General features: G+C 42.3%; 1 protein-coding gene across 2 annotated transcripts; it reads right to left on the bottom strand.

Annotated features, from left to right (window-relative positions):
* Nucleotides 1-16,476: 16,476 nt before the first annotated feature.
* On the bottom strand, nucleotides 16,477-70,455 carry KLHDC10 (kelch domain containing 10). 2 transcript variants are annotated; one of them, XM_066262297.1, is made up of 10 exons: nucleotides 70,183-70,455; nucleotides 45,323-45,409; nucleotides 31,019-31,240; nucleotides 29,121-29,275; nucleotides 27,851-27,999; nucleotides 26,230-26,314; nucleotides 24,892-24,958; nucleotides 24,107-24,154; nucleotides 22,106-22,245; nucleotides 16,477-21,537 (listed from the first exon to the last, which is right to left on the bottom strand). In XM_066262297.1, exons 1-10 carry the CDS (start codon nucleotides 70,352-70,354, stop codon nucleotides 21,328-21,330), a joined length of 1,335 nt encoding a protein of 444 aa, XP_066118394.1. In that variant the 5' UTR covers nucleotides 70,355-70,455; the 3' UTR covers nucleotides 16,477-21,327. The 2 variants fall into 2 exon arrangements, with proteins under 2 accessions (XP_066118394.1, XP_066118395.1); XM_066262298.1 differs by lacking the exon at nucleotides 45,323-45,409.
* Between the last annotated feature and the right edge of the window lie 1,634 nt (nucleotides 70,456-72,089).

Genomic DNA, 72,089 nt, shown 5'->3' with positions numbered 1-72,089 from the left:
TGGTGGGTGTGCCGGGTGGATCCCAGTCGGGCACATGCGGGAGTCTGTCTGACTGTCTCTCCCCGCTTCCAGTTTCAGAAAAATACAAAAAAAATAAAATAAAAAAAATTTTTAAAAAGTTTAAAACATTGTAGAAACATCACACTGCTTCTCCTTGACCAACATTCTCCACATTTTTAGCCTAATTTGCGAGACCCAGTGCAAAATGAAAATGCGGGGCCCCTTGTTTAAACCAAGCACAGGGCCTCTCCAAGTGTAGGTCCTGTGTGACTGTCCAGGTGTTTAGCCCAACAGAACAAAGGAGCTATTTATACTGTCAATTGCCGGCACGCAAAGTAGTGTTTGCTTTACAGACTGCCCAGCTTTGAGGTGAGATTTTTTTTTTCCTTGTCATGGTTCCAAAAACTTAGAAGTGGTCTTGGAGATGAAACAATGGGATTGTCATTTTATGGAAACCCAGAGGGACCTGCGAGTGCCCAGTATCCTGCCTGGTCTGGTGTCAACGCCCCCTCTAGCAGCCTAGCTCCAGACTCAGCCCGTCGGAGCCCTGGTTGTACTGCAAGAAGTGACTCCTTGTTCCCATTAGCTGGCTCTGTGGTGCCCAGTCAGGGGCATTGTGACACTCCCGGGACCTACTTAGGCTGGTCCCTTCTTCCAGCCTCTGGCCAAAGCAGAGACAAAACCAGGAGCCACCTGTTCTTAGCTCCCTTTAGGGGAGGTGCCACCAGTCATGGAAAGGCCAGATGGTGGCCTAAAATGGGAGCCCCTAGCCAGTGCACTCTGATCCTCCTCTCCATAGCTGCCTCCAGGCTGGGGGTCTGTGCCCTGAGAGTAGAAGTGAGTAGGGGACACACAGCCTGCCCTCCCCATGCCAAACTCTCCTTGACAGCACCAGGTGGGATGGAGGACAGGCACGCAGGACACTTGTCCTGGTGGAGGTTGGAGCTGGGGCTGGGGGTTGCCACACACAGCAGGGGCAGCAGCAAGGACAGATGAACATGTCACGGGGAGCAAGCAGGCAAGGTGTCAGATGGGCACCTTCTTCTCTCGGGGAAGGAAGGCGAGAAGAGGGGGCGATTACCAAGCAGGAAGTGAATCATGCATCCCCTCCCCTGGGCAGCTGTGTGCGCCATGGGCTCTCCTGGTGCCAGACTCAGTGCCAGGCTGCGTGGCTGGCATCGAGAAAGGTGCCAGATTTCCTGCGAAGGTCTCCCGAGCTGGGGCCAGCAGCCTGGGATCTAATGGCTGCCTGCTCCTGGCTCAAATCTCAAGGCCGCTGGCACCCCTGCCTCTGGGCCCTGCTGCCTCAGACATCTTCTGAGCAGGCCCTGACTTAGCAGGCCTGATTCCTCCCCTGGCCCCCACCCTCCAGCCCTCAGTCCCTTACCCCCCCCCCAGTATCCCACCTCCCTTTCCCCCACCACACACTGAAAAATTCGGGGTTCTAAAGAGCTTTGAGCTGCAAGGGAAGAGAAGCAGCCAGGATGTACCTTTCACTCCTTGTCTCCCTCTCTCATCTGGTGGCCCTTAGAGGACAAAACCAGGGCCTCTGTGGGAACAGAAGTCCAGGCAGAACCCCCAGGGCAGGCCCTGCACCCTAAAACAGGAAAGGACACCTTTGTCTAACTCATCCCTGGAAGCTGCCATCCCTGCCTCTCCACTAGCTTTTGGTGACATGGGGAGTTGTGGACTAGAGGAACCCAACTGTTTTCTGTCCCCTACCACAGACTCCGGACCTGGGAGAAGCCCACTGAGCCATCCAGCCCCTCACGCACCCTGCAGGATCCTGGATTCCCAGCCAGCGGAACACAGACTCTGGGCCCATGTTTCTAGAAGCAGCAGACCCTCCCTCTTCTTCTCTGACCTGGAACTGTGGTGGGCACCTCTCACTGAGCTCTCTGGATCTTGGAGAAGAATCAGAGGGGCCCGAGGGTGGGGTGGCTGCGGGCAGAGGGCAATGGCTGTGGGTGAGGTGAAGCCTGCCATGAGGAGGGACTGTTGAGAAAGGGAGGACTTCCCAGGAGCTGGGGACCCTGGGAGGAACTTCTGTTTCTTAATGCTGCCCGCCAAGAAGGCTGTTGCTGACCCGTGTCTGTCTGGTCCTGGGCAAGGACAGGGAAAAAGGCAAATAATGGCATCACCCCCTTCCAGTGATGCCATTCAAGTACCACCCCCGCAGCTATTCAAGTACCAGCTCCACTGGCTGTCCCAAGCTTCTCTCTGGACCAGGAGGTGACTCAGTGTCGTGTGCCAGATGTTATCCTTTCCACAGCTGTGCCAATGGCTCCCAAGAATGAGGGAGGCTATCATCCCCCGTTAGTAGTCACTTATGTTTATCCCTCTCCTGCCAGAAGCTTCTCTGCCCTAACTAGGGAGGGGCGCGGGGGCACCAACAAGTGTCCGGGAAGCTGGAGGCCACTCTGCTTGGCCAGCCTAAGAGAGGACAGGGACACTCAGTCCAGTCTTGCCTCGGCCTCTACCCCCTGCACAGCCATTGCTCAAGGCCTCAGAAGAAGGACCAGCTACACCACTTCAGTGTATTTCCGTCCTTCCTCATCCATCAGCCAATTTATTGAACAGTTAATATGCTCAGGGCCTTGCTGCCGTCACCTCCGGCTAATCACTTTCCCTCCCTGTATCTATTTTCTCCGTCTGCGAAATGAGATCAATAAATCTCGGTGCGGAGGTGAGAGGCTGTCTCGCTGCAGAGCCGCTAAAGGAACAATAGCCAGGGGCCTTCGCCTTCCCACGCAGCACAGCCAGAGCGAGGCAATGACGCACGTTGTCCCTAATGACAAAAGCGTGCGGGAAGCCATCGTCTGTCACCTGCTCGCTGCCCCCCTGCACACTCCTCGCCCTGCCTGGCGTCACAGATTACAGACGTCTTCCACGGATTCTAGCCCAGAACTGTGTGTGTGTGTGTAGTGTCTGGGTGTGTGGGGAGGCACTAGGGGTGGAGAGCGCTGCCCTGTGGAATATCGGCTCCTTCAGGTTCCCTTCCTGAAGTTAAAATGGAAGGGCTTTGGTTTGAGTTCCTAAAAGAGTGACCCCCAAAATGTGCTCACAGCAGCTCTTACAACAGAACCTTATTTTAAATGACAGTTGAGCCTGACCTGTGGTGGCGCAGTGGGTAAAGCATTCAACCTGAAACTCTGAGGTCACGGGTTCCAAACCCCTGGTCTGCCTGGTCAAGGCACATTGGACTAGTAACTACTATGAGTTGATACTTCTGACTCCTCCCCCGCCTCTTCTCTCTCTCTCTCTCTCCTCTCTAAAATCAATAATCGTTTTAAATGACGATTTGAGCTCACCTCACTTTACTGAAGCAGAACTATGAGGCCTCGTGAGATCTGTAGCTTTTTTTTTTTTTTTTTTTTTCTGAAGCTGGAAACGGGGAGAGACAGTCAGACAGACTCCCGCATGCGCCCGACCGGGATCTACCCGGCACGCCCACCAGGGGCAACGCTCTGCCCACCAGGGGGCAGAGCTCTGCCCACCAGGGGGCGATGCTCTGCCCCTCCGGGGCGTCGCTCTGCCATGACCAGAGCCACTCTAGCGCCTGGGGCAGAGGCCAAGGAACCATCCCCAGCGCCCGGGCCATCTTTGCTCCAATGGAGCCTTGGCTGCGGGAGGGGAAGAGAGAGACAGAGAGGAAGGAGGGGGAGGGGGTGGAGAAGCAAATGGGCGCTTCTCCTATGTGCCCTGGCCGGGAATCGAACCCGGGTTCCCCACACGCCAGGCCGACGCTCCACTGCTGAGCCAACCGGCCAGGGCCGAGATCTGTACTTTTTAACAAGGTCTTCAGGTGAGTCTGAGAGCAGCTGACCCAGCCAGGTGAGTGTGCAGGAACACCCCACCTGCGGGAATGCTGTGTGCACAGGCTCAGACTTCCTTCCTACTTGCTGAGGGTGCTGGGAGGTGTGGCCCATCTTTAGCTTAGTAGCAAATATCTCCCTGGGGTACAGTTGTCCCCTGCATGCTAGACTTGAACTTTTACTGTCACCTCTGATGAGCCTCTTCTACCCCATCGTTTGGAGCCTCATGGTCTATGCATCGTAAATATGTACTATTGGCCAGGCTTTGTTCTCTGCGCATTTTGTGCATAGAGTCATGTTTCCTGACCATTTCAGGACACCCTCAAGGGCCGACACACTTCCCCACTTCTTTTGTTTAGTTTTTGCTCCGCAGGATCTAATGTGGGGTTCTGTACACAGCTGGCGCTAAACTGCTGGTTCAAAAAAACGGCCACAACTTAGAGTGAGACTCTGCGAGGCCGCATGGGAGGTGCCCGAGTCCTGGCGGCCTCTCTCTACAAGGGCCACATGCCTGTGGCTGCATCCTGGGCACCCACATCTGGCGAGGTGCCCTGTCCTGCCTAGGTTGCCCTCCCTCACCCCCTTCACTATACGAATGTGAGGCTGAGGAACCTCTGGCAGACCTAGAGCAGAGGTGAGTGCAGCTGAGGCAGGGAAGCAGGTGGCCATCCTGTGTCCACTTAGTTGAGAGCTGGGTAGGCTGGGATGAGCCCTTCCAGCCCAGCAGAGCTGGGATCCTCCAGGGGCCCTACTGCTGTCGGGCTGCTCTGAGCACCTCTGGAGGGAACGGGTCCTGAAGCTGCTCCTCATCCTTAGTCCTCAGACAGCAGGACCTGGGGAAGGAGCAGGTCATCTTCAGTGCCCTCTTCATGCTCATATGCCCACTAGCCACTCTACTCCCCCACCCCTGTGGAGCAGGAGGATTTGGGGGCTTTCTTGGCCAAAAGTCTTAACAAGCCTCTTACCCTCCCCACCCCCACACTGGGTCCAATTTTAATTGAAGCTTGTGATTCACACAGCCCCACGGAAACCATTATAAGAGTTTTCTGGAATACAGGGCCTGACAACACTCCCTGCAGCGAAGAGGATGAAAGTAATTCAGGGGTCACCACGCCCTCTGGCCAGCGAGCCCAGGGTACCCAGCTGGGCTGCCTCGTCCCTCTGCCGTGTCCTCTCTCAATCCTGAGCTCATTAAAAGGAAACCAAAAGGACTATATTATTTTGCTTCCATCTGGCCTCTTGAGATGTAAGGACTTTAATCAGTAGAATGTTAAAGAATAAAATAACTCTACAATAACAAGAAAGCCGCCAGCTGGCCCTCCCAGTGACCTTGCCAGAGTGCTCAGGACATGGATGGCACCATCTGGGCTTGACTCTCCTCTTGGGGGAGAGTGCTCAGTTATACCATTTTAGGATCCACACTGACCAAAAAAAATTTACTTCCCAAATGAATCCATGTTGCACCCTGAAAACAGCTTCTAAGATATCACCTGCTTCCTGCATCTGCTGTCATGACCCCAGACCTGCTCTCCTCTATTCCCTATTCCAGATAAAAAGTCCCAACATGGAGTCCTGGCTGGATAGTTCAGTTGGTTGGAGCATTGTCCCGATTCAGAGGTTGAGAGTTCAATCCCCGGACAGGGCACATACAGGGACCAATCGATGTTCTTGTCTCTCTCCCTTCCTCTCTCTAAAATCAATAAAATAACCATTTTTTTTAAATCACAACATGGAATTCGAGGGCTCCCAATGAAGAAATGTCAAAATGTCAAAAAGCCGGAAATAAATGACACTGGTTGAAAAGATAGAAGTAGTCAAAATCTTCTCCAAGCCCAAGACTAGGATTTACAAGTCCTCTTCCTGAAGCCATCGTGATCTCAGTAGGAAGAACCAAAACCGGAGTCAGCGAAGGACAGACAGAGAGCAGGTGAACGCTCAGCAGGGGACAGTCCAGGGGGCAGGAGAGAGGAGTGCTCGTGGTTCATGTAGGAGCCTATGTTTCTCGACCTGGAGGCCTCCCTAAACTCCCACACCCCCTCCTCTGGCCACGGTGACTAAGCCCGTCTGCTGTGTACCTGGGACAAAGAGGCAAAGGGGAGCCGCGAAGAAGCCACAGGAAGCAGGATTGGATCTGAGGCTGGGGCTTGGGCTCTGTTGTCTGAAGCACCAGGAGGACGGGAGGAAGGGATTGCAGCTCTTCTTCCCCAAGAGGGATGTGAAGGAAGACGAAGCTGGAAGTAAATAAGTAAATCTTCCCCTGAAGAAGCCACTTGCAACCGAGAGCCACGTGGCTGCTCGTCCCCTTTCTTCGCTGCCCCTCCTGTGACCCCTGTTCCTCAGCCCATGGAAGCTTTGCACCCTGCACTGGTGGTGCACCCAGAGGTCCTAGTTTCTTGGCCATTGTGCCCTTTCTGGAGGAACTGGACACCATCCTCCCAGAGAGCACCCCAGGCTACAAAGGTTAGGGAAGCAGACCCCAGAGAACAGCAAGGGCCGGAGGTGAGGATAGGGCTGGTGCATGGTGAGGCTCCTGTTGCTGGAACCAAAGCTTCTCCCAGGCTGTTGAATGTGGCATCAATGTGCCAGGAAGCATCTCACCAGAAACCTATCGATATTTTGGCACTTTCCAGGTCACCTCAACTTTCTTCTTGTGCTTGATCCTCACAACCTTTTCTTATTTTAGAGAGGAGGAGGAGCACGGCCCCGCAACCTCAGCACAGAGTCTACCCAGTCAGCAATCCCAGGAGAAAAAAGCTGTGTCTTTTTAATTCTTTATAAGAAACTATTGCCTGACCAGGCAGTGGCGCAGTGGATAGAGTGTCGGACTGGGATGCGGAAGACCCAGGTTCAAGACCCTGAGGTCGCCAGCTTGAGCGCGGGCTCATCTGTCTTGAGCAAAAAAGCTCACCAGCTTGGACCCAAGGTTGCTCGCTGGCTCAAGCAAGGGGTTACTCGGTCTGCTGTAGGCCCGTGGTCAGGGCACAAATGAGAAAGCAATCAATGAACAAACTAAGGTGTTGCAACGAAAAACGGATGGTTGATGCTTCTCATCTCTCTCTCTCTCCGTTCCTGTCTGTCTGTCCCTATCTATCCCTCTCTCTGACTCACTCTCTGTCCCTGTAAAAAAAAAAAAAAAAAAATTATTGAGAATACTTTTAGCTATGTAAGTTATCATTCTGTCCTGAGCCAGTGTTTTATCTAAAACAATGTTCTGTTATTGTTGTTTTTGAGAAAATAATATAGAAATGAGTAAACTGGCTATATACGAACAATGGAATGTTAGTTGGTGAAAAAATAAAAAAGAGCTGTGAGGCTGTGGAAAGACACGGAGGAGCTATAAATGCACATTATCATTAAATGAAAGAAACCTATCTGAGAAGGAGACATACCATGTGATATCAACTCTATGACCTTCTACAACAGAAAAGGCCCAACTATGAAGACAGTAAAAAAAAAAAACAACAGTGGTGGTCCTGGCCAGTTGGCTCAGTGGTACAGCATTGGCCCAGCATGTGGAAGTTCCAGGTTAGATTCTTGGCCAGGGCACACAGGAGAAGCACCCATCTGCTTCTCCACCCTTCCCTCTCTCCTTCCTCCCTGTCTCTCTTCCCCTCCCGCAGCCAAGGCTCCACTGGAGCAAAGTTGGCCCAGGCGCTGGGGATGGCTCCATGGCCTCCGCCTCAGGCACTAGGGCTCTGGCTGCAAAGGAGCAGCACCCCAGATGGGCAGAGCATCACCCTCTGGTGGGCATGCCAGGTGGATCCTGGGCGGGTACATGCAGGAGTCTGACTGCCTCCCTGCTTCTAACTTTGGAAAAATACAAAAATACAAAAAAAAAAAAAAAAATCAGTGGCTGCCAACCTGGCCTGTGGTGGCACAGTGAATAAGGTGGTGTTGACCTGGAATGCTGAGGTCACCAGTTCGAAACCCCAGGCTTGCCTGGTCAAAGGTGCATAGAAGCAACTACTATGAGTTGATGCTTCCTGCTCCCCCATCTTCTCTCTCTCATCTCTCTAAATCAATAAAATCTTTTTTTAAAACCTGCCTGCCAGAGGTAGAGGGAGGGAAGGTGAATAGGAAGGATTTTTAGGGCTGTGAAAATACTCTGATCTAATGGTGGCTACCGGTCCTTATACATTCGTCCAGACCCACAGAATCTATACCACTGAGAGTGAACCCTAATGTGAACCATGGACTAGGAGTGAGGATGATGTGTTTACATAGATTCGTTGACTATAACAAATGGACCATGCTCGTGCCTGATGTTTACAATGGGAAGGCTGTGCCTGTGTGGGGCGGGAGGTATATGGGAAATCTCTGTCCCTCTTCTCAACTTTGCTGGCAACCTAAAACTGCTCGAAAAAATATATAAAGTTTTTAAAGAACACAAAAAATACAGGAACATTAAAAAATGACACCCTTTGGGCACCTGAAATCTGCATAGTTTTGTTAACCAGTCACACCCCAAGAAATTCCATTTTAAAAAAGGGGGAAAAAATGACACCCATGTCTCCACAATGCCCACCTGAATTCGTTTTCCAGGTCAGCCATAAGGAAGTACCACAAACTAGGTGGCCTAAAAAGCAGAAACTGACTGTCACACAGCTCTGGAAGCTAGAACACCGAGCTCCAGGTGGAGGCAGAGGTGGTTCCTCCTGAGGGTCTGAGGGAGCCTACACACCTGTCTCCTAGCTCCCGTGGCTTCTGGCAAGCTTCGGTGTTCCTTGGCTTCTAGAAGCATCACTCCAATCTCTGCCTTCATGTTCACATGCAGTTCTGAGGGGAATCACATTTCCCCATTTTAAAATGACACCAAATTGGATCAGCAACCACCTTAATAACCTCATTTTAATTTGATTACCTCTGCAAAGACCCTCTCTCTGAGTAATGTCACATTCTGAGGAACTAGGGGTTAAGACTGCAACATCTTTTTCTTTTTTCTTTTGCAGAGGACACAAGACACCAAGGATACAGCCTTGCCCCAACATGTGGCAGCTGATTGAGTGCTGTGTTGCCATGACACCCTTCAGACTGTTTATAGCCCTGCCCGGCTGCCTTTACCCCATCCTGGGGCATTCACAGGTAATTTCACAAGCGGGCTGCAACTCACACCTGGCTCTCATCAGAGCAGCCTGTCAACACGCAGCGTGGCTAGACACATTTCCCAGGTGTTGCAGGGCAACGCAACACGTGGCGGGTCAGCCGTCATTCAGCAGGGCATACAAGCCTCCACACGTCACGACGTGGGCACTCACAGAGCTTTCGGCACCCCCCCCCCTTATTATTGTGTCTGTGCGACAGAACCCACGCCAGACATTCCATGGGGTAACTCTCTCGAGATCTATTGCCCAAAACATACTGTCTGACATAGCCATTTTTATACCTTTTAGAGTTCCTTTTTGCATTGCTGACTCCAAAAAAGCTAATTAATTATTTTAGACATCACTATTAAATTGACACAGTGATTAATCTGATAATCCTTTTTATGAAATTACCTCTGAAATGCTAACTTTTCATCTTTTGAAACTCACTGTGTAAATTACAATGACGATTACATTGTACCGCGTTTGGCTCTGTAAATCCTAATGGCAGAGTTTTTTGGTGGGGTTTTTGTTGTTGTTGTTGCTGTTTTGCCAAAAGCAATAAAAGCTGTCCCAAATTTATCAGGTCAATCAGGAAAGAGGCAGGCAGGCAGGAAATTGAAGGTGACTCACGCTGCAAGTGGGAGTTTTGACTGACTGACAGATTGCTGGAACCTGCTGGTGCTGATTAGTTACAGGGACGTGACGCCAATGAGAGGAACAGCAGTAGTCTCAGGAAACAGAGGACACGCCGAGCCCCTGTTGCAAGTGCCAAGCTCCCTGGGAGAAGAGCCCCTCCCCACCACCCTCCTCACATCTCCCGCCTCCCCCCCATGCCCTGGCAGCAACTCACTTGGTAGCAGAGACCTCCCAGTGAGTCCTATGTGGGTTCAAAGTCCACAGAGTGTTGCCTCATAGTCACCCACCCTGAGCAATCCCCAAAATCCTCAGCATGGGTAGGGGTCGGGTAGGAGCACATCTTGGCTATCGACTTCCAGCCCTGCTTCACCCAGTGGGCCGATTCCTGGACCTCAGGGTGACTTCAGTCCCTCCAATCATGCCATCAAGGCTGTCACATGAAAGGGGTCTTAACTGAAGCCTGCTAGGGATACCAAGCGTCCATCCCTCCACCCCCCCATCCCTCCACACCTCCATCCGCTCGCCCATCTATCCATCCATCCATCTATCCACCCACCCATCCATTCACCCACCCTTCCATCCATGCATGCATCCATCCAGCAATGTATATAGGGCACCTCCTCTGTACAAGGCTCTGTTCTAGGCTCTGGGAAAACAGACAAAATAAACACACGACAGACAATTCTGGCCCTTGTGGCATTTTCATCCTAATAGAGGAAGTCAGACAATAAACAAGAATAAATTCTGAAATGGTGCTCCTCTCTTTTAGGAAGAGGAAAGGGAGTGTTGGGGTGGGGGAGTATACGATTTACACAGAGGGATCAGAGAAGACCACACCTACTCACTTCATCTTTGTGCCAGCTCTGTCTCATTGAAAAAAATGACACTTGAATAAAGAACTAAAGGAGGTGAGAGAGCGAGCCAAGTGCATACTGGAGGAAGAGCCCTCCAGACAGTGCCAAGGCCCTGACATGGCAGCTCGCCTGACTGCTGATGGAACAGCAAAGAAGTGCTATGTTTTGAACAGAGTGAGCCAAGACACTGGCAGGAGTTCAGGTCAGAGACGTTCGGAATCCGGGGGCCATGAACTTGGCATTTCTGGGTGTTCTGCACGGAAAACGTGCATCTGTCTGCCTTGTTCTGTCCACCCTGGCGCTCCCTCTCACCCCTGCCCCACCGGTTCTGTCCTGAAAGAGTCTCCCTGGCAGGGCAGACCGCAGCATCTGTGGGCTGCTGGCCCTGTCGCCCCACCGCCAGGATTCTCTATAGGGCCTGGGAAGGAAGCACACCTCCTTCCACCTTCCCACTTAGCATTGTTGCTGCTGCTGCTGCCTCTCTGGGGTGAGGATGTCCGGGTTCTTTCTGTTCCACTGGAGCAGGACTTCTATCAACAACCGCCCTGTCCTGGGATTTCACCCATCCCTGTGCACACAGGTGACAAAGAGAGAGAGGAAGGCTCCTCCTGGGAGCGGCTAGGCCACTGTTGTGTTGTGTGACAAACAGGAGCCTTGAACCCAGAAGAGGTTTCTGATGTCCTCACATTGTTTCTGAGAGAAGACCCCAGTGTGTGACAAGGCTCGGGTCAGCTGGAGAGGAGCATGGTGAAAATATTGTCCTTGTCCCCTGGAGGGATGTGGGGGTCGACCCTCTACAACCGCACACCCATAATCCAATGCAGAATTTCCTCTGTTTTCCCACCACACTCGCGCCTCCAGCAAAACGATGACTTTTCCAGAGTCATGATGCCACATTGAGGTGTCAGCCTTCCGGGGGCCTAGACGAGGGACAGGGAGAGCCCAAGAGGCCTGCTGAGCTGCCCCACAGAAGTGTTTGCTGGAAAGGGACAGCCAGGTGTGAATTTGGGAGGGTGAGAATTCTGGCATCTGTCTTCTGTTCCCAGGGTGTGAGTGGATAGCTGTCACAGGAGTATCCCCAGCTGTCCTGCTCATCTGCCATTCCACTGAGGGTGCCTGACTCCCCCCCCCCCCCGGCCCATGTAGAGTTCCAGAAACCCCCCACCCTGTGCACCGAGCAGGGGCCTGCCTTCCTGTTGTTTTTCTAGCGAGCCTTTTCTTCCCCCCGAAGTCACACTGACATCTGAGAGCCCGTCGGCTGCCCTCTGGGTTGCCATGGAAACTGAGCATTCTTTCCCTTCTCCCTCTCTCTGTTTACCTTGGTCAGGGACTGCGGCAAAAACCAGCCTGTCGCTGAAGCAGGGAGGGCGGTGGGCGGGGGGCGGGGGGGGGGGTGGAGGAGGGAAACCAGCCACTCTAAACCAGATCATTCCGGTTCAGAGTGGCTCTCCCCGCTCCGGCCTGAGTGCCTCTCGAGCTAGGCGTGGTGGGCTGCAGAGGGAGGGTTAGTCTGGAGGTGACTCCGGCCGGCCAGCCCCCCCGCCCCTCCCCACCCCCATCCCCAGTTCCCCATCAGCCGTCTTCCTCCCCGCCGGTGCTGGATGTTAACAAGCCTTTGTGGTGCTGCCCCAGGCTTGGGCCTCTGCTCCGAGTTGGGCAGTTGCTCGCTACACAAGGGTGCCCTGCTGAGGGTGCGGAGCGATGGGGGCAGAAATCCAGCCCCGCTCTGGGCGCTGGCCCACCGCCACGCCCCCTAACCGAGGGGCCGGCCCCTCCCCAGCCTTCCCGGCGGCCGGAGGGGTCGCTTTGCGCTGTGTCCCACTGCTCTCAGAATAAAAGCCAAACTGCCTGCCAGACCTTCCCCGTCGGCCCCGCCTGCCTCTGCGGCCCTCCCCTCCCAGGTCTCCTCCCCCCGGTTTCCCGGGCTCCTGCCACATGGCTCCTTCCCCTTCCAGAAGACAACAGGAGTTTCTGGAAAGTTCTAGTCCGTGATGTAGTAACATCCTCCCTCATGTGCTTTCTAGCATCTCGTGCACCTTTCCTGCCCCGCACCCCACCCCGTGGAAGCTCCCTGAGAGCAGGGCCGTAACCCGCCGAGTCCCCGCACGGGGCCAGCGCGTCCCAGGGGCCCAGTTGGTAACTGGCCCAGCGCACCTGGGGCAGGTGCAGCCCGGCGGGCGGCCGAGCCCCGGAGTCGGGTGCGGTCGCCCCCTCCTGGCGGAGTTCGAGCGGCCCCTGTTCCCCGCTAGGGGGCGACAGAGAAGCCACCCGCCAGCCTTAGCGGCGCCCGATGCGAGCGCAAGCACCGGGCCATCTTGCCGCCTTGGGAGAACTTCACTCCGACTGCCCAGCTATGGACGCAGCGGGCGGCCCGGCCCGGCCCGATACGGCGAAGCGGAGGGCGAGGGCGGCTGGCGGCGGGGTCTCACTTCCGGAGGGGAGGGGGCGCCTCGGGGACCCCTTGTACTTCGCGGCTGTAGCCTCAGTGCCATCACTCCCCACACACACCCCTCCTGGATCCGATACTCCCAGCCTGGGGGGATGCGCTTCTCCAGACACCCTTCGAGGTCTTCTGGGCCTTTCTGTTAACGACTGGCTGCCTGCAGCTAGGCCTGCCTGGAGGGTGACATTTCTTAAGAAGGAAACCCGCCCTGGCCGGTTGGCTCAGCGGTAGAGCGTCGGCCTAGCGTGCGGAGGACCCGGGTTCGATTCCCGGCCAGGGCACACAGGAGAAGCGCCCATTTGCTTCTCCACCCCTCCGCCGCGCTTTCCTCTCTGTCTCTCTCGTCCCCTCCCGCAGCCAAGGCTCCATAGGAGCAAAGATGGCCCGGGCGCTGGGGATGGCTCTGTGGCCTCTGCCCCAGGCACTAGAGTGGCTCTGGTCGCAACATGGCGACGCCCAGGATGGGCAGAGCATCGCCCCCTGGTGGGCAGAGCATCACCCCCTGGTGGGCAAAGCGTCGCCCCTGGTGGGCGTGCCGGGTGGATCCCGGTCGGGCGCATGCGGGAGTCTGTCTGACTGTCTCTCCCTGTTTCCAGCTTCAGAAAAATGAAAGAAAAAAAAAAAAAAAAAGAAGGAAACCCTTCCGCATTGCAGGCAGGGCCCCCCTTTTCTGACCTTTGTAGATCAGGGGGACCCCCTTGACAAACCATTGAACTTGGCTTGCCTTGGCTTTCCAATCTGTGAAATGGGGGTAAGACCTCCTGGCTTAACATTCCAACACTGGTTTGCCAAAGAGAAAATGAACCATGAAAATGCTTGGCTGACATGCAGGGAGGCGGTGGTAGGTTCTGCGATCATGGTGAGATCAAGCAGGGCTGGAGTTCCCTGGTGCACTCATCGGGTACAGGCGACTCTGAGCAACCTCCAGGGGCAACATTCTTAGGGATCACATCTTTGCAGATGGCAAGTCTGGCCTCTTAGTTTGAAGGAAGTCTGGGCAGTGCAGGGGGAGCAAGGGGCAGGTGTTGCCAGCCTGAACCGCGATCTGACCATGGCTGTTTCAGGGCATACGACCTTTTCCTCCAGGGTGAGGCTTAAGGAGAAAGCAAGACCCCAGATGCCTGATTTGCTGCCGGCAGAGCAAATAAGTTCGCTCCTTTATCGTGGCATGGGGGAGATTTTCAAAACACCCTTGGAAGCCACCTCAGCTCCAATAGCCAGACAGCTTTAGGTGGAAGACTCAAGAAGGATGGATTGACCCCCCTTTAAGGGGACAGACTGGATGACAGCTGCTTTCTCTTCTTTTTACGTAGATGCCATTTTCAATACTGCTCTGAAGTTCCTGGCCTGCTGTGAGCTCCTGAAATACCAAGTGGCCAGAGGTCCCACCTGTCTCTGTCCTTCTCATAATCCTGGTGTGGGCCTGAGCAGGGCCTGGCATCTTCCTTCTTACAGAAGCTGCTGAGGCCTTCCCATGGAACAGACTGCTGGAGACCAGCCTGGACACACTTTGTGTTTGAGAATCCAAGCATTTGCAACCTCAAGGCCAGACCCCAAGGCCGGTGCAGGTTGGATGGATTTGCTGGGCCCGCTCTGGATGTCACACAGAAACCCTCTACCTCCTCCTATCTCGCTGTGTTTATGAAATAAAAAATACTTCTGCCTTGGAGTAATGTTCTTTCTTAATTTTGTGAATGGGTGAGATAGTGAGGAATAGGCTCTGGGTGACAGGATAAAAATCACACTTAAACTTTGAGAGAGTGTATATTTTTTTAAATTCCCTTGCTCCCTGCACTTTTTATCCCTACTACTAGCTTCCAAGATCGGCTTTTAAATCAAAGATTCCTAAATACCAGTCAGGCTACAACTGAATGAAAAAATTAAAACTAGGAATATTCCCACCCCATCCTTTGTATCATCCAATCATTTCCAATCTGACTCGTTTGGAAGGGACCCGGATTAATAGAATTCCGAAGAACAAAACTGAAAGTTGTGAGGGTTCTGTTTTGTAAAGGGGCAAACAAAATCTAGGAACATCCTTAAAGCAACTGCAGTCCCTGCCGCGGTCCATCCTCCCTCCCCACCCTTCTCACTGCTGTGAGCTCTCGGGGGCTGTTTTTTTGGATACCTACCTTTACACCGCTAATTACTATGTTTTGCTGGTTATTGCTTCAATTTGAGACTTCCCACTTATTACCTTCCTGCTGTGGAAGATGAGGATTGAGCTCACATCATTCTACCTCCCCTGCCTCATCCTCTTATGTTTAACTTCTTCACTGGTTTGCTCTGTAACTTTAAGTCAATATCTCACCTTTATTTCCTGTGCCATCGCCTACAGAGAACATTCCAAGCACGTCGCACATATCTATTCATAAGCCACACAGTAACGTCAAGAGACAGGTTACTATTACCGGCCCTATTTTAGGGAAAAAGGTAAGGCCATTTTACTATTATTTTCATAGTTTTCCAAGGAGAGGCAGTAAACATGGGGGCCAGTCTGCCATCTTTACAGAATTCTAACAGAACAAGGATCAGGAAGCATTCACTCTGGCCTTTGCTCTGTTTTCCTGCTGAGTAACTAAGTGTGACAGTGACAAGTAAGGGTAGCAAGGTCTCTTGGTCGTCTCGGCCAGCACCAGGCAGTTGCTCAGTTGTGGGTGTGGATTCCCAAATGCCATAAACCAGCTAAGAAAGAATCAACCAAGCAGGTTGTTAAAATAATTTACCTACTAACACAGAATATTTCAGCTTGGGACCCAGGAATCTGTATTTTTAACAAGCATGCCTCATGGTTGGGAGCCCAATGGGTCCCAAGTGGGCCGGTGGCTGGCCTTGTTCTATCACACACCCCATTTTCAGCACTCTTGCTCAGAGCCTGCGTTCCTGTGTCCTTCACTAAGGAATGGCCTAGCTTTTGCAATAGGATCAACGATTTTAATACCAAGATCAAGGTGAAGAGCTAATTAGCTCCAGTCCAATCTCAGTGCTACTGCTCACGTATGATGCCCACTGTAATGCTCCAAGCCTTTGGTCATAGTCACAGAACGTCGGGTCTGAAAGGGACATCTGCTTGGGACATAAGAAACTGGGGGAAAGCCCTGCTGGGAGAAGGGACCCTATTAGAGGGTGAGCAATGCAGAGCAGAGGTTTTGCAGAGGGAAGCATGTGGGAGGCCAAAGCCAGAAGCAGGAACCGTGGTTCCATCTCCAGAGGACCCCTGCAGAGGGCTCAGCTCCTCCTGGGCTTTCTCCTTGAATCATAGTCGTGACTCCGTATATAAAGGTTCATGTTTCCTTTTCAGTTCTCTGTGGCTCCTCCAACCCTTCAGAAAAGTGTCGACACATCCATACAAACTTGTCTCATGGTAGCTTGGGGAATATATGGGTTGGGGTAGTAAAAAGGAGTGTGACCTGCCCCACAGTCACCAGGGTTCTGTTGAGGGACTACTGTGTGTCCAGGAGTTCCAGACAGTAAGCAGAGAGGAGCCCACAGCAGGTGGGAGTGGAAGGTGGATGACCCACAGATACTATAGAGAAAAGTGGACCAAGGTGAGGTGATCAAGCAGGTGGTGGAGGTGGGTGGAACTGGTGCCTGGTCACACAGGTGAGCTCACATGCACACAAAGCACCACCAGACAATCGAGGTAGCCTTGGGCCAAATTTGGGTAAGATTTATTGATCAGATTGTTTTAGAAAACCAACAGCAAAACACTGACAAGGTACATAAATACAGATTGGACATTTGAGGGTAAATTCACTATATTTCCTACCTGCTTGTGGGAAGCCAGGTAAGGTGAAGAAGCTGTCCTGATCATACGGCATGCACACCAGACGGCAAAAGGACTTCCACACTACTGAACAGGACTGTGGCAATAGTTTTATAGTAAGGCAAGCATCATGTGTGGCCCAAGCATGCCCTGTACAAAGAGCCAAGCCCAGGCTCACCCTCGGAGACTGCGTGTGAGAAAGAGTTCCTCTCCTTGCCTAGGTTCTTCCAGAAAATTCTCAGTGGCAGGTGCCTTTACAGGGAGATGCCCGGCACTGTCCCCACTCAGACTCTGCACAAGAAGGTCAGCGTGTGTCTGATGCCTCTTTATATTCTAGATGTATAACTAGTACAACAGCGATTACTAAGCTCGGTGAAGCTGCCTCTGACTCACCCTGTACACTGACTAAGCAGGATCTTTAAAAACTTCTAAAAAGTGAAAAAAAAATTGTTTTAACATGAAAATTACACTAAAGAGATGGCACCACTTTTAACGCCCAACTCAGAATTTCTTTTCATAACACCAAACAAGAGAGGAAGCTGCTTCCCACCAAATTGACCTCAGAAGGGAAACGCCATTGCTGGGCATGAGCTGCTGGCGACGCGGGCGGAGATGACAGAACCCTCTTGAGCCAACCTCAGGCCCTGCCAATGCTCCAGAGTCCCGAGGCATTTTGAAAACCAAAGCCATTTAAGCAAATGATGACAGTTTTGGGAGCTTATGATCACAAGACTGTGAACCCTCGTTCCCTGGAGCTCAATGCCAGAACATGAAGAATAAGGACGATGGCTTTTGTGCTACATCAGAGTGCTGACAGGTAGGCAATTCAGTGACCCGGGCCACATTCTGGACATCTGTAAGACCACTGAAAGACAAAGTGGCTGTACAGAATTAAGACAGCACAGTCCTCAAGGATAACTCAACCTTTCCTACATGCCAAGCAATATGGCTGGAAAAGGTATTTCCAAAAGAAAAGGTAAGGCTCCTGCAGGAACAGTGGGAAAGCAAGTGTCTGGCAAGAGCCAAAACAGTGTGTTCAAATGATGGGTGTTCCTCTGCACACTTTTCTCTTACAGGTGCTAAGAGTTCTTTGGTGGTTACAGGACCGACAGCCTAGAACCTAGGGCAGGGAACTGTGCCAAAGCAGAGGAGTGAAGAGTAACCAACGCACAATGACCACCGGTGGGTCCTAATATCAGCATTCAACAGCGGTCAGCAGGTTGGCAAGTTACAGCTAATCAGGCTGCTTATACGTCTACTGATTTCTAACCCTTCCCGCGATTCTTCCTTTTTCATTTCTATCTACTCATCAGCCCCACCCACTGAAAAGGAGGTGCTTATGGGAAAGGGGTGGGACAGAAAAACTACACGTGAATCATTGATTGAAAAATCGAAACATTGATTATCTACGGATTTCAATGGTCTGTGCTTTACTCTTGCTACTCTGGGTAACCAGAGGTCACTGTTCTATACCTTTTGCTTAGAAGTGTTAGTGTTTATTATATTTTTAAATCTAGCTGTGTAATAGACATGGACAGTTTACAGCAAAGTTTTACATCATGTCACGAGGGCCCTGAAGAGAGAAGGCTCTGCCAGTGGAAAAGGTTTCAGTTTGGCCCCTGCAAGAACAGTTAAAATTTCAATCTATTCTATACTGTTTTATAGATTTTTCCAGGATGCGGAAAACTTTATTAAATTAAGAAAACATGATTCCTTTACTTAAAAGTATGACATTCACAGATAAATTAGTATATACACAGGAGAACTGATAGTATTAAATATTAGGTTTTAATTCTCCATGTAGGAGACTCTCACAGATGAGACTTCCTTGTTCCTGGGCAAAGACATGTAGGCAGATATGCAGACATGAGATAGTACAAAGATGGCTGGGGAGAGTCTCAACTCTACCAAGCCCAAGGATTGGAGTAAGAAAATACGGACTTGAAAACCCAGCTTCACCAAAAGTTGGCTTAAGCCAGCTGATCACATCTCAAATTGTGGGTATAGTTTGACTATAAAGTAATGAGCTGGCTTCCCCAAGACAGATACAAGAAAGTCATCTCCCTGCTCTCTCGTCATACCCTATATATAATCTGTATATATCCACATGTGTCTCTTCTATTGCACTTAAAGGTACAGGCCTGCAGCAAGATGGCTGGGAGCACCTGAGAGAGGCTTACTCTTTCCTAACTCAAGTAACAGGTGTTGGGAATTCAGAGTTTAAAGTTAAAGAATAACTTTAAAAGCTGGTGACAGGTACACTAAGATGCCTGGTGACCCCTTCTGTAAAACCCTGGCCATCTCCACTGATGCTGTCACACACACAGTGTCTTATTTGGCATCCAGGACATGTGCATAATGTGTAGCTCTATAGCACTCAGAGTTGCTCATACATCATTTTCACTAGTGTTATGTTAAAAGAAGATGCTTTAGACCAAAGATATGTCCTTTTATGAAGATGTCACACACAAGGTCTTGGATGTCAGGCCTCCAAAGTCTGCCTCAAAGAAGACCGCCCTCAGAAACCTTTGAAAGGGATGCTAGCAAGTGTGGCTTGAACCAGACTCTCCTTCTCGCTCTCCGGTGTGAGAGAGTCAGAGACCTCCTCGTATCCTAAGAACCGTGGAGGGATAAGTGCAGGGGCTGAGCATTCAGTCTTTGGTCCCTGTGTTAACCCATGACCGGAATCCTGTCACCACCCGTGACAGCATGGCTTGTTTAATTCTGAATAGCTTTCCCCAGGACTTGGAGGCCCGCAGCCAACCTTAGTTTTGAACTAATGGGGCTGCTCAGACTGACTTGGTCTGGAGAGAGCTCAGCATTGGAACAAGCCTTGCGCTGGGTGGGAAGTTAGATGCGAAACCGCCCGGTCATGGCACGATGGGAGTGAGACCTCTAGAGGAGTTGCTCCTTTTCCTGCCTCTCCCCATACCTCCCTTCACCCTAAAAAGTCCCAAACTTACAGACAAGTAGTTATTACAAGACCTTGCCAAACACAGGCTCCATGAACTCAACCCACCACGGATGGGATGTTATAATAAGGCCCACAAGTTAGGAGTTCAAGTCTAGAGGCCACAGTTTTCTCTTCCCTAAAACTGAACAGCAGATGGTAACTTTTTTAGCTATAACTTAAAGGTGATTTTAAATCCACACATGAGCTAACGATATCCCTTCTGAGGTGAAGGAAAAAAGAATACTTTTAAAAAGCTAAGTGAAAAAGAGGCACTTAAAGGAAAAACGTGTCCGAAATCTTCCATCCGAGTCGCCTGTTGTGAGGTAACCGCGGGGACGACCAGCACGGTGTGCCTCTAGCACCTGTCGTACACCTGAGGCCTTCCGAGCGCTCGTGTCTCGCCGACGGCTGGACTTAGCAGCCTGATGGCACAGCGAGGGAGAATTCAGGTCACTTCTTTTTTAGAATTAAAAACACCACCAAACAAACCAGAACTGAAATTCATGCTGAAAGCGAAGGATCCTCAGTCTCACTCCTTCCTCATGCTCGTTTTGAAAACGATGCTTAGCTCCTCAGGAAGGAGGACCTGAGGTTTGCCCCCACTACCAGACAGTTATTCACAGCACCATGCACATTAAATCAGACAGAAAAGGAGGAGATAAGCTAAGAGAAAAACCAAGGGCCAACTGGCTTTCTAGAGATCAAACCCATTGCCTAAGAAAATGGCAGGTGCACGGCCCCGAGTTAGAAAAGAAACAGGTTCTGGAGGGTGACAGTTGAAGCTCACAGCCCAGAATAGACGCCCTCCCGGCCCTGCTCTGCTCTGGCCTCTCATGAGCTTACATTTATGTCCCTCCCACAGCATCTGGGCCACATGGTTAATGTCAACACTTCCCCATGAAGAAGTGAGATGTCAAAGAGATACTTTAAGCCATTACTAAGCACAGGCAAATTTTAAAACTGCTCAAATGAAGAACTTTGATCACCATAAGTTTCTTGATTTGAAACATGCCTGGTGTCATAATTTCTAAGAGCAACAATAAACAGCATGAGGACGACACACATGAGTCTTGTGACAAGCCAACTCTAAGTATTGCTGGCACCATAGGGTGAGAAAGAAAATCACTAATCAGGAGCTGCTGAGCTGCTTAAATTTCCCCCAAAGTCAAAACTTAGGTTTGAGGATCCATGCAGCAAGATGTCGCCCACTGCTGCCATTAGAACCAGCCACTCAGATGTATCGTGGAAAAGAGTTAAGTTAAACATCTAGCTTTATACATACAACTTGCAAGATTCTCAAGGTTAGCCTTCTTGTCCATCCCTAAAACATCTTATTGTTGCAGGATTTAAATTTTTTAAATTTTATTTTTGTTTTCATTGAGAATGTTGCTTTAATTTATAGAGCATTGGCTGACATGATCATATGGGCAATGTCCCGTTAAAAAATCTTTATCTTATCTTGATTCATAATAGTAAGAAGGTCCTTTCAGACTTTCCCTCAATTCCATCAAGGAAGAAGAGGGGTGAGGGTGTGTGTGCGTGTGCGTGTGCGCGCACACATGCACGCTGGGGCAGGGCGGAGAGGAGTGGAGAAGCATGGGGGAGGTGAGTGTACCATAAACTGAAACCAATGCACGGAAAGGCATCTGATGTATTTTCTGAATAAGGCCTTGATCAGGGTAACCAATCCTCTCTGTAGCACACTCTACACTGCCCATAAATAATGAAGTCTCTTTAAATTAACATTTCCAGTATCAACCAACAGTCCAGACAGCCTCATTTCAAGCGCTCGATGAGTCCCTGTGTGAGTCCAAGGTGCAGGAGCTGTGTCCGGGAGAGGCTGGCCAGGTTGGGGAACGCGGCGAGCAGCTTCTCCCATGCCAGTTCCAGCAGGCTGGGCACCACCAGCCAGATCTTGAACAGCGACCCCGTCCGCTTGTTCTCGTGGATGTTCACCACCCCTCCGTGGATGTACATGCAGCCGGCCTGCGAGCAAATGAGGTCAGAGAGGCTCAGTTCAAACGGGACAGAAATGGAGCCAAAGGCTGAAGAGTCAGCAAAAAGAATTATAGTGGGCTGAACTGAGATGAGACAAAATCAAAAATTTCTCAATGATCCCAACATCATGCAGGGATGAAGGCTGGTTTAAATAATGAATGAGTTTGCAAGGGAAAAACTATACATTTTTTTACTTCAACAAACATTAAGGTATCCATAGTGCCCAAAACTGAGAACACAGAGATGAAAGGCAAAGTCTTTGCACTCAAAAACTTGTAGCCTCTTCAGTAACATGGCATCACGGGGAAATCGACTCCACCCTCCCGGAAGCTCCCTGATGCCACTGTCGGGGCATGGCTGCTGCTCGAACTCCCTGCTGCATCCGTGCTGCTCCCTTTCACCAGTGGAGGACGTGGCTTCTGCTCTCTACTCAGAAGAGCTAGCTTTGGAAGAACATTTTATAAACACATTCTTACTGTGAGGTTTGCTAATCTCTCTAAAAGAATTTCCTTAGCATCTGCAACCACATAAGGAAGATCTACAAGCAAAAACTTACTGGTGTGACAGCGGCACAGTGAAAATACACGGGCTCCGGCATGGTAGCCGGGAGCTTCACCCACTGGAAAGTCTGCAGATTCAACTTCCAGATGTCTCCCAGGATCACTTCTCCATTATAGCCCCCGCAGATAAACACGTCTAGCAGAAAAGAGAAAGCCACGATCACACAGAGAAAGTGAGCCACGTGACAGTAGGTTTTGTAGTGGACACATGGCTACTTGCCCTGGAACCGGTTCAAGGGATTTCCCCAAACCACACAGGACTTCAGCTGGGTCTTGTCCCTCTGCAGGGTTTGGACACTATGTTGGGATTTTTGCTAGGACTAAGGATGCAAGCCCCTAAGGAGGCTTCATGCCTGGGTTCTCAAATACCTCATGGTGCCAGGCATGGAAAGTGAATGAGCAAGAAGGTGCAGGGCAAATAAACCAATAGGAGGCCAGGGCACAAACAGGAGTGCACACACACTAACAGGGGATGGCACCGCCGCTCCGACTGATTAACACCACGTAGGACTTAAGGTCAGCAACGGCCAGATCTCCCGATTTCTCAAGAGAATCTGGAAATCTGGATTTCTTTCAAAGTGAAGCATTTTTATTTTCAAGTGTTAGACACTAATTCAAAAAATTTTAATACACATGTGAGTCAAATAAAACACATCTGCAGACCACTGGTTTGCAAACTCTTCTTTTAAATATTGTCCTGTTAAGGATCAACATTTATCTGCCCATAGAGACAAATGTTCTTTGTGTAGACTTTTAACCTGAGGAGAAACATCTGTTGAAATGTTCTGTTTGGGGGCTCAAAAGAAGCTCTTCCAAGCTTTCTTCAGCCCAGAGAGGACTGTTTGAAGCCCCCATTTGATGTGTATAGTTATTTATGTCAGGAAAAATCCTTCCCCAAATCAAAGATGTTTTGTTGTTGTTTTTGTAAATTCAGTTAGTTATAACCAACTGGACAACCTGTAACAAACCTTATGTGAACCTTCAAACTAAATGCCCAGAACTAACACTGAATTCCATTTGTACGGTGCCTGGTCCCAAAGAGTCAAATTAATAGAGGTCTTCATTCAGGTCTACATCAAGTTTAAGCCAATACTTAATTAAACTGTAAAATACACAGGAAACCTTTTTGGCGAGGATTCAAGCTGAGTACAGCTCCATTCTTAGAGAGGCAGAGCGGAACAATGCCATTATCTATAAATCTTATCCAAAAAGCAGAAGCATAATAAAAAGAATGCCTGTGCTGGCGGTGGCTGCCGGGTCCCAGCAAAGCCACACTATGCTGCTGGATGCATGCAGGCTATCAAACTCAGCCGTATACAACTTCCTCCCAGAAACAAATTGAAGGTGCTGTGTCAAACTATAAAATAAGCTGTAAATGAAAAGGCAGAGAGGTTACCCAGAGAGGAGCCATTTATCACACTTAGATAAAGCAGCTGCAGCTGCTTGCTGAGCCCGTACAATGCCTCTGTTGCAGTATGTATGGCCCAAGAACGAGCTCAGAGTTCTATCTGGCATCAGACAGAAAACAGAACAAACTTCATGAAATGAAACTCTGAAGGCGTTATTATAATTTTAATACAATCTTCACAGAGGTCTCTACTATATGTCAAGATTATTAGTATTCTCCACTGTACCACTGACACTGGCTGAGGTGGGGTGAAGAAAAGCAGGTGGTATAGTAAAGTCTAGTTACTCCAATTTTTGAGTTCTCTGGTAACTGAAGGAACTCAAACACAGCTGGTTTACTTATAAAAATTGCTGAGAGAGGCAAACTTTATAGATTTCCCTTTAAGTTAAAACTACAAGAAACAGACTCTTCCCAAAGTTATGCCTCTTTTAAGGAGCTATCATTAAGAAATAAGACACTCAGTATATACAATCACAAAAATGAAACCAGAAAGTTATTTAGAATTCTCTCTGTTTTTTAGACCTTTTATTTTTTAATTGGATTTACTGGGGTGACACTGGCTAATAAAATTATATCGTAGGCGCCTTACCATTTTTTATTTGAACACAACTATGACATCTTCGGGCCGCAGGGAAACCTGGCAGACACACAACAGAGAAATCCCATTATTCACAGGAAGACTGGGAACGGTACTGACAGGACTCAGCAGAAGACACACTACGCGCAACTCCTCTAAAACAATTCTTTTGTTGCACTCAGCAAACACTGACAGCCCTTCCGATCCTTCCTCATTTCACACTAACATAAAGCCAGCAGGAGTCCCACCCCAGTGGGACAGTGCTAAGGGGCCAGGAAACCAAAGTGGGGTGGCGGAGGGCAGGGCTTACCCGTGTCTCTCCCCAGCCCTACTGCCCACAGAGACAGGTAGGTCTGGATTAAGGTGCCTATTCCCGACCCATACTTCCCCACTTTTGTAGAATTCAGCAATCCACTTGAAAAGTCTCTGCTCAATTGCTGGAGAAGAATCATTGGGCTAAGGAATATAAGTAATTTTTATTTAAATTTTCCCATTGATTTGAGAGAGAGAGAGAGAGAGAGAAGTATTAACTCATTGTTCTACTTAGCTGTCCCATTTAGTTGTGCACTCACTGATTGCTTCTCATATGTGCCCTGACCTGGGATTGAACCAGCGACCTCAGCACACCAGGATGATGCTCCATCCACCGAGCAACCCGGCCAGGGCCTACACTTAATTTCTTAAACCAGTTCAACAATATTTCACTTGCCATATAACTCAATAAAATTAATTTTTATTTCTAAAACAAGTATAAAATACATTTGTTGAAGATAAATGAACCAGTATTATACATTTACCTATTTTTTCATGGGGTTTGGTTGCAATTTCCTCCCATGCATTTGTTTCAAGGTTGTATGCGTGGATCTTGGAGAAAAAGAAAATACACACACAAATAATTTTAGCTAGCCAGAAAACTGAATTTTTAACAATGGCCTGTATAAACATATATTCTTGGTTGAAAAGTCTTCTTTTCCTTTGTTTTTATCTGATTTTGCTAATTCTAATCTAAGACAAAACATTAAATGAAAAAAATAGAAAATTAAGCAATATACAATCTCAGTTATTTTTTTGTTTTGTTTTGTTTTGTTTTTTGTATTTTTCCTTAGTTAGAAGAAGGGAGGCAGTCACACAAACTCCTGCATGCACCTGACCGGGATCCACCCAGCATGCCCACCAGGGGGCGATGCTCTGCCCATCTGGGGCGTTGCTCCATTGTGGCCAGAACCAACTAGTGCCTGAGACAGAGGCCATGGAGCCGTCCTCAGCACCTGGGCCAACTTTGCTTCAATGGAGCCTTGGCTGTGGGAGGGAGGAGAGAGATAGAGAGGAGAGCAGGAGGGGTGGAGAAGCAGATGGGCACTTCTCCTGTGTGCCCTGACTGGAAATTGAACCCAGGACTTCCACACTCTGGGCCAATGCTCTACTGCTGAACCAACTGGCAAGGGCCCAATCTCATTATTTTCATAAAATCACAGAAAAATGAAGTAAAAAATTGAAATTCCACAACTTTCACATTTTCAACAGTGACTAGGTATCATTTTTATAACAGAAAAAAAGCAAGCGTTGGTAAGAGAAGATGGGAATGCAGTTTCGACCAAACTCGAAAAAGACCATTCATATTCCAAAGGGACGGGAGCCCTGCAGCCCACTCCTGATTCCACTGCGATGCGTGCGCTCAGAAGAGCCACAGGGATGGGGGAATAAAAGCCCTTCACAACTCAGCCTTCTCAAGTTCGTGACACAGAACCCTCAAAATGCCTGTTCTCTTTAGATAGAGAGCCCTGACGACAAGAGGGCTCTGACACTCTGAGAGTCCTGGTTCCAATTCTAATTAGTGGCTCCATTCAAACCACTACATCTCCCTCTTAGACACTCGCTTCATTCAGGGTAAGGGATAATTTTCATAAAGTATATTCAATGAGTGATAATGCAGCTGTCAACTGGAGAGCATGGCAGGGGCACAGAGTTCAGCCTTGCATGATAAAGAGCTTGCCCCATGAAATAGATATTGATGAAGAACCCTCTCAAAAATTAAAATATCTACAGTACCAGAATGATCTTCCTTAGCACAGCCCAAGCCTTCCTCCCTCTCTACTTCTCCCTCCCTTTCTCTCTCTCTTTTTTAAAAAATATACCTTGTTTAAGGAATAAGCTGTCCAGGAAGTCCCACCTCCCAAGATGTAAATCCTCTGCCCATCATGTGCAATCTCATGTCTGTATCTGAAATACACAATAAAATGCATTTATAATTAAGTGGAAAATGATCAACCTAAAATTTAACCACAAGGCTTTTTATTACATCATTATTTATAATAATAAATAATAGTGAATAGTTAAATTATAGAAAATACATAAAACAGATTAGTATGTAACCATTAAGAATGTCAGCATAGAGAATGATTAATATACTGAAAAGTTGTTTTTGTCACTAACAAAAAAAAAAACAGCTATATAATAAGAGCAGTTAGGGTATTATCCCATTAAAAATTTATAGATATATAAATATGCAAAAAGAATGATTATAAGGTTACAGTCAAAATGTTAACCCTGGTTATCTCTGAGTTTAGATTTTTTTTTCTTCATTTTGCTTATTTGTATTTTCTATAATCTTTTTGTGATAACTCTGCTCAAGGAGGGAGCAAAATGAAATTTAAAAAGTGATCTTCCTACATTTAATTAGAAACCCTAGACTATGGGCTTTCAAGTTAAAATACTTACTTAACAGACACAGGAGAATGATGCTACATAGAACTGTGAATGTAACGTGCAATGCCTCCCAGTACTTTATCCAAGCAGTCTAGCTACAAGCTGAGACCGTTTATAATGCACCCATAAAATGATTCAAAGAAGGCAACCATGTTTAAATGCTTTGAAAACTTAATCTACTGCCTCCTTCCTCGGAAGGCCTTTGCGCTGCTGAAATAAATTACATCACAATTATTCCAGTAACAGTCCATCTCCCACCTCCTCACACGGCAGTTGCAGTAGTCAGCCCACTACAAGAAAGAAAAATTCTTCCTTAACACCTGTATGCCACTTTGTTTAAAGACAACATAGAGATCTTGGATTCGTCTACAAAGAATGATTAAAAGATTGTTTACTATCTTTGCTTTTAAACTAGAAGGCAAAAGATCTAAGTTTTCCAGTGAGTTTAATTCTAAGAGGCAATGCTATCGGAAAGAAAAGTAAAAACTCTAGGACCTACTAGAAGGCAACTAGTTTATGATGTTTGAGTATTTAACAAAGCACTTAAAATGAAGAGCCCTCCACCTCCCTCCATCCCTCTCTCTCTGCCTCCTTTCCATCCACTCATCCAGCCGATTTTCACTCAGTACCACTACAGGCATGGTGCTAAACTCTGCACTGGGGTCACAGCTGGGAGCAAATGAGCCAAAGAACCCTAACATGCAAAGTTAAGAAGGTAAATCAAAAAATAACTAGAAAGTAAATGTTTTGCCTGTGATAGGAAATTTAGTTACTGTTGCTACCATTGGTTTCTTCTTCAAAGTGTTACTATCTTCCCAATGGAGGAAAACCTGAAGTATGAGAGGAAATAACATGAAAAATATTACCTAGTTCAAAGGGAAGTATCACTCCCTTCTCAGGAGATCCTTCTTGCATACTGTACTGGGGTCTAACAACAAGTTAGCTATTTTAATGAGGCCAAAGGGTTTTCTCCAAACCATATAACCAATATTCTGAAAAAAAAAGTCAAATCTTGGGGAAAATAAATATGCTTTAATACTAGAACTTCACCTCTCTTCTGGTAGATCACAGGATAGGTTGTTTGGTTTCAGCTGTGTCCACTCTCTGGTGTTAAGATCTAATTTGTGCAGGTCTGTGCTGTAGATGTAGCCAGTTGTCCCTCCAAAGACATAAAGGGAGCCGTTGATGATAGCCATGGCCTGGAGGAGGAGGAGGGTGAACAAGACAAACTCGTCAGCACTTGAGTACAGAATGTAAACTTACTATATACCCCAATTCAGGTTTTATAAAATTCTCCTGTATCTTTAAGCTTCTAAAATAACAGGGCCTAAAGGACTGAAGGTCTTAGAGAACACAGAGATTCTTTTTAGAATGGTAAAGTTTTGCTCAACTAGAAAGCAAGTTCTACCTGGACAGGCGAGAGCAGGATTCTTAGGGCATCTAGCCAACCACAGAATTCAGCGATCATGGACATGAGCATTTCCACTGAAAGCTGTTCTCTTTCTAAGCAGGCAGGGGGGGAAATTCTCTCAAGAAGGAGGAGATGTAAAAATAACCCACCAGAATTCCTTAGGGAAGTTGACAGTCTCCAGTCCCCAACATGGGACATTTTCCATGAGACTCTTCTTCAGAGTAAGTTTGGCCATTGTTATGGTCATTTCTTAGACTAAATGTCTCCTGTTGTGGGAAATGGGTAACCAGTACGTGCCTCAGTCTACACATAGCTCAGAAGCTATTTATCTGTACTGGTGCTAGTCGTTAAGTAAGAAACGAAAAATTGGTTGTTTTAACCTTAGCCCATTCTTCTCAAAGGATCTTGAATGTATGGTGAGTTGCACTCTTCCTTTTTGGATATAACTTTTCCAGCCTAGGTATGAAGCACGGTAACTGATCTCTCCACAATCTGTTTCAGCTCAGATCTTAACTGGGTGCAGGGATCATCTACTCTGCTACTTAGGTCAGAAAGCTCTTCAGAGAATCATATCACCTGAGAGATAACAGGACCCAAACCATGTGCAGCCCAATCTCTTGTTGGGGGTGGGAGTGGAAATGGGCTGGAGTCCTGACATTTAAAGAAATTTCCATACAGATCTAGTTCATAATCCTAAATTGGATTAGAAATAAAGAAGGGGAAAAAAGGAAAGAAGGCGGCAAGATACCAGACTTACAAATTCTTCACATCAGAACTGAAAAATCAAACATTAACCACAGCGAATTTACCCTGTTTTAAACACTAGTAGTAATATAGATTCTGACATTGTTTGTCCCCAGAACTAAAAAAATCCAAATACATCCATCATGGCTGGCCATAGATTGGTACCTGTCCATAGATACGACTGGGCTTCTTCCCCCGACAGCTGAGTAAAGCCCATCTCTTGTACTTCACGTTGCAGACGTGGACATCATTGCCGTTGCTCTCGCCAAACGGGATGCCTGTACCTCCAAACACTAACAGGTTGTTTCCGTGCAGCACAACTGGGGAGGAGGAGCACAAGTTCCATCTATGTACTGGCTACTGACGTGTTCCCACACAGACCCAGACTGCCTGAGAAACTAAACAGTGTCTGCTTCCACACTCTCAGAAAATAGCTCAAATCACCGGTATCTACTACAAAATTCTGCAGGAAAAGGTCTAATTCACACTGTATGAACAATATTAAACTGCTCACTGTTTGGTATGTGACAGGTATTCAGTACATCTTTGTGGAATTCATGAAATACTGAGTATAACAATACTGAATGATATGAACTGCAGTACACCACTACAGTTCAAGTCCACAGTGAGGCGGACAGAGGAAAACTGGGTCTTTCAAAGACCTGGTGGGACTCAGGACAAAAGAATCACTCTGTTTTTGCCAGGGGAGTGATCTCTACATTTTGCATTATGGCTTCTGTCATCTTAATCCTCTCCAAGATAAAAGAAACACCAATATCCTGCTCGTAACTTTGGCGTTCTTCTCTATACTTCTTCTAATTCCTGCCAAAACACGTGCGCGCGCACAGCGCGCGCGCGCGCACACACACACACAGTCACACATACCTTCTTTCCTTCAATGGCAAATACTCTCAAAATAGTGCTACCATAGTACTTCAATGGCATTTTTACCAATCCTCAATCGATATAGTGTGCAAGTCAACAGCATGAGCTCTGGACCCAGCAAGAGCTAGGTTTAAATTCCCGTGTGTCCCCAGGAAAGTATTTAATCTAACTTAATCTGCCCAGTAACCCCGTGAGGTAGGAACTATTGCCATCATCTCCACTTTTATGGATAATGAAACAGAAGTGTTAAGTCATTTAAGTCACTTGTTGAAGGTTTCCTAAAAAGAACCTTGCCAAGCCCGGGTTCAATCCCAGGCAGTCTGCGCCGGGCCTGCACTCATAGCCACCACCCACCCATAGGGCCTCTCTCAAGCCTCAGTTTCCTCATTCGTATAATGGCAATAATCTCAGTATCTGCACCATAGGGATGTTATGAGAATCAAATCAATACCATGTGTGAAATACTTTGCTCAATAACTATTATCACTATTATAAATCCCATTTGTTGATCTTCTATTACATTTTGCCTAGCATATATATGATACTTTATGTTGAACCCTCTGAGATATTATTAAGCCAATTTTATATCTAAGGAATTTATTTTTAATTGAGAGGTGGAGAGGCAGAGACAGACTCCCAAATGCACCCTGACCAGACCAGGATCCACCTAGCAAGCCCCCTACTGGGGGATGCTCTGCCCATTTGGGGCCACCGCTCTGTTGCTCAGCAACCAAGCTATTTTAGCACCTGAGGCCCATCCTCAGAGCCTGAGGCCAACTTGCTCGAACCACTCAAGCCATGGATGTGGGAGGAGAAGGGGCAGTGGAGAAGCAGATGGTCACTTCTCCTGTGTGCCGTGACTGGGAATTAAACCCAGGACTTCCACATGTCAGGCCAATACTCTACCACCAAGCCAACCAGCCAGGGCCATCTAAGGAATTTGAAGCCAAAAATCATTTGGCAAGTAATGGTACACAGCTAAATTCAAACTCAGGACTATGTAACTCCCAAGTGATTCTAAATCATCATGCTGTATTATTACCATAGTAAAAAGTCTATCCATTAATGGGGCTTAATCATATTACAGTGTTATTATAAATTAACAAAGAACATGTGACATTGAAATGGACCTCTCAGATATTTCGTAAAGTCAAAAGTTCAGAACTGTCTGCACTCACGTGACATAGATGCCAGTTCCCGGGGCATGTACCCATCTGTGCCCATCTGGTGCCATACTCCTGTAGCAAAATGATATCGCCAAAGCTCCCTGAAGAGAGGGTAGTCTTCATTATCGGGCCCTCCTGATTCATCATAATCGGGGTTGTAACCTCCAAACACATAGAGATTGGTATTATCTGCCACACAACGATGTCCGCTTCGTGCTGGTGGAGGTCTGTGGCCTAGGAAAGAAGAAGACAGCTCTCCACAGATAGTCCAGCAGATTAAAAGCACAAACAAAATTTGGTAACAAAAAAAAAATTTTTGGTAACAATTTTTTTAGCTTTAAAAGGGGATCAGAGAAGATTTATAATGTGGATAAACTTTTTATTTATTTAGGTTATTTTATACATTCACACACACTACTTAGGATTTTAAGGAGCTGGTCTCCATTTCTACTTCAATTAGCTACTTTCAGATTTTGATAACTGTAATCCCAAGGGAGGTGAAATAGCATCCTAAACTCAAGAAAATGGCTGATAACTTGGAATTTTCAAGAGAAGAAGGGGTTTAGTAACTCAAAAGCTAAAAGGACTTTTCTTATTTCCTTAGAGGAGAAAAAAAACACAGGCCAACTAAATTAAACTGAAAATATTAGAAAACTACATAAATATAATCACAAATGTGAATGAGTCATGTATAAATAAAAATACACATACATAAAACCTATGATTTTTCCACAATATATAATAATACACTTAAAAAGAAAACTGGTTTGCAAAGAGTAAAATGCAGAATTTAAATACCACTCCAGACATTATGTCCATTAACAAAAAAATCCTTATATTCATCTCAAAGAGCTCTTAATGAGAGCTCTACACTAAGAAAAGCTATTTCTACAATTTGTATTTGAAAGTTTTCTAAACTATTTCAACCAGTTCACTAAAAATTATTTTGGGATTATTTTTAGAATAAAATAAATCCCAAAACTTTATATTATGTCTATTATCCTTATAATTCTTTACACCAGTCTACACCAACCCCTACACAGCTGCAAAACCAAAGATGCTTACATATATATTGGATGGAAGCTACTATGGTTGACTGTTACCCTAAACACGTATCTACTTTCATATATTAGGAGTAGATACTAGTATAATGTTAATGTTTAGCACAATGCTGGACACCTAACAAACATCTGTTATAAACATTTACGACCAATCTAATATAAGCTCTACATATTTATTTTAAAATCATAATTCCACTCCCTAGGGTATGCTTTTAAACAAGAACTGAAAAGAAATTGCACAGATTTAGAGAAACTAGGAATCAAACCAACCAAGAATTAGAGTCACTCAAGTCCAACCTATCAGTCCTGTCTGAGAGTCTAACAGTTCCTTGCTGCTCAAGTACAAAGCCCTCCACCAGCAACTCAGGGCCTTTCCCAACAGTCTTGTCCTGATCACCCATACTCCTGCCAGTCTAAGTTTGTCTCTCCGCTTGGGAAGCCTTCAGACCTGGCCCAGTCTACCTACTCTTCTACGCCTCCAAGTCCAGCCCACCCAGCTTGCTCTTGTAAAATAAAACAACAAAACCTATGGTCCTTATAGTTCAATGCTCTACTACTCAAATACTAGGGTATACATGTAATAATAGTATGGTGAGTATACCAGAACTATGTAAATACAAGAATAAATATTAGGCAAACTATAACTGAAAAATTTACTCATGAGCTGTGATTTCACTCAAGTAAAGAACTCCATTTCTCTTTTTAGGAATCCTGAAACACAGAAAGTGCAGTGTGGAGAGCAGGGCTCCTCCCTGCGTCTAGATTTGAATCCAGGTTCCTACTAACTGCTACCTTGAGCAGGTCACTGACCCCCACCAATCGGCTTCCCCATCACAGATTCGTTATACTTGCTATTATGTTTAAATATTTAGTGGTTTATATATGCATCTTTCCAGGCTGCTGTGAGTTATTTGAGGAAAGAGTAATGTTTGTATTCAACTTTTCAACCACCAAGACTAAGGCACACAGAAACACCAAACAAATTTACAAATTTACTTTTTCTCAACTCATTTTGTTAATATTTTTCTTCTCTAAATAGACTAGAAGCTTCCAAGGGCGAAGATTGTGTATAATAATTATCCTGTATTACCCACAACACCTAGAACAGTTAGAGATATATATAATAACTTCTGGAAGTTTTGTTGGCTTTAACTTAAGTCAAAGTAAACAGTGACAGGAATAATTAAAACAGTATACTGCTCTCAGTGGACTTTAATACCATTGTGCCTAAGAGATAACACAATTTTGAGGACAGGGGTTGGGTTATGCAACGGTCTCAAAACACAAGTGTTTCTAAGAATTACCAAGACAAATTTAAAAAAAAAAACATAACAGTGTTTCTATGGTCAACAGATGGTAACTCTAAGAGTCTCTATAATGCGACTTGTTTTAGTCTCTGGAGACAACAGATAGTTTTAAAAACAGCTTTTGGGCAAATATGAAATGACATACAGTCTAGTCTATAATTTTTTCTAAATGGCTGTACATCAGAGAAGACATTCCATTATAAGTTTATTGTGAACTTTTTTGTGACAAATATAACTCACATGGATTGAAGGTTGAGGAATTAGTGAAAAGATGCTTTTGTATATCTATTCATTCATTAAGCCAAACATTTTATTGGACACCTGCTACGTACCAGTACTGTGATAGGTGCCAGGGATACAATGATGAGACCATTACTATTTCTGCCCTCTGGAGCTTACAGTCTATTCCCAAAATGTCCAATGCGGTAGCCAGTAGCCACGTTACTGAACACTCGAAATAAGGCTGGTCCCAACTGAGATAGGCTTTAAATGTAAAATACCCACTGGACTTCAAAGACTTAGTATCCAAAAATGAACATAAAATTACTAATATTCATACTGAGTATACATTGAAATAATATTTTTGATATCCTGGGTTAAATAAAAATATTATTAAAATTAATGCCAGCTGTCTTTTACTTTTTTAATGTAACTACAGAAAAATTTAACTTTGTCGATCACATAATATTTGTGATCGTTTGGCCCAATTGCTGGCTTCTGTAAATAATTTCATTATCTATGCAAATTAAACTGCTGGGTAAAGAGCATCTGATCAATGTTTGATAAATATTAAACATCCTGTCAAAGAATCTTATAGTTAGGAGTAAAGAGGTAACTCTTTTTCCTCTTTAGTCAGTAACTAGAGATTTCTTTGTACATATTTATAGCCCAAGAGTGACTAATATATTAGAAAGCCAAATTTCCTTTAGAATAAATCATGGGAATTTTTCAGGACTAATGCCATGGAGACTAAGTATTAATTTTCATGATGGGGGATATAGCATAAGCTCATCAACCTTGAACAAAATGAAATTAGGTTTCAGAGTCTTTAAGCAGTTCTCTGAATCCACCCCTCTCCATGTATAAATCTCACTTTCCTAAAAATTACTTGCTAGTAATAAAATCACCCATAGAATTAGGTTACCTGATTCAAGAATTCCCATGAGAAAATGTCAAAGTCAAAACTGAAAACTGAACTGGTATATTCAGACGAGAACAACCAGTTAAGGGAACGTGTACCAGTGATGGCTGAGCCATCTTCTCCTCCACGTGCTCACCATGTCACACACCTTACTCTTCACCCCAGGGAAAAATAGGAGCTTATGGTAACTGGGGAAATGAGCTTTACTTTCTGGGCCAAAGGAAGAAGCTCAAAGTCAAAGTCTGAGATAAGGTGACAGATGCTGCCACTGTTTCCACTATTACAAATAATATTGAAACAAAGCCTCCATTATAAGATTTATATGCAAGTGTCTGAGTAATTCTAGAAATAGATTCAGGGTAAAGGGAAATACTTAAAATTGTTATAGAGCCACATTGCTCTCCAAAATGACCAGGACAATTTATACCCCAAGCAGTGGTGTACAAAAGTGCCTATTTCTCCAAGCCCCCTTCAACCTTTTAAATTTATGCCAATCTACTGAGTGTAAATTAGTGCCAGGTTAATCTGCACTTCCCTGACTTTTACTAGTTTACATTGGCCCATTTATATTTGGGGGACCTGCCTGACTACATCCCTTGCCCACTTTTCTCTCTTTGGGTTACCTCCTCACAGATTTGTAGAAATTACATTTCTTTCTTTTAATTTTGTTTATGGTGTCTTTTAACATATGGAAACTTGTATAATTGATCTTTCAACCTTTTCTTTTAAGGCTCCAGGGCAAAGGGAAACAAAGGCTCCTTTGTTCTATATCTCATTTATCTTTGCATCGTTATAAAATTATAAAAATTTTTTCCTAGTAATTTTAGTTTTGATTTTTAAATCCAGAATCTGAATGCATCCATAACTTATTTTTTGTATATTGTACGATGTAGGGCTCTAATTAACCAAAAATAAATAAATAATAATGAATAAGTTATGTCCCAAACCACTTATGGAAAGCCATCCCTTCCACATTGAACTGAAATGGCACCTTTATTATATACTAAATCGACATCTTCTAAAGTAGAATTAGGAAAACCCCACTATGCAGATCTAATCCAGATCTACCGTTCACACATAATTTATTGCTCTTTAAGAATGCACACAATGTAAAGCAACATCTTGGACTCTTCAATGCAAATGAAGTAGCACATAACATTTTGCTCTAAGTCTATTATTTACAAGATGCAGCCACCCCTAGATTGTGCTATCAAATATTTGTGGAGGCCATTTGAAAAACAAAAACCTTTATTGCTAAAAGTATTAACTAGTTATAAATATCAAATAGCCCAAATGATAAATTCAGTTTCATTTAAATTGGACACTTCCTTCCAAATACCTCTACCTGAGAGGCCAGATCTTCTCTGTACACCTGGAAGCCTGGACAGGAAAGCCAAGGAAAACTGACCCAGCTGGCTTCCACCCCTGACCAGCAGGCAGACCTTTACACTACGCCCAGAGTCCAAGCTGCTCAGGCAAAAGCACTCCATTCACACCAGCAACTGTATTACTTCTTGGTTATGTTAGCATCTCCTGCCACAGGGAATCCATACCCAGTATGAAATGCAAATAGAAAGATTTAGCTTTTCACAGCAGAGCAATTTTATTGTCTAAGAGAGCAGCAATAAAAGAAACTTGCTTTGAAAGACTCTGGTATTACCATGAGTTCAAGTGCTGACCAAAGCACACTTGAGATAGTTGTCATACTCTAGCTAAGTAGATGTCATGGGCTTCTAGTCTGGGTTCAATTCTACTGTCTATTTACTGAACCCTATACCATTACCACATTATTTTCATTATGACAGCTTTGAATTATCTATAAATATCTGGTAGGACAAATTCCCCACTGTGTTATTCTTTTTTAGAAACTTGTTATTTTGCTCCATTTGTCTTGCAATGAATTTTAGAATCAGTTTGCTAGAATCTATAAAAATCCCTTGGGCAGACATCATCTTATCCAGGTGATCAAAGTTAACATCACCAGTAACAGGACAAATAAACCTCATGTGCAATGAGATGAACACAATATTATTTCAGCAGTATTCCTACCAAAAATGCATAAGCTGAATATAATCATGAGAAAACATGAGACAAACCCAAACTAAGGGACATTCTGTAATATACAAAATATCAATGTCAAGGCTATAGATCAGTGATTTTCAACTGGTATGCTGCAAGAATTTTTAAAACATGCAATTCCTGACTATTAGTCAGGGGACTGAGCTCTTTTCTCTTAGACTGTCAAATTCAAAAAATAAAAACAGCCAATACAACAATAGCCATTCAGTACAAATGAATCAAAGTTATACCTATTTTTTTTTTTGTTATATCAGCAAAATTTTTTTTGATGTGCACAGAACTTTAGTAATTAGTTTATGTGTGCCATGAGATGAAAATGGTTGGAAATCGCTGCTACAGGCACATGAGAACTAAATGCAACACATGATCTGGGATTTTTCTTTTACTATTAAGGATTTATTGGAATAATTGGCAAGATCTGAAATAAGGTCTGTAAATTAGATACGAGGGTTAATTGTATCCGTTACTTACAGTGTTAATCCCCAAAAGAATGTCCTTGTTGTTGTTTTTTTCAGCTATAGACACTGAAGTGTATATTTAGGGGTAAGGGCCATCATGTCTGTAGCTTACTCCCCAACAGTTCAGACAGAAAAACAGTATGTACATGCACATGTATATATGTACCATGCATAGAAAGGGGGACAGAGGAAGGAGAGAAGAGGGAGAGCAGGATAAAGCAAGTATGATCACATGTTAACATTTAGGAAATCTGGATGAAGGATACAGGAGAATCTTCTACCATTCTTGTAAATTCTCTGCATAAGTTTGAAATTATGTCAAAATTAAAATCAGATTTTCAGTACAGTTTCATTATATTACGGGGGTTTTATTTTTTTTTTAATTTTTAAAAATGTATTGATTTGAGAGAGTGAGAGAGAGAGAAACATGGATTTGTTTTTTCACTTACTGATGCACTCATTGGCTGACTTGCATGTGCCCTGACTGGGGATCAAATCCCCAGCCTTGGTGAGTCGGGGCAGCACTCTAACTGTACTACCTACCCAGGGCCATGTTCTTGTTTTTTATTTCTAAGTAGTTTATAATTTGCCATACAATTGTGAATCTCTTGTTTCATTTTTTTTTTAATTTTTTTTTTAAATTTTATTTTATTTATTCATTTTTAGAGAGGAGAGAGACAGAGGAGAGAGAGACAGAGGGAGAGAAGGGGGGAGGAGCTGGAAGCATCAACTCCCATATGTGCCTTGACCAGGCAGGCCCAGGGTTTCGAACCGGCGACCTCAGCATTTCCAGGTCGACGCTTTATCCACTGCGCCACCACAGGTCAGTCTTGTTTCATTTTTAATTGGTTAATATATAGAAAAGTATCTTTGCAAGTTTAAATTTTATCCAACTTATTTTTTGTTAATTATCTTGAATTTAATAGATGATATCACATTATTGAGAACTTTCAGCTCTTTCTTTCCAAGATGTGTACCTTTTATTTTCATCCTCATCTTCTCTTGTATTGAATAAAACCTCCAGAACAAGGCTAAACAATGGAGATAATAATAAGCATTTCTGTCTTGTTTCTTACTTTAATAAGGATACTGGTAATATTTCACCATTATATATAGTATTTGCTAGTGGTTTCTTGTAGACAGTCTATCAAAATAAATTTTCTTATATTTCAGGATGCCCACAAATTTTTTTCCTTACTTGGAATGGGCATAGTTTTTTAAAATAAAAATTTTATTGAAATGTAACATAAAGTGCATATACCATAAGAGTAAAGCTTCATGCATTTTAACCAAAATGAACACACTAAGTATCAAATTTTATTAAATGCTCTCTTTGATGTCAGGACAATCACACTTTCCCTTTGACCTATTAAAGCAGGAAACTAAATACACTGCACAGATAAACCCAATTCGATCTTGATTTCTTTTTATTTAGATCTATCCCCGTCTTCTTAAGTATTTTAATCATTTAAAAAAATTTTCCACTTCACTAATTTTACTGAAGTAATTAAGCTTTCTTTTTTCTTTCCTTTTTTTACCCCTAGGAAGATCTACATCCCATTACCCCTAGTAATTTTTAAAAACCCATAAAAATAAGAACTTTTCTTCTTCTGACATGATAAAAATAAGCCACATCTGGAAATAAACTTGGCTGTCACTGGTGGTCACCTCTGGAAAAGGAAGGGGAGAAGTGAAGATGTGAACTAGGGCCTTTGCTTTTTTTAATTTCACCTCTTTTACTGTGAAATATAGCACATGGATAAAAGCATTCATAACTATAAATGTAGAGTTTAATAAATTATTGAAAAAGTAATGTAACAATCATCCAGGTAAAAAAACAGAACACTGCCAGCACCCAGCTAAGCCCTCTCCTGCCCTGTTAGATCACAACCCCTCCATCCCACCTCCTCCACTTCTAGAGGAAGCCTGTTCCCTGACTTTTATGGCAGTCATAAAACTTGCTTTCTTTTCATAGCTTTATTATACCTACATATGCATTCCTAAACAACACTGTTTATTTTGGCCTCGTTCTGAAGTGTATTTGTGTAGAATGATATATAGACTGTTTTCTTTCTGGGCTTCTTCATTCACAATCATGTTTCTGAGACCCATCCATGTTGCTGGGGGTAGAAGTGGCCTGTTAATTTCCATTGCCAAACAGTACTTATCCAGTCTATGTTGCAGGAACAGACATTTGGATACTTTCAAATGAGTGGCTCTTAATGCTGCTATAAACATTTCTGTATGTGTTTTCAGGCGCACAGAGGCACACATTTGTTGGCTATAAATCTAGAAATAAAGTTTCTGAGTCAGAATATATGAAAATCTTTACCTTTACTATGTAGATAATGTCAAACTTCCCTTTACAAAATACTTAGTTAGCATTGGCATTGCACTTTTAATTTAGAAATTCCTGTGGTTTGTAGACCTATTTCACTGTGGTTTTAATATGCATTTCTATTATAAATAGGGTTGAGCACCTTTTCATATTTACTGACCAACTGAAGTGTTCCTTTTGGGAAGTGCCCGCTCAAGCCTTTTATACATTCTTCCATTGAGCTGTCTGTCTTTGTCTTACTGATTTGTACAAATTTGTATATATGCTTGAGATACATTCACTTCTCACCCTATGTATTTCTGTATTATTTGAATTTTAATAAGCATATACTACAACTATAAACTCCAAAGAAAAAAATTAAAAGCTCTTCAGCAGTTTTACTTTCTCCATCCTCAACTTGTTTAAATCATCTGAAATATTAGTTACAGAATGTTATATATACACATACATATATATTTTATATTATTCTTCCATATATTTCAAAATCTTAACAATTACCCTAGGCTTCGCAGTCTCTTTGTTCAGATGCAACTCTAAGTTTTAGTGCTCATTTCTTTGCACACGACTGCTTCTTATAACCCAACATCCTCTTTGTGAGGTTTGTTTTTTCATTTTACAGGAGCACTTTTCCCAAAAAGAGTGTATGTTATAAACTTTCGGAATTCTTACTTAAACACTGGTGAGGCTGGGTACAGTTCTGTCTTCAAAATAATGCCCCCTCAGATTACTTACTGATGGCAAACCAGTGGCAGGTGAAAAACACGGCATGGGTCTGCTCTGAGCCCCGGGTCTCTCCCTGTAGCCTGTATTTCATCTCTGGGTTCATAAACAGTTCAGTAATATAGAGACAGATGCTGTTTGTTTATTTCACTTCCCAACTGTCTCTTAGTGGGTCCTTTATACTTGACAACTCAGGCTTTCTTCAATGTAGGGAAATAGTGTTTATGTATTTAGTCCCGCCCACTGTCTTTTCTTCTGTAACTCTATAAAATGGATACTGGATCACATAGAATGATCCTCAAAGTATCATTCTCCTCATGTACTTTCTTTTTCAGTCTTCTCGTTTTATGGTCTGTTTCCTTTATTTTCATAAAAAATGGGGCTTGAGTTTGCCTATTATTTAAGCCCCCAACTGCATTTTAATTTCAAGCAATCAAGTCTTCAATATAGAACTAATTCTTTATTCATTCCTTTCTCTCCGCGGCAGCTGTTTTTTTATTTATGGATCCAATTTACTTTTGACTCTGAGGAAACCTCCTATGATCAGAACTTCCTAAAGTTCCGACCTGTTTCCTGTTCTACTTGTTCATCTCAGTTCACCCTCTTTCAAGTCTAGCGTCTCTCGAATGTCCAGTGAGCCCTGGTCACCTTTCATATCAATAAATGAAGAACTTCACTGATTGGCAATTGTAACAGACATAGATTTCCTCAACAGTTGTGTTACTCTGCCTCCACCCTCTAAATGAGTTATCTGTCTGGTTGTGGGTCCCTGCAGGTAAGCGGCACACCGAAAGGCACACCAAAAGGCAGGTTCCTCTTTAGGTGTGGAGAAAAAGCAGTTCGCCTTAGTATTGCCAATATAAGGAAGGCTGCATTTAGACGGCATGGTCCTTCAGTGTACACTGATCCTCAATGAGCTCCCCTTTCTTCCCTGCCTCAGTCCCCCTCCCCCCTTTACTGTGGAGGTCCATTACTTAAAGCTCTGCTCTGTCCTCATAACCACTCTCCAGCCTCCCCCTCACCCGGACCCCAGAGAGCACTGCCAGCTGACCCCTCCTCAAAGCAAATCCCCCACTGTGCTGGAAGAGCTGTCCTCCCCTCCAGCTGTATCCTGGAAGCTAATGCCATTGCCAGAGCTCTGTATATGAGAGAGAAGGAGCAGGGGAGATAACTTTTAGAGACAGTCCCTTACTCCTTTGCCCTGATGTTTCATCTTCCCCCAACCCTTCCCTTCCTTCTGCATTTGTTGACTCTAGGCTTAGCGTTTTGGAAAAGGGGCCCTACTAAGAAATTCTCCTAAATCCCAGCATGCAGCAGGAGCACCTATTTGAGGCTGAATTTTATTCTGTTCTCATTTCTCAACCATTATAATTCCAATTGCTTTCTATCAGCCTGAAATGCCACCAATTCTCTGGTATAGTAGCAATAATAAAGAATGATAGCAGCCAACATGAATTAGCTAGATGGAAAACACTCGCTAAATGGAGAAACTATTCTAAGTGTTTTGCTCATATTATCTTTCTTGAGCCTCACAATCACCTTAGGAAGTAGGTATTATTATCATCATCCTAATTTTAAAGATGAGGAAACTGAGGTCAAAACAAGAATAAGCAACTTGCCCAAAGTCACACAGTTGGTAAACAGCAGAGCCTGGATTCAGACCTAGGTAATGTGGCTTCAAAGTTTCCCTTTTACATTTTTCAGTACAATTATAGTTGATTCTTTTTATACATTTGTTTTGTCATTTTCAGTGATATCTGAGAAGTATGAAAAGGTAAATGAGTCTATTTATTAGGTCCATCAATGGAAACTCAATTGTTTTCACTATACGTTTTGTCTTCATACCTCACAATTTTAATTGGTAGAAATCTCTTTGAAAGAAGACACAGGATTTAGGGAAGGAATCTAGTGGCAGAAAACAAGCTCTAGGTAATTGTGTTCAATCAGTATCAACAGAGGTCCTGTGTAGGATTCCCAAAATGAGAGGCTTAAAAGTAGACATTTTCAAAGTATAAGTTAAGTTTCTTTAAATCTAAGCAGACATTAAACACCAGCATTTTCACGTTCTCAGCAACTCATTAGTTTACTGTCACCAACACCAAAGAGAAGTTGAGAACATACTAAATTTTTAGTCCTGTCCTAATTCCCTGGCAGCGGCCTTATAAATAATTCAATCCTGCTCAAACATGTATGATATACCTACTACATGCACTGTGCTACAAACTGGAGATAAAGAAATGAAAGGCACTGTCCCACTGTCCCTGCCCTTACAGAGCTTACAGTCTACGGCAGGCACAAGTAGACAAACAACTATAATTCAGTGTGATAAGTGCTATGATACAGGCGGCTACACGGGGTGCCATCAGAATAAAGAGATGGGCCTTCAAAGGAGGTTTCCCAGGTAACATCTCCCACTGAGTGCTCAAAGATACACTACCATTGGTTTGGAGGGCTTGAGCGGAATTTGTCATCTTTCCCCTCAGTCTGCTCCTCCATCCACCTGTATAACAGCTAATGATGAGCACAGTAGTCCCACAGAAAGCTGGAAGCCTTCTTGACTTTTCCTGCCTCCTCTTGAATTAGTAAAGTCTCATCTAATTCCACTCCTTAGATTTCAAATCAATTCACTACTCTCTATTCCTACTACAACTGCCATCATTTCTCACCTTGATAACTGCAATAACCTAGCAACTGGTCTTTCCATTAAATCTTTTCACTAATTAAAAAAACAAACAGATCCTGAAAACTCCCCTTGAGTGCTGCCCCACTTGATCTGGGCCCTCTCTGGCTCCTCTCTACACTCTTTCCCACTAAGCTGACTTTCCTACAGTTCTCTGAATGATTACCATGCTGTTCTGCCTGATTACCTTGTCCAGCTGATTGACCCTGTGGTTGGAGATGTCCCAACCGTCCCTTGCTAACTCCCACTCAGACTTTAAGTACATCTCTTCTGAAAAGTCATCCTGATGGCCACTCCTCTCTCTCCATCCTCCCCGAGCTGAGCCAGGTACCTGTTCCGTATGCTCCCATACCAAACTACCTCCTCAGGACACCTATCACAAAGGATTACACTCTAATTATTCTGCAACTGTTTCTTTACCTGATTCTCTATCGTTTAGTTAGCACAGGGCCTGTTATTTAGAAGGCAATCAAGAAATACTGAAAGAACGAAAGGATGAACGAACAAACGAACGAAGATAGTTAAGTCTGTGAAAGCTGATGAGATAACCAAAGGAGAGAATGGAGAGGACAGAACGCTGAAGCAACACCCACGTTCAGTGGGCAGGAAGAAAGAAGCTAGTGAAGGAAACAGAATGGACAATCAAAGAAGTAGGAAGAAAACATCTAGGATTGTACAGTGAAGTAACCCAAAAGAAGAGAAAAATCTAAGAAGGTGCAGGTGGTCAACAGCATTAAACACCACGAACAGGTCAAAGAAGGTGTGAACTAAGACAAGGGTGGCCCTGACATTGCTAATGCTGAGCTGACTCCAGCCTCACCCTTCTCTGCATGGTCAGGGACCATCTTCCTCAGCCATTACTTGAGGTAATTTAGGGCTTACAAATAAGTGAAGGTATAAAACTTACCTGTGCTAATCTCTTTTTTCTGTGATTGAAAAATTGAAAAACAGATCATACACAAAAGAAAATAAGATCCTACCACCCAGATATAACATTATTTCACTATTTCCTTTGTTTTTTTATGTTTGTATTTTTATAAAATTGATATTATACTAAATTTTATTTACTAATTAAATAATTTACTAACTATACTAAATTTAGTCAGCCCAAGTTAACTTTCTCATTGCAAATGAGTAACATTCTAATTGATAAATCAGAAAAAGAAAATAATGTTCTATAATTAAATGTGCCTGCTTGGCCACATGTGCACACAATGGTCTTCCTGTCACCTAACACTAAAATTACCTCTGAATTTGTATCAGTTAAATAATTTATTGATGCTAAAAGGTAGCACACCATCTTCAGTATCTTGGCCTATTTAAGATAGATTTATTCTTTTCATGTTCTGGAGTGTGGTTGCTAAAAAGAGGTTAGGTACTAGATATAGAAACAGATATAGAAACATCTATAGGAGCTGCAAGATTTTCTTTTTAGTTTTTTTTTAAATAATCTTTTCAGTCAAAATCAGATACACTGGCCTATAAATAATTTAATAAAGTCCAAATTACAACCTTAAGCATGCTTGTCTGACAATCTGTTAATCTATATAGAAATAGTGTGAACCACAGTTTTCAACTCTCTTCTGAGATTTTCTTTTTTCACTATGGAATATGTTTTTGTGGAAAAAAATTTAGAAACAGAAGAAATGCAGCATTTCTACAAGTAAGAATTCAAGGTCAAAGGATGTAGACATTTGTAAGGCTTTCATACATATTGACAAACTGAATCCAAGCAAGCTGGGTTAAATGTACGCCTCCTTCTCTATGTGAGCCTCATTCTCCAATCACCTTACCAAAACTGGTGTTTTTACTTTTAATCTTTGCGAATCTAATAGGTGAAAATGGTCTCTATTATTTTAATTATCATGTTTATAACAATAGTGAAAATATCTGTTCATATTTATTTTTATTTTCTATAAATTGATACACATTCTTTTACCTATTCATGTTGTTTTAACTGTATTTCTCATGGACATTCGCTTTTAAACTATTGATTTATAAGATCTCTTTATTCAAAATATTATTTACAAATACTTCCCCCTTATATTGTTTTTTAAATTTTTATTTAGAAAATTCAATTTAACAGGGTGACACTGATCAATAAGAGTACCTTATATCTTTTTATTTATGGTTTTTCATGTAAGAGGTTTTAAATTTTATATAGTCACATAAATTAATCTTTATTTCTTCCTTAGAATCATATTTAGAAAACTCTTTCCCACACCCATACTTAATAAATTATTCAAAGTTCTTTTTAATATGGTTATAGTGGGAATAATAGTGATATCAGTAACATGATTTATTTCTACCATCTAACACACATCAAGTGATTCTAACTCCCTAAAACTTAAAATTATAATTCCAACAGTGGTCACTATGAAACATAGGCTTAAAATTAAGTTCTAGACTTTTCTTACTCCAATTTTAGCTATTTAGACAATTTTTAAAAACCAAACTTGTGAGTTTAGAAAATTCATTCAAAGGACCCTTCAACCCATATGAAGCACAGATCTCTTGCTAGTTATCACCCACCTCTCAAAAACCTGTTAGGGATCCTTATGATGGGACAGGACTGAATGAAGCGCCTCCTAACTGGGTCCCATCGTATTTTCTTCTTACCTGTTACCACAATTATCAGCAATAAGTCAGACACATACAACACATGGCAAATAATACATAGTTACTGTAGTTATAAAGACAGAAAAACAGGAAACAAAACAATACTTGAATACAGAAAGAAGTGATGTAAAGTTGCATTTAACCCTGTTTTAAGAGTCAAAACAAAATTTAATTAATACATAAGCAGTGATGAAGGTTTTCAATTCATCTCCAAAAGAATACAAACAATTGTGTGCACCATTTTTTCAGCATTCTGGGTCAACAGAACATGCATTTAATAATCACCAATGCCATCTTGTGGCAAAAATTCACCACGAGTTTTACAAACACATTAGAAACTAAGACATTTTTTAAAGTCAGTGAATGTCAAAATAAGAAAAAAAAGCTCTGATCAAAATTAATTTGGCATAATGTAAGCTCCTGTTCTCTTCAGATTTGGTATCCTTTTATAAGTTACATGATTAGGAGGATAAAGCAATGGGCACCATTCTTGAAAGATGAAATAATCTCTTGGCCCTTCCATTTGCAGGGGGGGGGGGGGGATTCAGCTGCCTTCCCAGGGAGCAAATTAGCTTCACATTAACCCAATTAAATGTTTTCTTATAAAACAGAAGAAAAATGCAGAACATTATAGAACTGTGAAATGGTCATTTTGTTTCCTCCCAAAGTTTTGATCGCTCCCTACCATAGCTCTTCTTGGCAATAAAACCAATTAACATTTGTATAGAGTTTCAAGTTTACAAAAAGCTTTCACACATCACCTCGTCTGATCCTCACAACAATCATGTATAGATTCAACAGCCATTTCATGAAGCACCTGCTATGCCTTGAGCCCTGGGCTAGGGAAAGAAAGCTGTGACTCCTGCCCTCCAGAGCGCATGGTCTAGTGAGGAAGGCACATGGCTAAACAAACAATTTCATTACAGGGATGGAACTGCTATACCTGGGGCTATAAAAACTCTTTGAGGAAAATATTATCTTATATGACAAGTACGGAAGCTAAAGGAAAATAAGTGGCAATACCCGAGTCAGGACACAAGCCCTGGCTGTCTGACTCTAAAACCTGCCTCTTTTCCACTACATCACACTTGACCCGTCTCAAACTTCTTAGAAAGCACAGTTCTTGGTTTGGGCTTTATTTGTTGGTGTTCATCAGCAAGGCCTGCTTTGCTTGCTGTAGTTCCTGTTCACTGAGACACACAAATTCTGTGTAATTAAAAATGGCATTACCTGCACACATGTGCTTAATATTGTGAAGACAGACTTGTGAGCAAAGGGAAAAAGAATTTATTTTGCAAAAGCATTCATCTTTTAATCCCCTAAGTCTTTTAAGTCAGTAGTTCTCAGATGTTGGTCTACAGACCACTGATTGGCTAAGGTGAAGGAAGACTCACCAGTCCAACACAAAATGAGAAAAATATGGATACGGCAGTGAGGTTCTTTTTTATGCTAAAATGTTCCGTTTAAAATCCTGTCCTTGTCTAAGAGATTAGGAACCTCCTGGTATTAAATATTCTTTATTTTTATAAGATGATAGTTGTAGGAAAATGTAGTTGGATTTTTTAAAAAATATCCTTCCTTGGAAAAATAGAAAATCTGCAAGTCTATGTGTACCCCCAAAATACATATATTTTTTAATTTACAGGTTTATGACATTCAAAAGCCTGTTGTATCATAGAATTAAACCAATACAGTATTTGTTGATTACTCATAAGTCCAACATTGCACATCACACACTGTCAAAGGATACGTAAGATGTATAAGAAACTTCCCTTGCCCTCAAGAAGCTTATAGTCTAATTAGGGAGACAAGACAGACACATAAAACAATTATATAGCAATACAAGACAGAATATAACAAGCGATTAGCTCAAAATTTGACATTTTTATGTAGCAAAAGCATTAAAATGTACATACCCTTTTACCCAGCTATTCCACTTCTAGGAATTTATTCCTAAAGAAACAATCATAGATGCATGGAAAAATGTAGGGACAAAGATACTCACTATGATATTACTTATGATGGTAAAAAATTAGAAACACTTTCAATGTTCAATGAAAGGGAGAATGGTTAAGTATGCTAAATAACATACTTAAATATATTCATATTCTATGTAACACTGAAAAGTATATACAAGAATATTTACTAACATACAAAAGCATTCACAATATACTGCAAATGACAAATAAAAGGTACAAAATAGTACTAGATTATGATAACATGTTAAAAGAAAAAAAAGTGTTTGTATATATTCATGAAAAATACAGGAAGGACATACATCCAATTTTAATTTGTTATCTCTGGGTAGTTATTATGAGTGATTTTTGTTTTTTTTTCTCCTTAGTGCTGGTCTTTATTTTCCAAGTTTTCTCATTGAGTAGGCATTACGTTTGGACTGGAAGAAAAACAATACCATATTAAATTTATTTTTGTTTCAAAGCTATGATTAAAAAAAAAAACTATAAAGAAATATACCAAAGTGTTAACAGTGGTTATGACTAAGGTGAGGGTTAACACTTCTCTTATAGAATCCAAAAATTCTATGACATTATTTTATATTGGAAAATTCAAAATAACCATGAGGGAATAACATTGAAAATTACTGAACCAAAGTGGTCATCAAAAGCCCTTTCTGATGTTTTCTCAGAGCTCTGTCACACATCTCTGGCCTGCCCCTCCCCACCCCCCCAGCAGCCAGCAGTCCGTCACAGGTGCAGGCTGGGGCTGACACTATGCAGAGGAGTCATACAAGGCCCCCGCTGGCTTCAGAGCCCAGGTTCTCTTCCTTTGCCCAGAGCAGAGAAACCAGCAACACCACAGACACATGCCTTTCCAATCTCATGTAACTATATTCCTGGTATGAAGCTCCAGTCTTCATTTAGGATTGTATCTACTCTTCAAAACAAAACAAAAACACGTAATTTCTATTATTTCATCAATATTTCTTTCTCTTTTTTTTGCTAGATTTTAATTTTTTTTCTCCTTTTTATTAGATTTATCTCACTATAAATATGTTACAGTCACTGACTGAATCAAGGTGGCAGGCTGAGCATACTACAGGCATGCTCCCCTTCCCCCAAAGCCCCACAAATAATAAAAATGCCATCTTTAAAAACATCCATAATGAAAAGAGACCTAGAAATGTCTTCAGTGGACTAAAACTATGAGGATTCATCAAAAGATGAAAAGTTGATAGAATCAGTTTAAAGGCAGAAACCACAACCCTACATTCCAGAATAGGGGGCTACTGCAAGTAGTAGGAGAAGCTCAGAACAAACTAAGCCCAGAGGTGGAAGACAGCAGAAAGAACAATTTACACAATACAGCATAACTGGTCAGAGAATAACACAGAAGTTACAAAAGCAGGTCAACCTCTCCCATCTATTTACCTCCTTGGGTCAAGCATTATAGAATAGAGGTACAAAGGTGTCACTCTGCTGGGGAAACAGTGAGTATAAACACTTGAATGAGAGACAGGACAGAGCCCTGGGTGCATATTAAGCCCCAAGCAGAAGTGAGGACCCTCACACTAAGGAAGACTGGTAACTGGTACACGCCATCCCACTGCACATTCCATCGTAACCCCCAGTCACCGGCGCCCTGGGACAATACACAACGTCCCAGTCGTCCCAGTCCCGGGGAAGAAAACCAGGATTCAAACAGGGAAAGAGGTGTTCGTGTGACAAATAGAAGAACTCACACCTAAAGAAAGAGATTCATAAATTAAATAGAATAAGACCTTAGATGAAGTACAATTAATATCTTCAGAGATAGGCAAGATGACATTTATTTAAAAAGAAATAAATTGGAACTCTTGGAAATTAAGTTTTGATCACTAAACTAAAAAACTTAATTAAGGACTGAAAAAATACAGTTCAAGAACAAATTAAATTAGTAGATGGAACCAAGAAATTCACCCAAATACAGTTTAGAAAGAAAAAGAAGTGAAAATAATTTTTAAAAGTTGAAACAGAAAAGAGAATTGAGCAAGCTCTATCAGCATTCCAATTGCCTTCCTGCAGAAATGCTAATCCTAAACTTCATATGGAAATGCAAGGAACTCAGGAAACCAAAACAATCTTTAAAAAGAACCAAGACTCACACTTCCTGACTTCAAAATTTACTACAAAGACACATTATTCAAAACAATGTAGTACTGGCATAAGGATGAACATATATATATATATCAATGAAATATAATTGAGAGGCCACATATAAACCCATCTACTGATGGTCAATTGACTTTTCACAAGGGGGATAGACTATTTAATAGGAAAAGAATAGTCTTTTCAACAGATGGTCTTGGGACAACTGAATATACTTTTAAACCTAGAATTCTGTATCTACTCAAATTCTCACTCAAGTGTGAGAGTAAAATTAAGACACATTTGAATGTACAAGGACACAAAAATTTTGCTTCCCTCAAAATTCTGGTGAAAGATTGCTCAAAGATATATACCTGAAATAAAATAATTAACCCAAGAATAATAGCCTCACCAGGCGGTGGCGCAGTGGATAGAGCGTCGGACTGGGACGCGGAGAACCCAGGTTCAAGACCCTGAGGTCGCCAGTTTGAGTGCGGGCTCATCTGGCCTGGGCAAAAAGCTCACCAGCTTGGACCCAAGGTCACTGGCTTGAGCAAGGAGTTAATTGGTCTGCTGAAGGCCCATGGTCAAGGCACATATGAAAAAGCAAAAAATGAACTAAGGTGTCGCAACGAAAAACTGATGAATGATGCTTCTCATCTCTCTCCGTTCCTGTCCGTCTGTCCCTATTCTATCCCTCTCTCTGACTCTCTCTCTCTCTGTCCCTGTAAAAAATAAAAAAAAATTGGCCCTGGCCGGTTGGCTCAGCGGTAGAGCGTCGGCCTGGCGTGCGGGGGACCCGAGTTCGATTCCCGGCCAGGGCACATAGGAGAAGCACCCATTTGCTTCTCCACCCCCCCCCTCCTTCCTCTCTGTCTCTCTCTTCCCCTCCCGCAGCCAGGGCTCCATTGGAGCAAAGATGGCCCGAGCGCTGGGGATGGCTCCTTGGCCTCTGCCCCAGGCGCTAGAGTGGCTCTGGTCGTGGCAGAGCATCGCCCCCTGGTGGGCAGAGCGTCGCCCCTGGTGGGTGTGCCGGGTGGATCCCGGTCGGGCGCATGCGGGAGTCTGTCTGACTGTCTCTCCCCGTTTCCAGCTTCAGAAAAATACAAAATAAATAAATAAATAAATAAAATTTAAAAATAGAATAATAAACAAGGTACAAGAAAACAGAATAGCAGAGTCCTGGCCAGGTAGCTCATTGGTTAACAGCATCATCATGATACTCAAAGGTTGCCAGTTTGATCCCCCGCCAAGGCACATACCAGAATCAACCAATGAGAGCCTGACCTGTGGTGACGCAGTGGATAAAGCGTCAGCCTGGAACGCTGAGGTAGCCAGTTTGAAACCCAGGGCTTGCCCAGTCAAGGCACATATGGGAGTTGATACTTCCTGCTACTTCCTCCTTCTCTCTCACTACTCTCTCTCTCTCCTCTCTAAAATGAAGAAAGTCTTAAAAAAAACAAAATCAGCCAATGAATGCATAAATAAGTGGAATAATAAATTGATATTTTCCTCTCTGAAATCAATCAATAAAAAGCACTTTTTAAAAAAATATTTTTTTAAAGTATAGCAGAGAAACCAGTAAAGCCTTTAAGTGTCGATTTGAAATAAAAAACAAACCACAGCCTGACCAAGCGGTGGCGCAACGGATAGAGCGTCGAACTGGGATGCGGAAGGACCCAGGTTTGAGACCCCGAGGTCACCAGTTTGAGCGCGGGCTCATCTGGCCTGAGCAAAAAGCTCACCAGCTTGGGCCCAAGGTCGCTGGGTCCAGCAAGGGGTTACTCGGTCTGCTGAAGGCTTGTGGTCAAGGCACATATGAGAAAGCAATCAATGAACAACTAAGGTGTCGCAAGGAAAAACTGATGATTGATACTTCTCATCTCTCTCTGTTCCTGTCTGTCTGTCCCTATCTATCCCTCTCTCTGACTCTCTTTCTGTCCCTGTAAAAAAAAAAAACAAAAACAAAAACACAAAAGCTTACTCACATTCAAAACTACAATATCAGATGGTACCAACAGAAATAATTGTGAGAGTAAGAAGGATTAGGAGAAGGGAAAGCAGATGAATGATAAAGTCATCTTATTCAGAAGAAAGAGAAAGTGGTTAATATAGATATCAACAGAAAATATAAATTTAAGTATTGTGTAAAAAAAACTAAAGGTACTAAATGGTTTCACTTCAAACATTAAGAAGATATAATACCTATTCTACACAAACACTTTCAGAGAATAGAGAAACTCATTTATGAGACTAGTAGAACTCTGGTATCAAAATGTGATACAGATATTAAAAATAATTATAGGTCAACATCCCTTATAGACATAGGCATAAAAATTCTAAATACTAACAAGTCAAATCAAAGTTATATAAAAAGGATATATCATGGCCAAGTGAAATCTATTCCAAGAATGTAAGGCTGATTTAATATTCAAAAATCAGTACAATTCACATTAACAGAATAAGGGAAAGAAACATATGATCATCTCAATAAATGCAGAAAAAACACTGATAAAATTCATCACCAAGCAAACTGGGAAAAAAAAAGAAACATGCTCACACAAAAACTTGTACACAAATGTTCATAGATGCTTCATTCATTAATGGGCAAAATCTGGAAACAATTTTCCAATGGACGAATGGTTAAACAAACTGGTACAATCTACACCATAGCATTACTACTCCTATCAATGAACTACTCATATGTGCAACAAGTTGAATGACTCTCAAGGGAATTATGCTGAATAAAAAAAGCCAATATGAAATGTTACATGTTGTATGATTCCATGTATATGACATCCTTAAAAAGACAAAATTATAGAGCTGGAGAACAGATTAGTGATTGCCAGGAGTATGCCATGGGAGATGGCTGTGGCTATAAAAGAGTAACTTTAGGAAGCCTTGTGATAGATCAGTTCTCCATCTTGACTAGTGGTCACACTAATCTATACATATGAGAAAACTGTTTAGAACTCAATACAAACACACACAAAAGAATGCTTGTAAAACTAATGAAATCTGAGTAAGGTCAGTGGATGGTGTCAAAGTTGATTTGCTGTTGTTTATTGTACAATAAAAACAAGATATCATTCGGGGAACTGGATGAAGAGTATATAGATCTCTCTATAGTATTTCTTATTATATTGTGTGAATCTACAATATCTCAAAGTAAAAAGTATAAAAAAATTAAATAACCAAAATGAAAAAAAATTGATTATGCTGATACAGGGCAGATGGCATTCAAAATGAAACCGTATTTTAATAATGAGAACAACTGCTATGCCGTGTTGTATGGTCTTACCACTTTAAATAATTTGGTATGTATAAAGAATTTCAAAGGAGAAGCAAGTTAATACTGCATTTAAAATCACTGCACAGTTGTGCAGATTGCTTCCTGCACAGCGCTCTACACCAAGTGGCTGAGTGGGGATGGCGGCTAAAATCCAGCCTGCACTCTATTTCCTAGATCAGTGGTCCCCAACCTTTTTTGGGCCACAGACCGGTTTAATGTCAGAAAATATTTTCACAGACCGGCCTTTAGGGTGGGACGGATAAATGTATCACGTGACCAAAACAAGCGTCAAGAGTGAGTCTTAGACGGATGTAACAGAGGCAATCTGGTCATTTTTTTAAAATAAAACATCATTCAGACTTAAATATAAATAAAACAGAAATAATGTAAGTTATTTATTCTTTCTCTCCGGACCGGTACCAAAGGGCCCACTGACCAGTACCGGTCCACGGCCCGGGGGTTGGGGACCACTGTCCTAGTGCACCCACAGGCTTGTGCCCACCTGAAAGAAGAATTTTTTTTACTTTTTTTTTTTTTTTTTTATTCATTTTAGAGAGGAGAGAGAGACAGAGAGAGAGAGAGGAGAGAGAGACAGGGGGGAGGAGCTGGAAGCATCAACTCCCACATGTGCCTTGACCAGGCAAGCCCAGGGTTTCGAACTGGTGACCTCAGCATTTCCAGGTCTACGCTTTATCCACTGCGCCACCACAGGTCAGGCTGAAAGAAGAATTTTTAAAAGTTTTCTGCACAATGGCTCAGTTTGGGTTAGCACTAACCCACCTGTTAGTAAGTGACTTTTTTGAAAAACATAAAGGAAATAATGTTTATTGAGTGTCTATTCCTAGCACTTGCATATACTCACTTTCTAAATTTCTGCCTCTGCCTTTCAAAATAAGAAGATCTGAACCCCTATCTTAGTTCTGTTGTGCTACTCAGGTATGGAGAATTTCTTAGGAGCCCTCAGTTCTGTTCTAAATTCTTTTTGAAACAAAAGGGTGTTTAATGAGTTACAGTACTATATTGTATGTTATAGTTTAATTAGTCATGGTTGTGTGTGTGTGTAAATAACTGCATTCTTTAATAATAATACTCTTCCAAGAACTCATCTTCACCATACCTCTGTGAGATACATACTACTATGATTTCCAATTCACAGATCAAAAAACTAAGACACAGAGAGATTAAGTAATTTGTCCAAGGTCATTTATCTAAGCAAAAACTCTAGGATTCAAACCCATGCCATTTGGATCCAAATCACTCTTAACCACTCTACAATAATGCCCTTAAGTCACAATTCAAGTTGGCACTTGAAATACTGTGTCTCATGGAGGTACCTGATAAAATACTTGTTGAATGAATAAATACAAAGGTAGTGATTCTCACCCAAAGATACACTCACCCAACTCCACAAAGAAGTTGTTCTCTCCCAAGATTCTGGTCTTATCCCCCAATATACCAACATACTGCTACTTTATAAAAGGTAAAAACTGTAGTTACAAGTCATTGTAACTAATGGAATAACTATAGTAGTATTTCCCATCCCTTAGGTTTAATGGTTAAGTATGACTGGCAACGTGAATATGCATTTTGATTCTTTTAAGAGCCTTCAAGTTAGGGTGCAAACACTGTTGGCTGCTTACTGGCTTCTACTGTACCTCCCTAACACACACACAGGAAATGTATCTTTAGGAAGTTACAGTATTGAGAGAAAGGCAGACATCAGATATGTTATATCTTCATATTTGTGTTTGTTTTAAGTATTCTATTTATATATATATATCTGTTGATAAGCCAACTCAAATAGTTTTGGCACTAAGAGAGGAACAAATAAATAAAAATTGCAGTTTTTCGCCTTCTCTGTTGCTTGCCATTCCTGTTCAATAAAACACATTCATTCCCCCTGCCATATTTCATTTTTGTTTTGCTTTTTATTTTAGTCTCTTGTCTCTTCTGACATTTGTAGCAAAAAGTAGGCCTATCATACACTTCTTTCCTTCTATAAAAGTGAAGTAATCATAGCTCATTTAGAGGTATTTCCAAATCTAAGCTGCCCTTTGTAATTTTGGTTTATAGTGTTAATTATTCAAATATTACTTTACCGAGTAAACAGGCTTGTTGGTTGAGGAGTTTTATCTTTGGAGGACAGCAGAGGCACAGGAGGAGTTGTATCAGGCCAAACGGTTTCAAAATGTAGATGTGGTATGTAAGCTATATTCTCCTTCCTGAGAAATAATGTTTTTAATAGGCTAAAAATTTTACAGATTAAAAATTAATCAAAAAGTATTATAATTCATAAACCTATACTAGGTTAAAATATTAAATCTGAATCTAGCAAACAAAAATCCTGGGAACACTCTTGATTTAAAATAGCATCATTCCACTCTTAATGTTTGTGATGGCTGCTAAGACTGAAATAAATTTTTAAATGAAACCTCACCCTTGGGACCATTTGAATCTTTTGATAGACTAATTAGCTATAAATACACCATATACTACATGTATACCAGATGGTCTCTAAAGCTCTAAAAACTCAACAATTCTCAATTAAATCAGAAATGTTCCAAGAATTTTAGAACTTACCCAGTGCAATAGTTCCAGACATCCTGAACTAGCTGCTCACTGCAAGCTTATTAAAAATAATAATAATTAAAACAATAAAAACAAAAAGCAGATTACCAAGTCCATCCCAATAGGTCTGGCATGTTAACTTGGTGGGAAATCAGGTTCCGCTGAGACTAATAAAAACTTTGGCTCTCTCCCCAGAAAAAAAGCACATACACTTACAATTTTATATATGACATAATCCCCTGAAGACCAACCACAGACTCATGAATTGATGGACCTCAGGTTAAAAAATAAAAAAAGGAATTTGGACCCAGAATGTTATACAGTAATTGTTTTCAAAAGGGTTGTTAACTGGAAAAAGGAACAGATTTATTCTATATCCTACCAGAAGACAAGCTGGAAGAAATTTATAGAAGTTGCAGCTGAATTTATGGCAACTCTTTGTAATAATTACAGCCAACAAATAATCTGACAGTTCTCTTCACAAAGAGGCATCCCACGAATCTGAGAGGTTGAAACAAGTGGACCTCTTTAAAATAAAGGTTTTAAAACAAAAAAATCAGAGCTATTGTGGAAAGGATTCCCGCACTGGGTAGAAGCAGGGCGAGATGACTTCCAAGGTCTTTTCAATTTTAACATTTTATGATTCTAAGGAGTTTCAGGAGAGGGAAAAAGGAAAATGATAAAATGTTAACTTTAAAACTTCTTTTTTACTGTTCTTAGGTTGTTTTAGTGTTTAAGACATCTGCATGAAGCATTATTCATAAAAAACAGCTATTTTTTATTCAGAAATAAAAATGTCACCCTGGCCAAAAGTACAGTGAATAGTGTCATTCCAGAGCATCGAGGTCACCAGCTTGACCCAAGGTCACCACTTCAAGCTCCTCTAAGGCCACGTATGAGAAGCAATCAATGGGTGCACAACTAAGAGGAACAGCTAGTTAATGCTTCTCTCTCTCTCTCTCTCTCTCTCACTCAATCTCGTCCTTTCTCTCAAATCAATGGGGGAAAAAAGAAATAAAATGTCAATGGATAACATTTCACAAAAATATACACATTGGAGCATTTTTTCTATAAATGCAGAAATAGGTTTCAAACTTCAAATCATAATTGAGCAAAAAAAGTTGATGTAGCTTTAAGAAGTTATTTCTCTCCCTAAAAGGTTTACTCAATATTTTGTTTTGTATATGCATATCCATATCCATTTAAAACTAAACATATGACCTCTTTCTAAAGTACCCAGTTTGGAGTGCACTTTAGAGATTTCTTATTCCTCTATCAGGTTTGTGGGTTTGTGCATGTTTTAAGGAATTTGTTTTATGTGACACCAAGATGTTTGTGGTTAACATTTGATCAATTACACATCTGATTTAAATGAACTGAGCTGACAGTTTGTTGAAACCACATGGCAAGAGCTACTATGGGTAAAAAGGGAAACAACTCAGAAAAGCACCACTCAACTCCAAAGACTACTTATCTCATTTTTTTGCTGGTCATCATACTTCTAATTGTACTATCTAGTCTTATAGACAATTCAATGATCACAGCTCAGATAAAGCTTGGAGCTAATTCACTAACAGTATAACAAATATAAAAGGGAGGAGAATGAGATGGGGCTGGATTCTAAATGCAACAGGAAGTAACTTTTGAGCAGGGAAGCAATAATCCTACTAGTGCTTTAGGAAGATTAATCTTGTAAGACTGGGAATGGGAAATGAACACTGGGAATGACAAACATTATTAATATAGTCCAGTTTAATACAGTGGAAGCCTGAATTACATCAGTAACAGAAAAAACTGGGAAGACGGGCAGCAAAGAGCATTGCACAGGGTGAAGAGTATGGACTTTAGAACCACACAGCCCATGTCCAAATCCTGGCTCTGCCCCTTGCCAGCCATACGGCCTTGGACAAGGTCTTATCCTCTCAGCCTTGTCTTCCACCTCTATGAAAAGGGGACAATAGCACCTAATCCTCACTGGGTTATAAGCAAAAGTTTATCTGACCTCTACTTAGAGGTCAAATAGGCATTTCAAGGTTAAGATGGCCAAAACAGAACTTTGGATTGATCCCCACAATCCTGCTTCTTCCAGTCTGTCCCATCTCATGCATCCATCCGCCATCATTCCACCATCATTCAGCCAGTTGCTCAAGACAGAAACTTATGGATCATACTGATTCCTCTCTTTCCTTTATACCTCACAGTAAATCCTGTTAATGTTACTTTCAAAATATATCTCATATTAAATCATTTCCTCACCATATACACCACTGTACACTATCCAAGCCACCATCATCTCTCTAAGAGACTACTGCAATAGTCTTCTAAACGTCCTTGATTCGTACTCCACTCCTACCATTTCCCACAACCCACTCTCCATCCATCAGCTAGAGGGAGCTTTAAAAAATGCAAATCACATCATATCACTCCCCTGTTTAAAACTGTTAATAGCTTCCCTTCATTTTTAGAACAAAGAAAGGTCACAAATTCAGTTGTAGACATGCTGAACTTGAGAGATATAGGATATGTTAGTGGAGACAATGGAAAAAGCAAGTATATGGCTCTCAAGAGATATCTGAGCATAAATTATGAAGTGGCCTTATTTGCATATGAATAGAAAATGAAAGCCATGGGTTTGGAAGAGAATATCTAAAATAGTTGAAAAAGATGGGCAGAGTCATAGGATCAAGACGTGGGAACCCCAACACATTAAGGCCTGGTAGACAAGGAAGAGCTGACAAAAACCAAGTATGAGAGGCCAGGTGCATAAAAAGCAAACCAGACCCAATCCCACGGAAGCCAAGGGTAAAGGGCATTTCAAAATAAACAGAGATCCAGTAAGATGGAGATGAAAAACGTCCATTGATTTGATAACACGTAAGTCATTGTGATTTTAGCAAGACCTTGAAAGAAATGATGGTGAGGCATGCCCATGAAGACAGCAAATCTGGTTAATGCTTTCACAAATTTGGATATAAGGGAAAAGGAAGAGATCAGAAGAGGTAAAGCTCGAGCTAGCTCCTACGCTATAGGAATGATGCAATCAAGAGAAAGCAGTTGAAGCATAGGAAAGTGATAATGACATAAAAGTTCTGAAAAGGCAGGAGGGAACAGAATCAAGACACAGAAGGAAGGACAGACACTACAGCTATTTCTGATAATATGTAACAAAATTGTACTCAAAGAAAAGTCTTTAGAAAAGTCATACAAAAACTGTATGTTCAAAATTCCTAGGTTACTAATTACATTTAGACTTATGCAATATATAATAACCTAAACTCAACTCTTTTGCATGAATACCTATGGACTTTGACAATTACTAACTTATTCATAAACATTTACTAAGAGCCTACTCGAAGCTGGGCAGTGTTCTAGTGTCTGTAGAAAGGGATACAGAGTAAGACATTTTTGCCTTTTTTTTTTTTTTTTAAGTGAGAGGAGAGGAGATAGTGAACAGACTCCCGCATGTGCCCTGACCGGCACATCCACTTGGCAACCCACATCTGGGGCCAATGCTCAAATCAACCAACCTATCCTCAGAGCCTGGGCTGATGCTTAGACCAATTGAGCCACTGGCTGTGAGAGGGGAAAGGGAGGGGAGAAAAGCAGACGGTCACTTCTCTTGTGTGACCTGACTGAAATCAAATCCAGAACATCCATACACCAGGCAATGCTCTATCCACTGAACCAACAAGCCAGGGCCTATTTTTGCCTTTAAAGAGCAAATATTTCTCTATAGCTGAAATACAAAATGAAAGGCTTAAGTGATGATACTGGAGAAGTGGAAAGGATAAACAGGAGAGATAGGGTAAGGAGGAAAAATTGACAAGATTCTGTGAACAATTAGATAGGGATAAGCAAAAGGAAAAAGTATAATGTGTTTCCCAGGTTTCTGGCTTGAGTCACTATATTGATAAGACAGACACTGAATCAGTCAGGACATGAAGCACTGAAGGAAGACTAAATTTGGCAGAAAATAGGATAAGACTGCTTTTGGCCCTGGCTAGATAGCTCAGTTGTTTACCGTCCCAAAGCACAGAAGTTGCTGGTTCAATTCCCTGCTCAAGGCACATACACAAACAGACTGGTGTTCCTATCTCTCCCCGCTCCCTTCCTCTCTCATTAAAATAAATAAAAAAAATTTTTAATTGTTTTAGATATGCTGAATTTAAGGTACACATCAGCCACTTGGGTGGCAATGTCTAGTAGCCATTAGCAAACAAGCCAGGAAAAGAAGTCTGGGTTGGAGACAGATTTGGATATTTTCAGGATATGATGATGTCAGCCATGAAAAACAGAGTAAGAAAGAAAAACAAACAGACTCTTGGATATCAATACTAAGAAGTAGATAAAGGAAAACTAATGACAAGTCCAAGAAATAAAAGGATAACTAAGAGCTCTTTAATAAAGAGACTTTGTCTAATCATTGTGTATTATCAGGCTTTACTAACGAGGTAGTCCAAACAAAATCTAGAGAGGCTGGGTAGGATGAAAACTAAGACATATCTAAAGGATGTAGCAATTAGGAAGTCATTACCTTAGCAAGAGCACTAGCACAGAAGGATGGAGGCCGAAGTGAGGCTGCAACAGACTGAAGGAAAAAAGAAGAAATTAAAATAAACAGTCTATTTTTTCTGAAAACTTGGCTGTGAAGGCAAGGAGTAAAATAGGACATAGCTGGGGGGAAACCTAAAGGGTTATTCCTATGCAAAATGGAGGAAAAACAGATTCCACCTGATACAATAACAGAAGATAGCCTGACCAGGCAGTGTGGCACAGTGGATAAAGCATCGGGCTGGGACACAGAGGACCCAGGTTCAAAACCCCGAGGTCGCGAGCTTGAGCGCAGGCTCATCTGGTTTGAGCACAGCTCACCAGCTTGGACCCAAGGTCACTGGTTTGAGCAAGGGTCACTTGCTCTTCTGTAGCTCCCCACCCCCCCGCCATGGCACTTAAGAGAAAGCAATCAATGAACAACTAAGGTGCCACAACGAAGAATTGATGCTTCTCATCTCTCCCCCTTCCTGTCTGTCTGTCCCTGTCTGCCTCTCTCTGTCTCTCTCTCTGTCTCTGTCACAAAAACAAAAAAACAAAAACAGAAGACATAAACAGGTGTTTATGAATAAAACAGTCAAATATATTAGTTTTAAGAGAATCCTGTTGGTACTACTGATATGTAATTTTTACATAGTATTAAATAAAACATTCACTGATAAAGACCTAAAAGGAAAACAAAGTATCAAAATGCTGATATGTTGTCTTTAAGTGGATTTACTATAGATGATTTTCCCCTTGTTTCAAGTTTTCAATATTTTCCAAATTTTAGTGAGCTCACATGCCTTTCATGGCGGTGGTCATAGGGGTTAGAAGAAAACAAGCTTTCCCAAAATTAATGATGCTTCAAGGGCAGAAAATATCTTAAGAGACTCGAACTCAAGGGCAACAGACAATAGAAAGAGATGAAATATAAGCAGGCAGAGAGTAGAAAATAGAAGGAAAAAAACAAAACCAACACAGACATGAAACCTTCATTGCAGGTAATATAAAGGAGGACAAACTCAGCTGAAAATATAGTAAGGAACATGGACGACAGGACTAAGGGAGGCAAGCAAGATACAAATGAACTCTGAAAACCATCAAACATTATTCAAAGAATTAAAGAAGATCTAAATAAATGGGAAAACATCCCATGTTCAGGGATTGGAAGACTTATTATTATTATACTCCCAAACTGATGTACAGATTCAACACAATCCCTGTAAGAATCCCAGCTGAGGTCTTCAAATTGACAAGCTGACTCTCAAATTTAAATGGAATTGCAAGGCACCCAGGACAGACAAAACAACCCTGAAAAAGAATAAATAGGACTCACACTTTCTGATTTCAAAACTTGCTACAAAGCAGTCATTAATTGAGGTAGTATAATATTGGCACTCGGATAGACAAAGAGAGTAATGAAATAAAATTGAGTCTACAAATAAACCCGTATGTTTATGGTCAACTGATTTTCAACAAGAATGCCAAGACCACTCAATGGGGAAAAAATAGTATTTTCAACCAATGAGACTGGGACAATAGGACAGCAGGTTACCTCACACCTAACATGAGAACTAATTCAAAATAAATCAAAGACATAAATATAAGAGCAAACTCTAAAACTATTTTTTAAAAAGCCACAGGTAGGTCTTTGTGACCTTAGATTTGGCAAAGGATTCTTAGCTCTGACACCAAAAGCAAGAACAACAACAACAAAATCATATAAACTGAACATCAAAATTTAAAAGTTTTGAAAACCAAATAAAAGGTGATGAAGGACAATTTGACTTTGGATGATGGGTATACAACATAATCAAATGTCAAAATGATCTGGAGATGTTTTCTCTGAATCTATGTACTCTAATTGATCAGTGTCAGCTCATTAAAAATTGTCTACATAAAAATTTTTTAAATTTTTAAAGTTTTATGCTTGAAGGACCCAATTAAGAACATGAAAAGAACCCTGATTTATCAATGTCACCCCATTAAAATTAATAGAAAAAAAGAACATGAAAAGACAACCACAGAATGGGAAAAGTATTTATAGATCATATACCTGATAAGGGACTTATATCTAGACTATATAGAGTCTTTACAGTTCAATAATAAAAAGACAAATAATCCAATTAAAAATCAGGCAAAGGATCTAATAGACATCTCTCCAAAGAAAACATATAATTAGTTAATAAACAAATGAAAAGATGCTCAATGTCAATATTATACTACCTCAAAAAAGCTTGAGCCTGACCTGTGGTGGCACAGTGGATAAAGTGTCGACCTGGAAATGCTGAGGTCGCCGGTTCAAAACCCTGGGCTTGCCTGGTCAAGGCACATATGGGAGTTGATGCTTCCAGCTCCTTCCCACCTTCTCTCTCTGTCTCTCTCTCCTCTCTCTCTCCCTCTCTGTTTCTCTCTCTCCCTTTCTCTCTCCTCTCTAAAATGAATAAATAAAATTTAAAAAAAAAAAGCTTGAAAAGAAAAAAATATTCAACATTATTAGTTATTGAGTAAATGCAAATCAAAAACTATAATAAGATGCCACTTCATACCCACTAGTACGGTTAAAATCAACAAGTCAGATACAGCAAGTGTTGGCAAGGATGTAGAGAAATTCGAACACTCATACACTGCTGATAGGCATATAAAATTCTAGCTATTCTGGAAAACACTTTGCAGTTCCTCAAATGGTTAAACATAGAGCATAGAATTACCATATGACAACAATTCTACTCCTGGGCATATACTAAGAGAAATAAAAACTTATGTCCACACAGAAATCCATACACAACTGTTTATAGGACTATTATTCATAATAGCCCCAAAGTGGAAACAATCTAAAATATCCATCAATGGATAAAAGAATAAATAAAATGTGCCACAGCCATACAATGAAATATTATTTAGCCATTAAAAGGAATGAAATACTGGTATGTGTGCTTCAACATGAACTTTGAAAACATTGGCCCTGGACAGTTGGCTCAGTGGTAGAGCATCGGCCTGGCGTGCGGGAGTCCCGGGTTTGATTCCCAGCCAGGGCACACAGGAAAAGCGCCCATCTGCTTCTCCACCCCTCCCCCTCTCCTTCCTCTCGATCTCTCTCTTCCCCTCCCGCAGCCAAGGCTCCATTGGAGCAAAGTTGGCCCAGGCACTGAGGATGGCTCTGTGGCCTCTGCCTCGGGCGCTGGAATGGCTCTGGTTGCAACAGAGCAGTGCCCCAGATGGGCAAAGCATCGCCCCCTGGTGGGCATGCCGGGTGGATCCCAGTCAGGCGCATGCAGGAGTCTGTCTGACTGCCTCCCCATTTCCAACTTCGGAAAAAAAATAAAATAAAATAAAATAAAAAAAGAAAACATTATACAAAGTACAAGAAGGCAGTCACAAAAGACCACATAATATCTGACTCCATTCATATGAGAAAGTGCATAATAGAGAAGTCTGTAGATTCAAAAACCAAATTATCAGTTGCTGAGGGCTGGGGCTGGGGGGAGGGATGACAGCAGGAGGATAAAGAGTGACAGCTAAAGGGTCTGGTGGTGAAAATGCTTGTTTTTATTTTTAGAGTCGGTTTATCAAAGCAGGGAACAGTGAAACAAGGAAGGGCTTAGGATAGAAGAAGCAACAGGAGCGCCTAGGCAGGGCTGCTCTGGCTCACTGGGAAGTCAAAGAAAAGGGAGCCTGGGAGACGGGTTCAGGGGGTTAGCTGGGATGAGCTCCCGCTGCCCATTGATCCCCTGGCTGTAAGTCTCATGAGGACCCTCAGAGTTTGGGAGATGCTCACCTGTGGGGGGAGCAAAGGGGGAAGAAGAAGGGAAAGGGAAAGGCATGGGTATGCTCCCAGAAGGGAGAGTGCCAAAAATGTTTTTAAATTGACTGTGTAATAATTGCACATATCTGAATACAGTATATTAGAAACCACTGAATTGTACACTTTAAATGGTAAGCTGTATGGTATGTGAATTATATCTCAATAAAGCTATTAAAATGTAAATGGAAATGTTAAAAAAAGTTTAAAAGGATGAACTACTCTTATGCTAAAGAATATAAATAAAAAATGGAATTGCAAGCTATTTATAAAATAACAAGTAGCCTATAACCTACAAAACACAACTAAAGCAACATACAAAAGAAATCTTATCATTTAAACATTTGGAAAGAATGAAAAGAACATTAAGTATCCAACATAAGAAGATAGAAAAGCAACCACAAAATAAATCTTAATAAAAACTAAAGGGAAGATTTGAACAATGAAAGAAAAAATTAATAAATAGGAAAAAGAGAGACCCTGGCTGGGTGGCTGGGTGGCTGGGTGGAGAGAGCACTGTCCCAGCACGCCGAGGCTGCAGGTTCCCTCTCCGGTCAGGGCACAGGGAAATAACCAACGAATGCACAACTACTAAATGGGACGACTAAATGGAATGAGTTGATGCTCCCTCTTTCTTCCTTCCTTCCTCTCTCTCTCTCTCTCTCTCTCTCTCGTTATCTCTCTCTCTCTCTCAAATCAATAAATAAAATTTTTTAAAAAAAGAATATCCAGGAAAACCCTGATAAGTAGAATGCGAGAAGACTATAATCAAAGAATGACATTAGGCCCTGGCCGGTTGGCTCAGCGGTAGAGCGTCGGCCTGGCGTGCGGGGGACCCGGGTTCGATTCCCGGCCAGGGCACATAGGAGACGCGCCCATTTGCTTCTCCACCCCCCCCTCCTTCCTCTCTGTCTCTCTCTTCCCCTCCCGCAGCCAAGGTTCCATTGGAGCAAGGATGGCCTGGGCGCTGGGGATGGCTCCTTGGCCTCTGCCCCAGGCGCTGGTCGTGGCAGAGCGACACCCCGGAGGGGCAGAGCATCGCCCCCTGGTGGGCAGAGCATCGCCCCTTGTGGGCGTGCAGGGTGGATCCCGGTCGGGCGCATGGCAGGAGTCTGTCTGACTGTCTCTCCCCGTTTCCAGCTTCAGAAAAATACAAAAAAAAAAAAAAGAAAAAAAAGAATGACATGATTAGGTTTAAATAGGTAAACTGATCAATTAAACAGAATAAAAGTCCAGTAGAACCCAAAATTATATGTAGGAACTAAGTACAACTATAGACAATTTCAATACTGTGATAACTGGGCAGCCATCTGGAAAAACAGTAAAGTTTAATTCTTACATCTCAGTACTTTACACCACTAATATTTTGTACTTAATGGCTAAGTGCATTTAACTTAAAAATAAAATTATAAAAGTACCAGAAAAACAACATGAATTTTCATTTTAGTTTTTAAAAATGCTGAAATAGGGAAGAGCTTTCTTATGACACAAAACCTAAAATTCAAAAAAATTGATAATTACACTATAAAGTTTTTTTCATTTCTGCCTAAAATATATACTATTAAACAAAATCAAAAGACAAATGACAAGCTCTGAAAAATATCTGTAATACAGATCAAAGACAAAAACTCAATTGCCTAAAAACAGTTCCTATAAACAGTATTAAACATGCCAACAGAATAATGAACAAAAAATATATAACCAAGTGAACAGAAAATATAAGCAGATACTATAAAAATAAAGAAAAAGATATGATTCTTAATACCTACTGAAAAGATAAAACATATATATATTTATTACATTGACAATATTTAAAAGCTTTTATTTATTAATTTTATTGATTGATTTTTGAGAGAGAGCGAGAATGGGGTGGAGGGAGAAGCAGTTGCTTCTTGTATGATGTGCATTGACCGGCAAGCTCAGGGTGTCGAAGTGGCAACATCATCATTCCAGGTCAACGCTTTGTCCACTGGCCACTACAGATCAGGCCACATTGGCAATCTTTTTTTTCACATTGGCAATTTTAAAAAGTTCAAACAACCCACTCTGTTACCAAAGAAAGGTATGGGAAGCCAGCGCTCCAACACCAAGGGCAATTAGACAATATCCATCAAAATTGAAATAGTACACATCCTTTGACCCGCAAGTATACTTCTTGGAATTTATCCTAAAGACAGACTCAATGTGCAAAATCATATATGTAAAAGGATATTCACTCTATTATCATCTGCATTAGCATGACTGTAAGCATTTTATTTAACAGCCTTATTGATATGTGATTTACATATCATACAAAACACTTTTTTCCCTCTTTATTAAATTTACTGAGGTGACACTGGTCAACAAAATTATACAGGTTTCAGGTGCACAATTCTACAATTTATCATCTGTACACTGTACTGTGGTCACCATCGTAACATTCTTTTATTATTATTATTATTATTGATTTTAGAGAGAGAGCAAAGCAGACAGAAACACTGATCTGTTTCTGTATGTGCCCTGCCGGGGGATGCAACCGGCAACTCTGCTTATCTGGAAGAAGCTCCATCCAACCAACCCCACTGTAAACATTTTAACTGCCCAGCCAAACAAAGTAATACTACCACCCCCCTTCCTTCTCCACACCCCACATATTCCTGAAAAGATACACAAAAAAAGTTATCATTGCTTGCCTCAGGGGAAGGAAGCCAATCAGCTGGGATCAAAGGTAGAAGGAAAACTTGCCTTTTATCATATGTTCTTTTGTACCATTTGGATTTTTTACATCATGAACATATACCATATTTTAAAACTTTTAGATTTCAGTATCATTTTTACCCAGTTTTTACAATTGTTATGTTTTCCCTTTTTTTTTTTTTTTTTTTTTTTTTTTGGTCAATGTTCCAATTCCTACATTAGCAACAATGTTTTAACTTTTCCCAGCTAATACTATACATAGTATTCAGTCAGACTCACACAGTTAATTCACCACAATCTTAACTGGGGCTCCAATCTCCATGATCTCTTTGCCCCTGAGCTCTACCTCTGCACACCTCCTCCACAAAAAGCACTATTCTCGATTCTTTACTGTGTGTATGGAGATTATCAGTTAGTGAAAATCCAGGACCAAGAAGATATGAATTTCTTGGCGTGTGGGGCAAACAGATAGTCATTACTGTATTTTAAGAGACAGCAGCAATATGGCAAGAAACTGCTCAAACAAGGATTCACAAAATATCACCTGTACTGTCATCACGGAGAGTCTAGTCCACTATTTTTGTTTAAGAACTTGATTTTATCCATTTGTCCAGAGTCAGTGGGGCCTTATAGGGGAGTGAACCACAGCAATCAAATCAAATTCACAAGAAATTAATTGCTTACACATGCAAATGTATTAATTTAGAATTTAAGAATATATGTATATATGTATAAGTAGTCATGTGTACATATATATATTCTTGAAGTGGCCATATAAAGAGTATCAATTCATGCATATCAAGAAATCACCACAAATGGTAATATTCCCAGGGCAATCACATAGTGTTATGAGTGTGTATAAGGATAAAAAAACCAAGTCAGAGAAGGCTTCCCTGAAAAGCAGGGTGTAATCAATCTGAAATTCAATGGAAGAAAAATTTTAAAAAAGAGAATAGAGCCCTGGCCTGGTGGCTCGGTGGATGAAGAGTTGTCAGCACACTGAGACCATGGATTCTATCCCCGGTCAGGGCACATATGAGAAGTAATCAATGAGTGCACAACTAAATGGAACTAAGTGGAGTGGCAGGTTTCTCTCTCCCTTTCTCTCTCTCACTCTCTCTCAAATCAAGGGGAAAATTTAAAAAACAGAGAGACTACAATGATGAATAAGAGGGTTCCTGGATGATGGGACGCTGTGTGCAATGGCCCTGTGGCAGAAGGGATCATGATATGTCTAAGGAGGTAGAAAAAGATCAAAAGGGCAAGACCGTCCGATATAGGATTAACTATAGAGTTAACTACAAACGATTCAGCACCTTTTAAACAATATTAAGGATTTTTGCCTTACCCTAAAAGCAATGAAAAGCTAGAAGAGGGTTGTAAACAGAGATGGGAACAGATTTGTGCTTGCAAAAAAGATAAGCATGCTGTACAAATTGTGAGTAAGAGTAGAAGCAGGAAGACTTAGAAGCTACTGCAGGAGACCTAAGAGACAGATGATGGCAGCATGGACTGAAGTTAGGGCAGAAATAAAATAAATAGAACTTGGTGACTAATCATACCTGAAATGCAAGGGAAAAGAAAATGTTAGGGAGGATGCCCAAGTTTCAAATTTGCATAACTGCATGGATAAGGATGCTATCACTGAGAGAGAGAGAGAATGCTCCAAGAAGACCAGGTTGTGCTGTTTGATTCCACTGAGTGTTGGATAAAGGGTGGGTGTGCAAAAAGTAAAAAATGGATCTGGTTGCTCAGTACCTGGAAATCTTGGAAGAAAAGGATGAAAAATGGAAAATGGAATTAGAGTTCAAAGGAAAGAGACATCAGCTACACAAACTTAATTTTTATTTTTATGTACTGCCTCCAGGATCAGCCATAAAACAGGCCTAGACATTTCTATCCCTCCCCATCACCTAAAATCTTTTTAAACATCTCAAAATAAAACCTTTCAATCAAAGGGGAGGCGAAGCTTAAGTGCAATACTTAGGAAAATAAAGCATTGGTGTGAAAGAATTTCAAAGTATGTATATGGGAAACTATCAGATGTTCCCAAGTCTGAGAATGAAGAAAAGATAGGGGCTGCCTGCTCGGGGAAGGAAGAATGAATGAAGAGAAGAAAGCTGAAAGAAGAGGTTGATGACCCCATAGCATGAATTCTCACAGTTTAAACACGGTTAGCTTTACCTCTGGACAAACGGCTGTTCTAGCCTTGTGTGCTAAGGGAATACAGAAATAATAGCTCCACACCTAGGCTTATAAGAAAATCATGGCTTCCACTGCCATCATATGGTGGCAGTGAGGAAGTGCACCAACCAGGTCTTTGGAGCCTGGAAATGCCTCTATGAAGTCCATGGTATAATCAAGATCAAAGATCTAAAGATTGCAATAGTAAAGGGCAAGTTGGTGATAGCCTCTGCTAAGAGGTTTATCTTCTAATCTTTCAATACACAAATAAATATAATAAAAGATAAAATATATGTTTTGCTGTTAATTTGAGATAAGAAAAAAGACTTCTTGTTATTTCATGTTAAAAATCACATTCTATATATTTAGCAATTGTAAAATACCCAGTCAGACACTATCATTTTAAAACCAACTTCTGGTATATTATACATTTGACTATTTAAAACTACTTCAATGTTAATTTTGATGGCGCATGAAAATGTATTAATGTGCATTTCTAACACACATCAATAACCTTATCACAAACATAAGCAATTGTTTCGTCAAATTCACAAAATTTCCTTCGTTACCTTCAAAATAATCTAATAACAATTTTTTGACTACTTAGAAGTACAAGGTATGGTAACAATTCAAAAACCATCATGTTCTCAAAACTCATCAGCTAAACAAATATATCACTGATAAAATCAACATTATTCACAAAAAACATGGTGAATGATTAACACATCATTCCTGATAGTTCTCTTCATGGCAAAAATAAGCTTGCCCAATTAATATTTGACATTCTGTGCAGTATTTACTTCCCTACGTTCCATCTATTACACACACTGAATATTCACTTACAAATGCATATCTTTCCAATTGTCTGCACATACATATAGATTTAATTTGTCTTTGTTTTTTAAGGCACCTGAATTCGAGGATATGGCATTGTAAGCCAAAACGTGAAATAATCACATTGGGTATATTTTTCTAATTTTTAACCAGCTCTTTTTATAGACACAGCATAATTTTGTCACTTTAGTATATTCTTGACCTTTGTTTTCTCCCCTTAAAATACCGTCACACTATCCATTCTGTCTCTGGATATTCCAAAATATGAGTAATTCAACTAGTTTCCCCTAATTCTCTTGGTTCTGTTTCCCACCCACTCCCAATACTCCTTTCTTGTTTCAGAATGTCTAACTCTTACACACTCTAGGTGGTTTTTACAAAATCAGTCTTTGGAATGCTTTTCTCTCCTCAATTTAGCACCTTATGAAAAATAATTTCCAAAGCGAGGCGCCAATGTCTTTCTTTTACAAGATCAAACTGCGGGAAAGGACGAGACTGGGAACCGAGTAAGCGAAACGTTTGGGAATGTCAATGAGACAGTGGTCTCTCCTTTGAAAACATAACTCTCAGCACAAAGCTTTCAACAGAGCAAAAACACTTTTTTCCCCCCTGTGTTCCTGTCCCCTCCCTGACCTCAAAGACACCTTTCCTTTTCTCTAAGCCCCGGTTCCTCTGCGATGCGTGGGGCCTGCCTTTCCTCCCCCAAGGAAAAGAAAGCCAGAGAAAAGAAAAGGTGGCAGTCACCTTCCCGCCGCGCCCGCAAGCTGTCAGGACCATAGGACCACGTCGCACGGCTCACCTGGCAGGTGCGGTCGTCCGGAGAGTTGCACGAAGCGGTTGAGCTGGCCAGTCCCCCGACCCCCGCTGCCCCCACTGCCCCCGCCGGCCCCACTACCTCCGCCGCCGCCACCACTGCCCGCGGCGCCTCCTCCCCTCCGGCGGTTCCTGTCCCAGCCCTGGGCGGCCGACATGACCCGCTAACGATTGCCGCAGCCCGGTCCCGGCAGCCCCTGGCCCGGTGGCACTAGCCGAGCCTCCTTCCTGGGCTCCTCTAGAGACCCGGGAGACAGGAAAAGGGGGAGCGCCCCGGTCTTCACCAGTGGCCAATGACTGGGTGACTTGGTGACAGACAGCCAATGGCTAGTCGTCTTCTTGGCAGGTAGAGGAGAGAGACGTGGTAACCATAGCTATGGTTAAAAAAAAGTGGGAGGAGAGTAAGGCAGAAGCAGCCACTCCTCACTCGCATCCACCGCGCTAGGCAAGTCCGCATCTCCGCGACTCCTGCGGGAGCAGGCGGGCCAATCGAAGGCCGAGTGTGTGAGCGAGGCCACTCCTGCAGAAAGAGCCGGGGCTACAGCCAGTACTCCAGGCGTGTTCAGGGTTTGAGAACTTCTGCCCAAGAACACTGAGATCAGAAATAGGATATGCACATAATAGAAATAGGTGCAGATGACACAGTGTTCCTCCAGCTTTACAGACTTGAGATCCCTTTCCCTGAGAGTTGACATACACAAAGGGCTCCCTAGGAAGAGGAAAAGTCCAGCGTCGGAGTCAAAGCTTAATTGTGAGAATGAGGTATTCCCGGGTTTCATTCCTCTTGTTTTGTCAGTTGACTGACTAAACTAAGGTGACCAATCGTCCTCCTTTAGGGAGGACAGTCCTTCTTTTGTAAGTTCCATCCTCCCTTGAAAAGTGTCCTCCTACACGTCCTCTTTTTTGATATTGGAACACTAATCTGTAAATGTCCGTGTTTCCTAGATGCAGTCGATCCATTGGATGTGATGTGACGTATGTGTATGTAAAAGAGTACTCTTTTCTTACAATTATATTAAAAATTAATAAGCATGTAAGCATAATTACAATATAAAATATTACAAATGTTTTTATTATGCATTTATCATAGTGTATTGTTGCAATGAATAAAATGTTTCTTTTATTTAAGATATTGTTTTCTTCAATTTATTTTTGTCCTCCGTTTCATTGTAAAAAAGTTGGTCACCTTAGGCTGAACTCACTAATTCAGTATAAACCATGTCCCAAGCAAACTGTCTTAAATTCAGTTAAAAAACATGGGAAAATGTTAAAGCTCACTAGTAATAATAGAAACAAATTAAGCCACCTTTTTCCTTCTCCCCACCCCCGCCCACATGAGAAACCATTTCTGGTTCATAACGTTAACAAAGATTTTTAAAATAATACTCAGCAGCGAATTAGAGTGCCAAGAAAAAGGTATTTTTTTAAGTGACTGATGGCCATGCAAGCGTTTTTTGTTCAACTAAACCCCTTTTGCTCGTATAACATTTTAATCAGCTTAACGACAGGAACAGTTGCGGAAGATAGAGACAGAAGGAAATTGTAGAGGTACCGATCAGAAATCCCTATTGTTCCAAAATTACACAGAAAATTTGGCTTTGAACTTACTGGGCGCGGTGCAACGTGAGAAAATACAGATTGTTCACTGATATCTATCAGTGATATAAGGGAAGAGTACATAAATTCCTCAAGGGAAACAAAACTTTTCAAGGTTTTAGATTTGGAGGGGTGTGTGTGTGTGTGAGTGTGTGTGTGTGTGTGTGTGTGTGATGCTTCGTATGGGAGAACCTCATGTGATGCAGAGAAAAAAGAGAAAGTCACCTGTTCAAGGTTTTAGATTTAGAGGGGGTGTGTGTGTGTGTGTGTGTGTGTCATGCTTCCTATGGAAGAACC

Source organism: Saccopteryx bilineata, chromosome 2 (genome assembly GCF_036850765.1).
Source record: "Saccopteryx bilineata isolate mSacBil1 chromosome 2, mSacBil1_pri_phased_curated, whole genome shotgun sequence".
In the NCBI taxonomy this organism is placed as follows: domain Eukaryota; kingdom Metazoa; phylum Chordata; class Mammalia; order Chiroptera; family Emballonuridae; genus Saccopteryx; species Saccopteryx bilineata.
The sequence above is the reverse complement of the archived record's forward strand: the minus strand, read 5'-3'. Positions and strand labels throughout refer to the sequence as shown.

What these genes read in the sequence shown, in the direction of transcription:
- KLHDC10 (XM_066262297.1), bottom strand. Translation starts at nt 70,354, where the DNA reads ATGTCGGCCGCCCAGGGCTGGGACAGGAACCGCCGGAGGGGAGGAGGC. An exon ending in CGGACGACCGCACCTGCCAG is followed by an intron (nt 45,410 to 70,182) that starts GTGAGCCGTGCG and finishes TTGTGGTAACAG; the next exon opens with GTAAGAAGAAAATACGATGG. An exon ending in CAGCTTATTCCTTAAACAAG is followed by an intron (nt 24,959 to 26,229) that starts GTATATTTTTTA and finishes TTTTTCTCCAAG; the next exon opens with ATCCACGCATACAACCTTGA.